Source organism: Hippopotamus amphibius, chromosome 3 (assembly GCF_030028045.1).
Source record: "Hippopotamus amphibius kiboko isolate mHipAmp2 chromosome 3, mHipAmp2.hap2, whole genome shotgun sequence".
In the NCBI taxonomy this organism is placed as follows: domain Eukaryota; kingdom Metazoa; phylum Chordata; class Mammalia; order Artiodactyla; family Hippopotamidae; genus Hippopotamus; species Hippopotamus amphibius.
The window spans coordinates 151,350,946-151,423,034 of NC_080188.1; the positions used below are offsets into that span (position 1 = coordinate 151,350,946).

At 37.3% G+C, this 72,089-nt stretch overlaps 1 protein-coding gene and 1 pseudogene across 1 annotated transcript; one reads left to right on the forward strand and one right to left on the reverse strand.

The window, feature by feature from the left end:
* Positions 1-11,506: 11,506 nt before the first annotated feature.
* Positions 11,507-46,678, forward strand: FH (fumarate hydratase). The gene is made up of 10 exons (XM_057728299.1): positions 11,507-11,673; positions 23,419-23,553; positions 32,813-32,923; positions 34,424-34,600; positions 36,925-37,107; positions 39,274-39,439; positions 40,576-40,779; positions 42,356-42,483; positions 43,832-43,985; positions 46,312-46,678. The coding sequence occupies exons 1-10, from the start codon at positions 11,542-11,544 to the stop codon at positions 46,452-46,454; spliced, it is 1,533 nt and encodes a 510-aa protein (XP_057584282.1). The 5' UTR covers positions 11,507-11,541; the 3' UTR covers positions 46,455-46,678.
* On the reverse strand, positions 30,029-31,718 carry LOC130849420 (alpha-taxilin-like; annotated as a pseudogene).
* Positions 46,679-72,089: the final 25,411 nt, after the last annotated feature.

Here is a 72,089-nt window from a genome sequence, read left to right on the forward strand (position 1 = left end):
AAAAATAAAATGAAATGAAATAGATAACCAACAAGGACCTACTGTATAGCACAGGGAACTCTGCTAAATATTTTGTAATAACCTAGGTGGGAAAAGAATTTGAAAAAGAACAGATACATATATATGTGTGAGTCACTTTGCTGTACACCTGAAACTAACACAACATTGTTAATCAACTATACTCCAATATAAAATAAAAATAATAAAAAAAGAAAAAAAAAAACAAAAAACAAAAAACAAACAAACAAAAAAAAGGGATGAGATGGAGCTATATGTAATGAGATAGATAAACCTAGAGTCTGTCATACAGAGTGAAGTAAGTCAGAAAGAGAAAGACAAATATTGTATGCTAACTCACATATACAGAATCTAAAAATGGTACTGATGAACTCAGTGACAAGAACAAGGATGCAGATGTAGAGAATGGACTGGAGAACTCGAGGTTTGGGAGGGGGAGGGGGGTGAAGGGGAAGCTGAGACGAAGCAAGAGAGTAGCACAGACATATATATACTACCAACTGTAAAATAGATAGCCAGTGGGAAGTTGTTGTATAACAAAGGGAGTTCAACTCGAGGATGGAAGATGCCTTAGAGGACTGGGATGGGGAGGGTGGGGGGGACTCGAGGGAGGGTGGGGGGGACTCGAGGGAGGGTGGGGAGGGAGTCAAGGGAGGGAGGGAATATGGGGATATGTGTATAAAAACAGATGATTGAACTTGGTGTACCCTCCAAAAAATAATAAATAAATAAAATTAAAAAAAAAACAGTAGTCTGTTGTATTTCTTTACACAAACAATGAAATATCAGAAAGTGAATATTAAAATCCTTTTTAAAATAGCATCAAAAAATACATAGGACTAAACCTGCCAAAGGAGGTCAAAGACTTATATGCTAAGAAATATAAAACATTGATAGAGGAAATTGAAGATGATTCAAAGAAATGGAACTATATCCCATGCTTTTGGATTGGAAGAATTAATATAGCTAAAATGACCGTACTACACAAAGCAATCTACAGATTTAATGCAATCCCTAACAAATTACCATGACATTTTTCACAGAGCTAGAAAAAATAATCCTAACATTTATGTGGAAACATAAAAGACTCAGAATTTTCAAATCAAGAAAAGGACAAACCTGAAAAAAAGAACAAACCTGAAGGCATAACCCTCCTAGACTTCAGACAATGCTACAAAGCTACAATAATCAAAACAGCACGGTATTGGCACAAAAACAGACATACAGATCAACGGAACAGAATAGAGAGCCCAGAAATAAGCCGACACACCTACAGTCAATTGATCTATGACAAAGGAAGCAAGGATATACAACAAAGAAAGAACAATCTCTTCAGCAAGTGGTGCTGGGAAACCTGGATAGCCACAAGTAAATGAAGGTAGAATACTTCTTCACACCTTGCGTAAAAATAAACTCAAAATGGCTTAAAGATCTAAATATAAGACATGACACCATAAATCTCCTAGAAGAGGATATAGGCAAGATTCTCTGACATAAATCATACCAATGTTTTCTTAGGTCAGTCTCCCAAGGCAATAGAAAAAACAAACAAATAAAAATAAACAAATGTGATCAAATCAAACTTTAAAGCTTTTGCATAGCAAAGGAAACAAAACAATACAATAACCTACAGAATATGAGAAAATATTTGCAAATGGTTTGACCAACAAGGGCTAAATTTCCAAAACATATGAACAGCTTATACAACTGAATACCAAACAAAACCAATTTTTAAAAAATGGGTATAAGACCTAAATAGACATTTCTCCAAAAGGACATACAGGTGGCCAACCAGCACATGAAAAGATGGTGAACATCGCTAATTATTAGAGAAAGGAAAATCAAAAATACAATGAGGTATCACCTCACATAAGGATGGCCATCATTAAAAATCTACAAATAATAAATGCTGGAGAGGGTGTGGAGAAAAGGGAACCCTCCTACACTGATGGTGGGAATGTATATTGCTGCAGCCACTATGGAAAACAGTATGGAGATTCCTCAAAAAAATAGAGTTGCCATATGATCCAGCAATCCTGCTCCTGGATATATATCCAGAGAAAACCATAATTCGAAAAGATACAGGCACCCTAATGTTTACAGCAGCACTATTTACAATATCTAAGACATGGAAGCAACCTAAATGTCCATTGACAGATGAATGGAGATATATATATATATGTGTGTGTGTGTGTGTGTATATATACATATATATGTATACTTATGACTGAATAATATGTATATGAAATAATAGTGAAATAATGCCATTTGCAGCAACATGGATGGACCTAGAGATTATCACACTAAGTGAGGTAAGTCAGAAAGAGAAAGACAAATGGCATATATCACTCATATGTGGGATGTAAAATATAATACAAATGAACTTATTTACAAAACAGAAACAGACTCATAGACATAGAAACAAACTTATGGTTACCAAAGTGGAAAGGGGGTTGGGGAGGGATAAATTAGGAGTTTGAAATTAGCAGATAGGAACTACTATATATAAAATAGATAAACAACAAGGTCTTACTCTAAAGCACAGGAAACTATATTCAATATCCTATAATAAACAGTAACGGAAAAAATACAAAAAATAATATATATGTATAACTGAATCACTTTGCTATATGCTGGAAACTAACACTACATTGTAAGTGAATTATACTTCAATAAAAAAAGAAATGATGACTTAAAAAAAGACTGCAGTAGTTTGACACTTAAGATACCAGTATATTGCCTTAGAGAGGATTTATTTCTGCTTCTGCCATGTACCTGTGGATGATTTCACATTCATTTGTTGTGTAGAGTTAGCAAGGTCTGTCTGTTTCTGAAATAGTTGTTCCTTTGGTATCTATATGTCCCATATAAGACTAAACTAGTTATTGTCATCTATTTGCTTTCTGTCAGCCTAGGAGTTCAATGCCTTTTTTCCACAACACGTGATGTGCCCATTTTGAATTTTATTCATCTGAAAGACAAATTCTTATGGAAGTACTCATTGGCAGTTCAGCCACAGATAAGATAGCCAGAAGTTTACATATAATTCTCTGCTTGATAACTGGAAACTTTCTCTTCTACTCAAAAGGCATGTTTGATAGTATGTTATTACCTGAGTGACATTCTGCCTGCTCTGATTATTTTAAAAAATCACTTAAAATTTTTCAGACCCTAACTCTTATGTATGACATATTGTTGATCCACTTCCCAAATGATCTAGTTAAAACAATGTTTTATGACATTGAGATTAACTACGAGGATGTTGATAACTATGATTCTATGATGTTTCTAGATCATTAATAACGTGGATCAAATAATTTTCCAGGTCTGAGCCAAAGAAACACACATCAGGCAAGTAGATGAGATAAGAGGTTAATAATGAATCATGTGGTTCTATGCAGCCTATAAATAACATGCTAGTAGACTGATAGGTAATGATTATTATTACTTTGGTAACAAGTCCCAGCTCTTGTTTCAGTTCACTCTGAGTAGAGTAAGTAAAATTACTTTGTATTATTGTCTCCCAGGAATTTCCCCAGTCCCTGTAACAGGGAGAGTCAGTATTATTTGACTCTTTCTCCAACTAGGTGACAATTTTCAAGTCTCATCTTGTCTTTTCCTTTTTTCTTTTGTTAACAATACAAATCTAAATGAAATTTGATTTATAAAATAATTGCATTTTATAACACCTGAATAATGTGGATTTGGTGTTCTTTGGGTTGGAGGAAAATGAAAGAGATAATTAACTTTCTGTGTGAGGCTGGGCAGGAGAAAACAGATCTGAGTAGAATAACATAGTCAATAACTTTATTAACTGAAGGATGGCATGAGGGCTTTGAATGTCTGGTAAGAGAGAGGGCATCAAAAGCTTGAACAAAGTTTAACTATTACAAAGCTACAGTTTTGACCATGGCTACTTGTCTTTTTATTCTTCCTAAAAGTCAGGTAGAAAGAGTTGCCTCAGAGTGGCTTCAGGAAAGTTAAAGATGACCACACCACTTTTCTCTGAAAGATTTTCTTGAGGGAAAGAAGAAATTAATAAATTTATTTTTCCTCTCCTCTGAGCCTGAAGAATTTGAGGCTGTGGGACAAGGTAGGGGTTTATGGGGTAACTGTTGTGTCAGGAGCAGAAGCAATTCAACCTCATTGGGATTTGATTATTTGTTAATCCCTACATCAGGTCCTTTTCCAACAGAATGACTCCAAGACAAGCATACTTTACAATGTGCTTTACTTTACAGGAGACACTGAGTATTTCCACTTTTCCCTACATATACTTATAAGTTTAAAATTTTTGCATTACTGGGAACAATAAAATTTATAAAAAATTAAAATTTAGCAGATTAATTAATACAATATTTGCTCTATTGTTTTTATCATTGTTATACTGTTGAAATTGAGATGAACTCAGCTTGCTCAATAATTGTCTATTCATTTCACCAGATCTTTGGCACTTGCAGCTCTCTGTCTTCATCTATCTTTGCAGGGCTGACTCTGAGTGGTTAGGTCTGAAAAGAAAAAAGGTGTAGGGGATGAACAAAAAAGGAAATAAATATTAAAATAAATTAAGAATGGACCTTATACTCTATAATGTGTCACAAAGTTAGGAGTGTGGTTAACTTAACCCTCTCTACTTGAGGTCCACTAAAAAGATTTTTATTTAACAGAAGAAAAAGGAAAGATCATCTAAGACTGACTCCTGAGGCACTTCCTCCCCTTCAAGTGAAGAGCTAGCAAAGAATAGTATGAAGGAGTAGCTAATTAAATAAGGGAAGGGGGGAGGTTCATAATTGCAAAGATCAGGAAAGAGATATTTCCAAATGGAAGTAGTGTCAATTGCATGACTGCTGCTGAAAATATTGGACACTGTCCATTGGATTTGGACTTGGTGATCACTGCCGAACTTGATAAGTGCAGTATCAGTGGAGCGATGTGAACTGAAGGCCAACTCTGGTAAGCTGAAGAGAGAATGAGAGGCGAAGAAGTGAAGATGGTGAGCAAATATGCCCTAGAAATGGAGAGGCAGTTGAAGTAGGATATAAGTTGAGGCAGTTCTGTTTTGTTTTGTTTTGTTTTTAAACATGGGAGATAATACAGCAAGTTCACAGTATTAGTTTATGGCAATGGTCCAATAAAGAGAAATAAACTGATGATGTGGGAAGAAGAGCAGAAAATTAAAGGTGCAATGTTCTTGAGGGGGTGTGTAATCCAGCACATTAGTAGATTTTTTCCTTTATTTTTCTTAGGGAATGGAGAGAAAGTTGCTTAGCTCTGTTGTTGTTGTTGTTGTTGTTGTTAATTTTAGTGCACATCCATATAGTTTTAAAAATCAAAAAATTCTACAAGATAGCCAACATAAACAGTCATCATCTTCTTTATCTCTCTTCCATTTGTCCCTGCACAGAATCACTTCCAATTCCAGGGTATATATACCCATATCTCTAAATAGCAGGCAATATTATGACTTTTTGGTTGTTTTAGTTTGTGGTTTTAAATATTAGATATTGACTTCCTACCATTGAAGATAAGGATTAATCTTCTTCACCACCTTCTCTTTTCTCCCAGCACCTATACTCTTTCCATCTCTCTATTTTATCAATATTGTTACATCAAAATTTTGGTTAGATTGATATTTAACATTTAATTTATTATAACTATGGGCTGTCAAATTTAATAATGGTTATGTTTACTTTCCTGAAAAATACAACCATTTTTATTTCTCAATTTAAAAATGGTCTTCTTTTTTTCTTTGCTGAATTTTCAAGGACATCATAAATTCATCCTCCCAACTCTCTCCACAGATTGCTTCTAACCACTTCTGCTTGGATGTTGCCCTGTTAGAATCAAGGTTTGTTCAAATAAACTCTGAAAAATTTTAACCTGTCTCAGTTTCTCTTTTAACAGTTTTATTCTGAAAACTCATTTCTGCTAGTTCTAAAATATTTTCTTGAATTTATTTGTTTAGTAGCTTCTTCTACTTTGTTTTCCAACATTATTCAGATGTTGGACATACTGAACTGTTTCTCTAATTAACTTCTTTCTCATATTTTCCTTCTCTTTGAATATTTGCTCTACTTTCTGTAGATTTTTACAGCCACATCTTCCAAACTTTCTACTAAATTTCTTCTAAGAAATACCCTAGTAATCTCCCAGGCTGGGCGGTGTCTTAAATTAGAATTTTCAGAGTCTTTCTGTATTATACATTATTATATATAGTCCTATATTATTATTGTAGGATAATGAGAATATTTAACTGATAAGTATTGAAACTTACTATGAATTTTGTCAACAAGGTGTTTAGATTTAGACCAAAGGAAAGAAAAAAACCATTGCTTTGATCCTTTGGCCTTCACGGCAGGACATCGAGTTCCATAACTTGAACAGAAAGCAAAGTCAAAGAGAACACAAACCAACCATGCAAATATCAACAAGAATAAAGCAGGTCAATATTGTCACTAGACAAAGGTCAAGGTAAAAAAAAAAAAAAGAAAAAGAAAGAAAAGAAAATATGCACACAGATCTCTAAGCAAAATAAAAACATTATTTTGCATAGATAAAAGGTTGCATCCCAAAATGAAGATGTATACTGTCAACCATTAATCTAAAGGCACTTACCTTACATTTTCATTATTAAGTAACAAAAATAAATTAACTAAGCCAATGTTTCCCAAATTTCAATCATTTGTATAGCACCTTCAAAGTATACTTAAAGTTTTGTTTCAAATTACATACATTTTATTTATATAAAAATGGAACTTTATACTGCTGCTGGAGAGGGGAAATCAGGTTCATTGATATATAGAAGGGAAACACAAATAAATTCTAAATTGTAGCTAAATTCACCTGCGGATAAACTTTAGCCAAAGGCTTTCCCTCTCTTTTTACAAGAGATATTAGCAAGTGTGGGAGAAATGAAAAATAAACATCTGCGTGCTCACACACACACACACACACACACACACACACACACAATACTCTTTCTTACTAAATAGAAAGAAATGGAAGAGATTGAAAATGGGATAATGGCCAATGTTACTTAATGTTGCATTCCTGGGCCACACACAATCATACAGGTAGCAATGTTAGTTTATATCATACCCTTGCAGAAACTTTGAACTAGACTTAAGTTGGGAAGTTGTGGGGGGGAAAAGGAAATATAAAATAAACCAAAAGAAAACAGGAAGAAATTAATCACCAAAAAAGCATGTTCAAAATAATAGAAAAAAGGATTTGATATATGGAGCCATTATTTGATTTCTAGAAACTACAAGTTGTCATGGGAAATGTGAAGTCCACAGGTCCCCTTCCCTGACAAACTCCTTGTAATGGCTACCTTTTCTCTACTTTGAGAAATAGGCTCACCAGAAGTCACAGGAAATTAATAAGGTGAGAAAGATGGGTCCAAGAGGGCTAGAGCAACTAGTTGAAACTTTTTAAAAATTAATTTTATAAGTTCTATAAAGCAATGTGTGCAATATCCCCAGAGTTAAGAGGAACAGCAAACAACATAGAGCTGGCTCATTGATTGGGCTTAGCGACAGAGTGCCAACCCCATAAGAGGTAACCAAATACCCCTGGGATAAATTGTAAACAGGGTTCCAGTAGGCAGGGAGTTACACATATGACTCCTTATATAAAGAATAAATGTAAATTGGTCTTGTTCTTCCTGAAGTAGACAGAGACTTTGAATGGAAATGAAAATGAAAAATAAATGTAAAGTACTCCTCTCTTAGGAACACAGTACAACTATAACCACATTAGCAACCTTGAGTCCAGTCTGAAATTAAACCTAAGCAAGTCTCTTGAGAGTGGCAGTCAAAGTCAGCTGAAATTCTGAAAATGGGCATAATGCTATGCATGTTGAACAAAAGATTTAATTCATAATCTAAGTTTTATACCATTTAATATTTCTGTTGCAGAAAGCTAAGAAAGAATACTGAAGAAAAGAACAAGAGCTAAACAAAAGTGGGAAGAGAGGTTTGCTAAAGGCTTCTGGGAAAGTTCTCATTTTGGGGGGGATTGTTTCTGGAGAGAACCCTCTTCCTCTTTCACTGAAAGTTATTACATGCAGATTCAAGGTTCAGAATTGCTATAGGCATCTTGTCAAAATCTGAAGACCACACAAAGAAAAGGGCAAAATTAAGAGAAATAAAACTACAACAATGAGATTGTCTAGTTTGGGAACTGTTCTATCTGTGGATTTGTAACCAGGCAGGACCCTATGGGGCCTTCCTGGGATAGAACCACTACCCATGTCCTCCACTTGCCTCTTGTTTTAGAAAAGCTTTAGTCTCCTAGGCCTCCCTGAGTTACAAAAGGCTGGCCCAAGAATTAATGACTGAAATAATGTGAACATGTAGTAACAAAAAATAGCACTTGAACCAGAACTGGTAGCAAATTGAACAATAAATCAGGCATATAGCAGAATCTCTAGTTCTTCTCTGAAGCATATAGATAGCAGTGTCTGATGCACATTCTGGAGTTGTTTTCCAGATACTAAAACCACCACCAGATGGAAGAAGCTAACAGCATGATGGCCATGAGCATGTAGACCCCAGACATGCTGGAGCCTAAATATTGATGATGTTAATCTCCATGACATCACCCTGTTACCTCACCATCAATCAATCAGGGAATTGTGCATGAGCTGATCACACACCCTGTGACCTCCCTCCCTCACCTTGCCTTTAAAACCCCTTCCCTGAAACCCATCAGGCAGTTCAGGGGTTTTTGAGCATTAGCTGCCCATACTCCTTGCTTGGTGCCTGCAATAAATGCTGCACTTCCCTTCACCATAACATGGTGTCAGTAGATTGGCTTTACTGTGCATAGGCAAGCAGACTCAAGTTCGGTTTGGTAACAGTTTTACAGTTATATGAGTCCATCTGGGCTGGATATCCAAGCTGGCTTACTCACATGGCTGAGAATTGATGTTGGGTGTCAGCTAGGAGCTCAGCTAAGCTGTTGACAAGAATGCCTGCCTGTGGCCTCTCCAGCACAACTGTCTCAGGGTAGTCAAACTTTTACATGGTGACTGACAACACCAAGCAAATGTCTCAAGAGAACCAAGGGGAAGTAGCACAGCCTTTTCTGACCTACCTGAAACAGTCACTTTTCTCAGATTCTATTGGTTATCAATGAGTTACAACACCAGCCTAAATTAAAGGGGAAGATACTATTTAGACTCACCTGTGAAAAAGTCACACTGTAGAAAAGCAGATGGGATGGGATATATTGTTGTTGGAAAATGAATTTTGCTACACCCATCTATTTATTTTTTTAATTATTTTTAATCATTCTGCAGTGCCAGACTTCATTTCCTGAGAAATACTGATAATGATACAAAAAACAAATCCCACAATGTGCCTGCAAAATAGTTAAGACTGTAGGCTAGTTGGATGATCTTGAGCATTAACTTTCTCTTCTATAAATAGGGATAATAATAGGACCTACCTCATAGGGTTGTTCTGAGTATTAAAAGAATTAATACATATAAGTGCTAGAAAATTGTCTAGATCATAGTATTGATCTAGAATATTATCATCTAGATCATAATATTGATCTAGGTGATTGTTAAAAGTGATTAAAATCACTCATTTATGAGACATCTGTAGTTAACATTTTAAGTTAAAATGTATGGTGGAAACAGAAGATACACTCAAAATAAAAATGAAACTGAATTATCTAAAATAAAATGAGAAACATACATCAGGCAAATAATAACCAAGATAAAACTGGCATAGAAATCAATATTTAAAAGAATTTAAAATAACAAGTAACAGAAATAAAGAGATGTTACCCAGTGAAGAGAGACAATTCATAAAGAAATCACTGGAGCACTGTCTATAATAGCAAAAAAATTACCCTTCATTAAGAAACTGTATAAATAAAAAGTTTTATACTCATTCAATGAAATACTGTTACGTTAAAAAGATTATTAAGAAAATGAGATAAATAAAATGTGCTAAATTCATGTGATGTAATACTGTTAAGTAAAAAGATCACGTCTAGATGTTAAAAACACAATCCAGTTATAGAACAATAAAACTGTAAACTTTTAAAAACCTTTGTTTGCATACCAGTATGCAAACCAAAAATACAAAGATGAATATTATATCAAAATAATGATAGTTTCTGGTAAGATGGGGAAGAAAATGCCACTCCATTATTAGTAATTTATTTTATTTTACAAAGGGTATGAAGCAAATACATCAAAATGCTAGCATTTCCTAGGAAATGATAGTAATTTTTAGTAAGTTCTTGTTTCTGTAGTTTTCTGTCAAACCTATGACAACATTAACAATACCATCTTCACACTAAACTTTGGTGTGTTGTCTTTTTGTTTAGTGTTGTTTGTCTTTTAATAGTGGAAAGCATAAACATATGGGATGGACGGTTCATTGTTTTCTAAAACCATTCCACTATCTTTTATTCTGAATTTCTTTTTTCTGACCTTCTAACTTCTAAATAAGTCTTGGTTTGTTTGACAGAGGGAGGAGATACTGAGATACAAAGAGGTGGTTGGGGGAGGCGGTGGTTCTGGAATGTTTAGATGGTAGTTCAACTATTATGTTCTATCATTTAAATTTTCAAATTTTAAATATATACGTGTCATGTTCATAAGCCACAAAATAACATAAGCAGTGTTCCCAAGAGGTTTGACAGAGACTAACTCTAATAAGCTTGGCTCTGCAGGTCTTGGACTTTTGACTTCTGGATATCATCCAATAGTTCTTTTTCTCGATTAACTTGTCATCTGGTTCCAAGCAATTCAAGGAAGAGATGAGATAAAATTGTCTATCCGTTGATGCTTTCCTAGCATCTATAAAAACAATATGTCTTTAATTTGAAAACATATGTTATCAATGCAAAAGACTTAGAAAACCTAAATGCAAACAATTAAAATTCCGAAATTACCTATGATTATGGACAACTTCCACACTACATTTAAAAATAGCGTTCTTAGAGTACCTATTAAGAGAAAGAAAACTGTACAGACCTCAAAACAAGTTAAATGATCTGAGTAATTATCAATGTTAGCTTTTTATGGATAATTATAATTTCATTCTCTATACTTTGTTTTCTAAAATTTCTGCAGAGAAGATGTAATCTGGAAGAGATGAAAAAAGAGCAAATAGAACATGTAATGAGTGATTACATGGTAGATAAATGAATAAGTAAATTCTTCTAAGCTACGTCACCAAATACTGACTCATTATCTAATACCGCTCTGTTAGCCACAATAACACAGTAAAAACAAACCAAACCAAAACAAAAATACACTGGTTCAAAAACACCCCAAACCTCCTTTCCCATCATTCCTTTCCTACCAGTTTCCCAGGAATCCTAGGGCTCTACAGCGAGGCAGTTAAGCCCGCCCCTCACGCTTCACTGGCCATTGGCCACTGGTCCCGCCCCACCAGCTCGGTTTTGAGGTGGTTGATTGGATAAGAGTGAGGACCGTGGGCGGGAGCAGGGAGGCGCGGCCATAGCTCCCGGAAGTTCTAGCCAAGCCGCCGCGCTATGGATCGCGCGCTCCGACTCCTCGCGCGTTCGCGTTTTCTCTCGCGGGTTCCAGGTTCCGCCCCCGGCCCTGGCCCCAGCGTGGGTGGCGCCGCAGTCCTCCTGCTCCGGCCTCCGAACGCAGTTCGAATGGTGAGCTTGTGCCGCCCGAGCGCCCTGGTCGCCCCGCGGTGACCTTCAGGCCTGCTGCCTGCCAGCCCTAAGGTCCCGATACTGGGCTGCGTGTTGGAACTTTGCTGCCGGCTCGGGGCCCCTCCTTCGCCGGGAGAGCGCTCGGAAGGGGCGGCAGCTGTTGGCGAGAGTGTGGCCGGGCTTCCCGGACCCCTCTCCTGACGCTCCGCGGCGGCTGCCCTCGGGACGGTGCTGGGGCGGACGGTGTGAAGGGGCGGCCCCGGTGTAGCACTGTGTGGCCCCGGCGTGCGACGGTGTCCGGAGGGGACTGCTCTGGCCCTGCACTTGGTGGGCCCGGGTGGATCTTGCCTCTCCGAGCTAGCTTTTGGGGCCACAGCTGTGCAGGGAACTGCTCTTAGGCCTCCAGTCAGGGTTGAAAGTTCTTGTGAACCTAAGAGATTTTACTTCTTATGAAATTGGCCGTATAGGTTGTTAGGCTGGTTTTCCCCACTGAACTTTTGTAAAACCCTGAAATGTGAACAGGGGCAGAGTGTCCTAAAGTACGTTGCAGGAAAGTGCATGGACGCAGCTACAGCTGAATCAGCACTTTTTATTGAGAAATACCTCCAACGAACTTAAAGGTCCAATTTCAAGTTATGACCCCCTGACTTACATGAGGTCTTTTGCTCTTAAGAGTGATACCTTCGGTAATTTGGGCTTTAACAAGCATTAAATACGTATGCTCACGTGTATGATTAAGAAAAGTTTGAGAAATAAATGCTAGTTTGGGAAGACTTAACGATTCTTCACTGTTCACTGTGCTGTGTAATATGAGCTTTCATTTAGAGAGATATGATTTTAGACCCTAGTCTGCTGCTCATAGTTGGAATTTGGGGCAGGTTAATATTTGTCCTCAGTGTCTGCGGTAAAATGAAAATAGTTACAAATACTCAGCAAGATTGCCTCTTTGAAATACTTTGAGTTTGGGGTATGGTAACTACTTAGTAAATGAATGCTTCCATCTAAGGTATTTCAAAAGCCCAAGACATTTTCTGGACTATAAACTTTAAGATAATTTGATGACATCACTATACCTGAAACTACAAAATCAGAGGTGCTGTATTTTTCTGCAACTCCTTGCTCTAATAATTTTAATGCACTTTAGAGCCTTTAAAAAATTTATTTCTCACTTATTTAGTGTTTTGTAAAAGGGAATCGAAGACTGGAGAACTGACTATCCCACTGTCAATGTCAAAAAATTAGCACTGTCTTGCTTTTAGTGTTGTAATGTTAGCTAACATCAGATGAGGACAGATTTATTTTTCATAATCCTAAATACATCTTTTGCCCTCTTATCCTCTCAGCTCCAAAATCTCTGAGTTGATTTTAAGTTTTTCTTGTTGCTATTGTTAAGAAATAAACTAAATTCAATATCCTGTGACAAACCTATAGAAGAATATGAAATCCTGTAGAAGAATATGAAAAAGAATATATATGTGTAACAGTTTGCTGTACAGAAGAAATTAACACAATATTGTAAATCAACTATACTTCAATAAAATTTTAAAAAATTCACATAACCCTAAATGCCCTAAGTTACCTTTTGTCTCAGTTAAGAACACAAAGAAGTTCATCCAATAGGAAGATTACATTGAATGCTCCCTGTGTGTAAAACATTCAACTATGGGCACAGAGTTTAGAGACTACTGAGGCATATTAAATAAAGGAGTTAAATAAACAAAGAAGTCATGTACAGTTAATTACAAAGTGATACCAAGGAAGAAAAGTGCAGTGAGAATGAGAATATATAATTGAGACCTGCTGTGATACTGCCTTGGTAGCATGGTGGACAAAGAAGGCCTACGTTTTTTAAAGTTACTTTTGTTTATTTCTTTTATGCTTTTCAGGAAGGCCATGAAGTCTGGAAACCGATAATATCTTATTCTATATTGCAGTGCAATATCAGTAAACCATTTATTACATATTTGTTAATATTTCAAGACTTGGTGGTCACCCTGTATTTTAAGAACAGAAAGACGTTTTAAAAAGTCTTTTTAAAGAAACTGAAAACCCAAGCACAGTGAAGTCAAATTTTGGATTTTTATCTTTTGAGATAGTCTTTTTGCCTACGAAATGATTTGGATTTTCTTGAACGCTGAAATATGCCTTTAAACCACCTTAGGCTGAGAACCTGAGAGGCATTTTATATTTTCTTTAGGCAATACCGTTGTGGTTCAGTTGCACATGCGTGGGGATATATTATTGGCCTGAGGCCTATATTTTTTTGGATGGCCTTCCTGATTTAGACTGGCATGCAAATTTGGTGACCACCTCATCAGTTCCTGAGGTTACTGGGGTTAGTGGCAGGTAATAGTACTTGGTATTTCTAGGGCCAAATGGCAATCATACTGCAGTGAACACTGGACACATTATTCATTCATGCTTCTCCTGGAGGGGAAGTGATTGTGAATAAATGTACATCTCCCAGGACACTGGGAAATTGCATGTTTGTGCCTGCCCCATTCCTAGCTGGTTAAACAATTAAACTTCTCCCAGAAATTCTTCTCTCTGAATTATGGGATATAAAGACATGATTTTCAAAAAAAAAAAAAAAACTAGATTTTTTTTGTAGCAATGGATTATATGAATTAAAAACATGTATATTTAATAGATGCCATCATGACCTCATTTTTCATCAAAAGCACTGATAATTTTCTCATTAATTTAGGCAAGCATCCCTCTTCTTGCTCAAGTCGCTGGAAGAGGTAACATACATGATAAATGTGGAAAGGTTTTAAAAATCATACAGATGCTTTTCAAACTTCAGTTGGACTCGTTAGTGGGTGGAGAAATCAATGTAGTGGGTAGTTAACAGCATTGGGTTTTTGGTTTCTTGACCAAATAGCATAGAATAGAAAATATGAGTGCAGGACAGATTATTTCACGGAATTTTTGTTTCAGGCTTCTGTGTGTATACATGTATGTTTATGTACAATATAAAGGTTTTTTCTTCTGTAGGTCATTGTAAAAAAACGTTTGAAGAGGTTTGGCAGTTACTTGGTTCATTGTTCCTCTATCCGTGTATATGTGCTTGTCTAATAGACACCAATCCTGCATTGGCATTGCCTCCTCTGACAGAGCCTGGAGCCTTGCAGAGTATTTTACAGCATTGCTTCAGTTTCTAATCTACAAATTTGTGCAACCTATATATTTCCTGGGTCAAATAAAGAGAGAACTTTGTGGGTTTTTTGGAATACTTTGTTATTAGCTAGCTAAGCTGCTACAATGTTTATTGTTACAGATTTTGGCATGTCTATTTTTATTATTGTAAGGATGGGAAGTATATTTTTTGAAGTGTTTACTGAGATGGTGATTTCAGCCACAGTTGACATCTGCCATTTTTTAATGGTCAGTGTCAAGCTAGAATTTGATTGAGGCAGTTGTTTCTTGAATTAGAATTTAAATTTTTCTAAAGTTTAAGCTGAAGAACATAGCTAACATTTATTCATTTAGATCTTTCCAAATAACTTTGGATATGAGTTTTATCATAGCAACCTGTTATTTTAGGTGACAGCGTTATTGCTGTTTTATGATGAAAATTTAATAATTTTGAACACAGAAAAGTGACATTATAAATTTAAGGACTTGAACTTGATTTCACAAGTGACTGATGGAAACCAATCTGCTTTCTTTGGAGGCAGCATCTATTTACTGTCTTAGAGGAAGAAGAACCTAGCTCATGTCCAGTGCCATTGTTGCCATTGCTAATGTTATTGCACCAACATATATTTTAACATACAAAGATGTTTACTTAGGATATTTAAAACAAAGATCGTCATGCAAAAAGTTTTTTTGTGCTTGAGATATAAAACCCCAGCTGCAAATTGGTATACAGTGGTGTCAGTGTAACCACACTGTATTAGAGAAAAATCCACACATCTTCGGATCCTACAGGGATTCTATGGATTCTATAGGGTAGTGATGTTTTGGACCAATCTGGAGTTACTTTCTCCATTTCTTGGTTTATGGAAGTGATAAGAAAAAAAAGTGAATCCAAACAGCGTTTAGAGTCCAAAAGTCCAGGATTTAAGTGTTTGAGGCCCTCCTCCTTGCCATCTGGGTGATCTGCTGAGATTATTTAATCTCGCGTATCCTCAGTGTCTCCTTATTTAAGGTAGGGATGATAATAGTAAAACCTCATAGGGTGGTTGTGAAATTCAAATAAGATGATACTAAAAAGTGTTTGCTACATAGCACAGTAAATGCCAGTAAATGATTATTTTTATTGGTTTCTCCTTATTGGCTTAGACCAGTCCTCTGCAGACTTTTTTTTTTCTTCATTTTTATTGAGATATAATTGACACACAGCACTGTATAAGCTTAAGGTGTACAGCATGATTTGACTTGTACATCATGAAATGGTTGATACAATAAATTTAGTAACCATGCATCATATCATATAGAGAATTAAATAGGAAGAATTTTTTCTTTGTGATGAGAACTCCTAGGATTTACTCTAACAACTTTCATATGTAGCATACAGCAGTGATAATTATAATGTTGTACATTACATCCCTAGTACTTATTTATCTTGTAATTGGGAATTTGTAGCTTTTGACTGCCTTCATCCAGTTCCCCCCTACACCCCTTCTGTGCCTCTGGTAACCACAAATCTGATCTCTTTTTCTATGAGTGTGTGTGCTTGTTTGTTTTTGAAGTGTAATTGACCTACAACACTATGTTAGTCCCTGTTAAACAACATACTGACTTTTTAAAGTTATTTTATTGAAGTATAGTTGATGTACAATATTATATAAATTATAGGTGTACAGTACCATGACTCATGATTTTTTAAGGTTATACTCCATTTATTATAAAATATTGGCTATGTTCCCTGTTTTGTAAAATATATCCTTGTGGCTTGTTTTACACATAATCCTTTGTACTTCTTAATTCCCTACCCCTATATTGTCACTCTCCCCTTCCCTCTCCACACTGGTAACCACTAGTTTGTTCTCTATATCCATGAGTCTGCTTTTTTTTTCTTTTTTATTCACTCTTTTGTTGTATTTTTTAGATTCCACATATAAATGATATACAGTATTTGTTTTTCTCTGACTTATTTCAGTTAGCATAATACCCTCCAAGTCCATCTCTGGTGTTGTAAATGGCAAATTTCATTCTTTTTTTATGGCTGAGTAGTGTTCCATTGTGTATATGTATCATATCTTTATCCATTCATCTGTTGATTGACACTTAGATTGCTTCTATATCTTGGCAATTGTAAATAATGCTGCTATGAACATTGGGGTGCATGTATCTTTTTGAATTAGTGTTTTTGTTTTTTTCAGATTTATATACCCAGGAGTGAAATTGCTGAGTAATTTGGTAGTTCTATTTTTAGTTTTTTGAGAAACCTCTTTTCCACAGCGGCTGCACCAATTTACATTCCCACCAACAGTACATGAGAGTTACCTTTTCTCCACATCTTCACCAAAACTTGTTATCTGTTGTCTTTTTGATAATAGCCATTCTCACAGGTGTGAGATGAAAACTCTTGGTAGTTTTTATTTACATTTCTCTGTTGATTAGTGATGTCGAGATCTTTTCATGTGCCTGTTGGCCATCAGTATGTCTTCTTTGGAAAAAATGTCTATCCAGGTCCTCTACCCATTTTTTAATTGGGTTGTTCTTTTGACGTTGAATTCTATGAGTTCTTTCTATATTTTGGATATTAACACTTTATCAGATATATTGCTTGCAAATATATTTTTCCATTTAGTAAGTGACCTTTTTGTTTTGTTGATAGTTTCCTTCACTGTGCAAAAGCTTTTTAGTTCGACATGGTCCCATTTGTCTATTTTTGCTTTTGTGTCTTTTGTTTCCCTTGGCAAAAGAGTCATATCCTAAAAAACTTTACTGAGATCCACGTCAAAGAGCTTGCCTATGTTTTCTTCTGGAAGTTTTATGTAAATTTCAGGTATTACATTTAAGTCTTTAATCCATTTTTAATTTATTTTTGTACATGGTGTGAGAGAGTAGTCCAGTTTGATTTTTTTGCGTGTAGCTGTCCAGTTTTTGCAACACCATTTATTGAAGAGGCTTTCTTTTTCCCATTGTATATTTTGCCTTTTTGTCGTGGATTAATTGCCCACATAAGTGTGGGTGAATTTTGGTCTCCATTCTGTTTCATTGATCTATGTGTCTGTTTTGATAACTATAGCTTTGCAGTATAGTTTGAAATTGGGGAGCATGATACCTCCAGCTTTGGTCTTCTTTCTCAAGATTGTTTTAGTTGTTTGGGGTCTTTTGTGTTTCCATACAAATTTTAAAATTATTTTTCTCGTTCTGTGAAAAATGCTATTGGTATTTGATGGGGATGCACTGAATCTGTAGATTGCCTTGGGTAATATGAGCATTTTTAAATTATTCTTCCAATCCAGGTCTGTGTCATCTTCAGTTTCTTTCATCAGTGTCTTATAGTTTTGTGAGTACAGATCTTTTACCTCCTTAGTTAAATTTATTCCTAGGTATTTTAATCTTTTTTAAGATTGTAAATGGGATTGTTTCCTTTATTTCTCTTTCTAGTAATTCACTATTAGTATATAGAAATGCAACAGATTTCTATTTATTAATTTTGTATCCTGCAACTTTACCAGGTTCATCGGTGAGCTCTAATAGTGTTTTGGTGGTGTCTTTATGATTTTTTATGTATAGTCTCATGTCCTCTGCAAACAGTGACAGTTTTACTTCTTCCTTTCCCACTTAGATTCCTTTTCTTTTTCTTGTCTGATTCCTGTGGCTAGGACTTCCAATACTATTTTGATTAAAAGTAGTGACAGTGGGCATCCTTGTCTTGTTCCTGATCTTAGAAGAAATGCTTTCAGCTTTTCGCTATTGAGTATAATGTTAGCTGTGGATTTGTCATCTATGGCCTTCATTATGTTGAAGTATGTTCCCTCTATACCCACTTGGTTGAGAATTTTTATCATAAATGGATATTGAATTTTGTCAATAGCTTTTTCTGTATCTGTTGAGATGACTATATGATTTTTATTTTTCAGTTTGTTAATGTAGTGTATCACATTGATTGATTCGTGGATATTGAACCATCCTTGCATCCTTAGAATAAACCTAGTTGATCATGGTGTATGGTCCTTTTAACACGTGTTGAATTTGGTTTGCTACTATTTTGTCGAGGATTTTTGCATCTGTGTTCATGAGAGAGATTGGCCTGTAATTTTCTTTTTCTGTGCTGTCTTTGTCTGGCTTTGGTGTCAGGGTGATGCTGGCCTTGTAGAATGAGTTCAAAAGCATACCTTCCTCTGCAGTTTTTTTGTAATGGTTTTAGAAGGATAGTTGCTACTCTTCTCTAAATGTTTGGTAGAGTTTTTCACTGTGAAGCCAGTTGGTCCTAGATCTTTGTTATTGTTGTTTCTGTTGTTTTTAATTACTGATATAATTTCATTACTGGTAATTGGTCTGTTCATATTTTCTGTTTTTTCCTGGTTCAGTCTTGGGAGTTTGTACATTTTAAGGAATTTGTCCATTTTTTCCTAGGTTGGCCATTTTATTGGTGTATAATTGTTGGTAGTAATCGCTCATGATTCTTTTCATTTCTGACTTTATTGATTTGAACCCTCTCTCTTTTTTTTTGAGTCTGGCTAAAGGTTTATCAATTTTGTTTATCTTTTCAAAGCACCAGTTCTTAGTTTCCTTTGTCTTTCATAATTTTTTGTCTCTATTTCATTTACTTCTGCTTTAATCTTTATGATTTCTTTCCATCTGTTGACTTTGGGGTTTTGTTCTTTTTCAGGTTCCTTTAGGTATAAGCTTAGGTTGGTTTTTGATTTTTCTTGTTTCTTGACATAGGTGTGTATTGGTATAAGCTCTCCTCTTAGAACTGTTTTTATGTCCCATAAATTTTGCATCATTGTGTTTTCATTTTCGTTTGTCTCTAGGTTTTTTTTCTTTTGTTTCATTAATGATCCATTGGTTATTCAGCAGCCTGTTGTTTATCCTTCATGTGTTTGTGGTTTTTGCAATCGTTTTCTCTTGTCATTGATTTGTAGACTCATGGCGTTGTAATCAGAAAAGATCCTTGATATGATACCAGTTTTCTTATATTTACTAAGACTTGTTTTGTGGACTAGCACGTGATCTGTTCTAGAGAATATTCCATGTGCACTTGAAAAGAATGTGTATTCTTCTGCTTTCATATGGAATGTTCTATATAGAGCTATTAAGTCCATTTGGTCTAATGTGTCATTTAAGGCCAAGTGTTTCCCTGTTGATTTTTTGTCTGGATCATCTGTCCATTGATGTAAGTGGAGGGTTAAAATCCCCTACTGTTATTGTGTTCCTGTTATTTTCTCCCTTTATGTCTGTTAACATTTACTTTATATACTTAGGTGATCCTATGTTGGGTACATATATATTTATAATTGTTATATCTTCTTAGATTTATCCCATGATCATTATGTAATAACCTTATTTGTTTGTTGTTGTAGTCTTCATTCTAAAGTCTGTTTTGTCTAATGTAAGTGTTGCTACCTTGGCTGCTTTTTTTTCATTTCCATTGGCATGGAATGCCTTTTTTCATCTCCTCACTTTTAGTCTGTGTGTGTCTCAGAATCTGAAGTGAGTGTCTTTTAGGCAGTGTATATGAGTCTTGTTTTCGTAACTATTCAGTCACTCTGTATCTTTTGATTGGAGCATTTAGGCCATTTACATTTAAAGTAATTACCGATAGATATGTACTCATTGCCATTTGTCTTTTGTTTTGGGGTTGTTTTGTAGTTCTTTTTTGTTCCTTTCGTCTTATTTTCCTCTCTTGTTATTTGATGACTATCTTCAATGTTATGTTTAGATTCCTTTCTCTTTTTTGTGTATTGATTATTGATTTTGGTTTGTGATTACCATGTGGTTGATATATTGCAGTGTGTGTGTGTGTGTGTGTGTGTGTGTTTGTATTTTAAGCTCCTGATCTTTTAAGTGCAAAAACACTTTAAGAACCCTGCATTTTTGTCCACCCCCTCTCCCCCCACTTTTTCTGTTTTTGACATCATATTTTACATCTTTTTATCTTTTGTGCCCTTAACTCTTATTGTGGGTATAGACAATTTTACTGATTTTGTGTTTCAGCCTTCCTACTAGCTTTGTACATGACTGATTTACTACCTTTACTATATATTAGCCTTTACCAATGAGATTTTTTTTTTCATAATTTTCATACATCTAGTTTTACTTAGAGAAGTCTGTTTAACATTTCTTATAAACATGGTTTGGTAGTGCTGGACTTTTAGCTTTTTCTTGTCTGTAAAACTTTTGATCACTCCATTAAATTGTAATGAAAGCCTTGCCTGTTGACATATTCTTGTTTTAGGCTTTTCCCTTTCATCACTTTAAATATATCATGTTACTCCTTTCTGGCCTACAGAGTTTCTGCTGAAAAGTCAGCTGAAATTCTTATGTTAAGTACAATTACCTTGTACTTAACTTGTTGTTTTTTCCTTGCTGCTTTTAATATTCTCTCTTTATCTTTAATTTTTGCTATTAATTACAGTGTGTCTTGGTTTGGTCCTCTTTGGGTTGACCATGTTTGGAACTCTTTGTGCTTCCTGGACCTAGATACCTGTTTCCTTTTCCCAGGTTAGGGACACTTTCAGCTATTATGTCTTCAAATATGTTCTCTGCCCCCTTCTTTCTCTTCTTCTAGGACTCCTATATTGTGAATGTCAGTACACTTGATGTTGTCTCTGAGGTCTCTTGAACTGTCCATGTTTCTTTTCATCCTTTTTTCTTTTTTTCTGTTCAGTTTCAGTGATTTCCACTATTCTTTCAGCCCACTGAACTGTTGCTCTCTATCATCTAATCTTTTGTTGACTCCTTCTAGTGTATTTTTTATTTCAGTTCTATTCTTTAGCTCTGTTTGGTTGTTGGCTTGGGAGGTCTTAAGGAGCTGGCCTGCTGGTAGGTGGAGCTGTGTCCATGTGCTAATAAGCAGTAGGGAGTGTTCCAAAAATGGCGCTTTCAAGCACTAATGTCCTTGTAGTAGAGCAAGCTCCAATTAGTGGCTGCCCCCAGTGTCTGTGTTTCCAGTGTGAGCTCCAGTTGCCTCCTGCCTTTCTGGGAGGCTCTCCAAGATCAGCAGGTGTTCTGACCCAGGCTCTTTTCAAATGACTGCTTCTGAGCAGTCCAGAGTGTGTGAAATTTTACGTGCACCCTTTTAGAGTGGAGTTTCTATTTCCCACTGCTGTCTGGCCAAAAGTGAACCCTGCTGGCCTCCAAAGCCAAAATTTCAAAGGTCTCTTCTTCCAGTGTAGAACCCCTGGGCTGGGGAACCTGATGTAGAGCCTGGACCCCTTGCTCCTTGGGGAGAACGTCTGTAATTGTAACTATCATCCAATTTGTGGGTTGCCCCCCACCCCTCATGGGGGTGTATGTCTTGACTTTACTATATCTTCACCACTCCTACCTATTTTGCCATGGTTCCTTTATATCTTTAGTTGTAGAAGGTCTTTTCTCCTCATTTTCTAGCCTTACTCATCAGTCATTGCTCTGTAAATGATTGTAATTTTGGTGTGCCCATGAAAGGATATGAGCTCACCATCTTCCTGTTCTGCTATCTTGGCCACTCCCTTCTTCTGTATGCTTTTAGGCATAGAAAAAAAGTGTACCTCATTGGTTATACTCCTATATTTCTAACTAGGTACAAGCATATTTTTCTCTTCATGCAATCTAAAAGGCTTTATAATACATGAAAGGTTTTTTAAAATCTTTCTAGTCCCAGGGGATAACTACAAAATTAACTTTTCCTATTCAGAGGACTATTTACTAAAATAAGATTACTTGGCTTAAATCTTTTGAACCATCTGACCATGTTTATTTTACAATTAATGCAAGATGAACATTAATGTTCTGAGTATCTCTCTGAAATCTCTTTAATATAAAGTGTCATATGTAAACTCCAGATGTACTTAGTAGAGTCTTAGGTTCTCCATAAAAGGGATTTTGGGTCATAGGTTCTTAACCTGGGGAGTGGATTGGCTTCAAGATATAAACTCCTTAAAATCATATGTAACATTTTACATATGTTCATTTATGTTCATTTTTCTAGAGAGAAGATCTATAGCTTTCCTCATATTCTCAAAAGGTTCCAACACCCTGAAAAGGTTAAGAACTGACCTAGCCCATGTCCCCTTGTCTGTACATTTACTGTAGTTTATAGATGAGAAAAGGTGACTTGCTGATGATGAAACAGCTACCAGGTGGTGGGCTGTCTCATTGCAAAGCCTGGACTATTTTGTATGACACTAAGCTATCTCTCATGCATGATGGTTGTAGACAGTGGTTGAGCTTTGTTTAAATATATAATATTTTCAAACTTTAAAGTATCATTCTTAGGTCATTTTCCAAAATTCCCAGTAAAATAAGCATTAACCTAAGTACATTGAATTGGTCAAAGCTTGACCAATAATAGGTATACTCCTGAATTGGAAAAGTTACTATTTTTTTATCACTGCATCGTGTATAAATTCTACAATTTGTCTTTAACATCTGTATTAATTAATTTGTGTGACAAAAGTTTCTCAAGAAAAAAGCTGGAAGTGGGAGAATAGAATGAGAATCAAAATGGAATTTTTTATCTTTTTGGTGCTTATTAAGATTTCTTTACCAGTACATGGTGCTTCCTTTATATGATGTTGTTGCTCTTGATACTTGGTTTCTTTTCAAGCTATAACAGTGTCTTGTCTTTATCTTTAGGCAAGCCAAAATTCTTTTCGGATAGAATATGATACCTTTGGTGAACTCAGGGTCCCAAATGATAAGTATTATGGTGCCCAGACTGTGAGATCTACAATGAACTTTAAGATTGGAGGCGTGACAGAACGCATGCCAGTAAGTGACTTTTGTGGAAATGTTGGCTTATTTTGGATGAACTAGGCATTATTCAATGAGTAACCTTACTTTATAAGTATTTTACAGAGTTAAAATGTAAAGTTATTAGAGAACTAGCTTTGTGATATATAAGATGTTTCTCCCTCATTAAAGTGTCAAAGAACTTTTTGAAGTTTAGTATCCTAATATTTCAAGCTATGACTTTGAGTATTTTGGATTTTTTATTTAATAGAACTAAATGACTTGTCTTTAATTCTTGCTTGGATTTTTCATATTTTTACTAGAGTTTTGCAATTTGTAAGCACTAAATTTTGATTCTTAATTTTTTAACTGATTTTTTAAAAAACTGATTTAAAAGAAAACTGATTTTTCTTTAATATTATACTTTTTCTGTCTTGGCTTCATTTATAGAAAAGTATATGCAAATTCATAAAAATACTATTTGTCATGATGTCTGGCATATAATAGGTCATATATAAGTATTTGTTCAATGCTACATGAATGATTTAATGATTAGAAAACTTTCTACCGTATTTCATTAAATCCTTAGATTAGAACTGACCTTCAGTTAGAACTGATATGCACTACTAAGAAAGAAAAAGGCTGCCAATTAAAGTTGTGACATGTCATTGATTATAAGATGCATCTTGATTTCAGAGATGTTAAAGTATAAAAAGAATTGGTGAAATATATTACATATCCTACCTGAGCCCAACTAGAGTATGAAAAATAGTCAATGCAGGAATGTAGGATAGGCTAGTAAGCCTAGAAGTAGCCAGGCTTCATCTGGTGAGATACTATTTAACATTTAACTTCTAAATATACATTTTATCTTACAATAATTTTAATTTCTGTAATTTAGCACATTACTAAGGCTTCAAGACTGAATCTTGACAGGTTCATACAATTTTCCAAGAGGCAGCTGAATCTTCTTAGAAGAATATCTCTGTTATTGCTACCCACAGCCAGTTTAATGGTGAGGTAAACACAGGGTCAGACTACATGGCTGGGAGACAGAGGGTAGCAGCTGATCCTAAAATATTCTCATATAGTTCAACTCCTGGAATTAAAGAGATCATTCTTAACCAGTATTGATTGAGGTAAGCATGACTTATGTTTTGATTTTCCTGTTTTGGCCAGCAAGGTGTGTGGTTCTGGGAGTGCATGATTGCTGCTGCTGCTGTTGTACCAGAGACATAGCAGCTGTTTGGATTTGGACAGGTGTCTGTGAAAGATGGGATACATGGGTTATCAATTTTTTCACATTTGGCTTCATCTGGATTAATTTCCTGAACTATATTAAATATAAAGCAGATTATGTGCCTTGAACTGAGTAGTATGAGTAAACTCAACCCTTTGTACCTGAGGAAAACAAAACCAAAAAAGATTATAAACTGCTGTGTGAGTAACTGAAGAATAATGGGACCCTTCTTTCATCTCCAATAATATATTTACCATTTTGTTTTAATAGTGTCCAGTGAAACTCTCTGCTGTGACTTTTTTTCATTTTTATGAGTCCACAAGCACTGTGTGGTCAGTCACTCCATTCTAGTAGCCAGAGTTGATTGGCATTTGGTTGTGACTTTGGCAGTGGTTTAACCCACTGCAGTGTTCCTAGCGAAAATTAAATTCCCATTTATTTTCATGTGTAAAGTGTCTAATCCTATGTGCCATGTATCTCTATTTCATTTGGGTAAAATTTTAATTTCTTAAAATTCAAAGTAAAAATGTTTTTATTTCCTTTTATTTGCCCTCCAGTTTATCATCTGTGTGACCCAGGTTCAATGTGTCTTACTCTCTTACTTTTTGTTGTTTTTTCCACTTTTAATTTTCTCTGAGGACCATAGCTTCTCTTTTTATAAATTTATCTCTCTTCCTCACCCTTCCTTTCTTCCTTCTTTCTCTTTCAAAGTAAGTCTGTGTTATTAACTTTGACAAGAACACATAATTTACTTACTTACAGAAACCAGGTATTTCATTGAAACCTCATCAAAATTTACTCAGTCTATCCTTTTAAATTCTATGAGAGGCGTTGGAGTAGAAAGTGAAAAGATCTGCAAACTAAAAGGGTTTGATATATGGTTATATATATCAGAAGCTTTCATCTTTAAGTCTGTAGAAATCTGGCATTTTTAAAAAAAATATTATGAGAGAAATTTCCAGTGACTTATTGAGTGTCAAGTCTTCACTGACTGACTAAAATATCATTTTTTGGCTTTGAGATAAAATGATACCCATTCAAGTAATTGGGTATTTCATACTGATTAGCAATTAAATATATTATTTCTTTTTATTTATTTATTCAGATAAGGTATGATTTACATGTAACATTAGTTTCAGGTGTACAACATACTGATTCAATATTTGTATACATAGCAGAATGATCACCACAGTAAGTCTAGTTACTAGTAACATGTCTAGTTACATAGTTACAAGAAAATTTTTTTTCTTGTGATGAAGACTTAAAATCTCTTTACAACTTTCAAATATGCAATACAGTATTATTAACTATAGTTACCATGCTGTACATTACATCCCCATGATTTATTCATTTTAGACCTGGAAGTTTGTATCTGTTGACCTCCTTTATACATTTTGTCCACCCCATACCCCTGGCAGCCACCAGTTGTTCTATGAGCTTGGTTTTCTAATGTTGTTTGTTTTGTTTTTTAACTTCTGCATATAACTGGGATCATATGGTATTTGTGCTTACCTGTCTGGCTTATTTCACTTAGCGTAATGTCCTCAAGGTCCATCCATGTTGTCACAAATGGTGAGATTTCATTCATTTTTATGACCAAGTAATAGTCCATTGTATTTTTTTTTTTACCACATCTTTTTTATCCATTCATTCATTGATGGATACAGGTTATTTCCATATCATGGCTATTGTAAATAATACTGCTGTGAACATGGGGATGCATATATCTTTTTGAATGAGTGTTTTCATTTTCAAGTAAATACCCAGTAGTAGTGGAATTGCTGGATCAGATAGTAGATGTATTGCAGTTGTTTGAGGAACCGCCATCCTGTTTTCCATAGTGGCTGCACCAATTTACATTCCTTGCAACAGCATACAAAATTTCCCTTTTCTCCACATCCTCGCAAACACTTGTTATTTATTGTCTTTTTAATGATAGCCATTCTAACAGGTTTAATGTGGTATCTCATTGTGGGTTTGATTTGCATTTCTCTGATGATTAGTGACATTGAGCATCATTTCATGTGTCTGTCAGCCATTTGTATATCTTCTTTGGAAAAATGTCTCTTTACATCATCTGCCCATTTTTTAATCAGTTTGTTTTTTGCTGTTGACTAGTTTGAATTCTTTATATATTTTGAATATTAACCCTTTATCAAATATATGATTCGCACATGTTTTTTCATTCAGTAGGTTGCATTTTCTTTTCTTTTTTCTTTTTTTTATTTTTAAAGGCAGTAGATTACTTTTTTAATGTGGTTTTAAAATACATCAAAATCAAGTCCCTGGCTATTATGCATATGAAAAGGAGGCCAAAAAGTTGTCGGTACAGCTTCAAACAGATCTGGGGGGCCAGGTTGGGCCATAAGGGAAACAGTTATAGGGACAGAAGGCAGCACCCCTCCCTCAGGCAGGTGCCTGACTGTCCCTGGGGAAACCTCCTCTGTGCTGTACAAGGTGAGAGCGCTGATGCAGTAGCTGGAGAACCAACTCAGCAGGCCTTGCCCTCCCCCATAGACACCAGGGCAGCTCCACTGGCCTACTGGTCAGCCCTCCACGGGGCCACCGTGATGGAGATGGAGGAGGGGAAATAGCCATCTTTACAGACATAACATTCTCCTACAGATAGTGCCTGAGCTCAGCCCATGGTCCAAAAACCTCACGGAAAACAAATTTTAAAAAGTACTGCTGACCCCTCTCAGAATCTGGTGTACATGAAGCTCTTGGCTGGACAAGACCCTTAACACAAATTACTGTCAGCAGAGCCCTACCTGCTCTGGTCCCCTGGAGGAAAAGCTAGCAATCTAAGAAATCAGTACAGCTCTTGGTCCTAAAACTGAGGTCATGGGAATGAGACCTACCCCAGTGAGGAAGGAACTGGCCTTCATTCATGGATAGGTCACCTCTTCATCTGGTGCAGGACCCTGGCTGGTGTGGGCAGCACCCAGGAACCTGGGCTGACTTTGGAAAGCAGAGCACGCAGAGCAGCTGAGTGATTGATAAGATTTGGTCAATGGACAGGAGGAAGAATGGGATCCCCATCTATAGCCTGGCCTGGATGGCTAGAGACAGATGGCTGGGGCTGAGAGCAGAGGTTCTGCCCTGCAGAGCTGGGGCCACCTTGCTCCCTGTAGCTCCACAGCAGCTAGACTTGGTTTCTGAGGGTTGCTGTTCTGTGCGTCTGTGATTTTCCACATCACACTGGACCCCGACAGTCCCCTCCCCGCCAACATTAGGGCTTTAAGAGGTAACTGAAGTGAAGCAGGCAATCGTGGGCTACTGCAGGCCTTCCTGCTTTCTTTGAAGGGGGTAGGCAGAAACTTATGCCTCTTCCCCATGCTTCCTTAGCCCAGCAAACCCTGTATGGGATTGGCACCTCTTATGTTCCTCAGCAGAGTAGTATCAGAGCCAGGGATGGCAAATAGGTCTCAACACTTACACTGGCTGCTGGAGGAATCTTGAGAAATGAGGGTATATACCAGGGATTTAGCAGGAAATACTCTGAAGCAGATTAGTGGTACTTACCATAGTGGAAGAGGGGAAGTGGTGTGCCATTCATTTTCCATCTCTGGTCTAAGTGCTAACATAATTCAGGAATAATTAACACTCTTCATGAACCTAATCATGGGAGGGATTTAAGTTAAGGGCTGAAAGAGTGGACTATTTGTGGAAGATGAAGGGACCTGTAAGATAATGAATCAACTTCAGGGAAATACAGGAAGAAGCAAAAACTCAACCATCCGATCCATCTTGGTCTGTGGCTCCTTCAGCTACGTTGAAGCTGAGCCCCAGATGGAGATGGAGTTGTAGTGCCCCAGACCCAAGACTCATTCTGCTCTTCTAGAACATTATTTTGTACAAAGATTGGCTAGTACTCTGGCAAGTTTGCAATTAGCAGGACCTCCGGTGTATAGGGTAGGGTAGCATGTATAAGGGGTGGGAGTGGGGGTAGAGAAGAAACAGACACAACTGTCTGCAGCCATTTTTGTGGATTTCTGGGAGTCAGTCAATGGCTGAGTCTCATTCTTATCCATTAGCTGTCAGACAAGAGCTGGGGCTCCCACACAGGAAGAAGTGGGATGTCAAGGAGGACATAGCTCAGCTCTTATTACTTGGGCAACAGGATCAGAGCAAATCTCAAAAGATTGCATATTGAGGGTGTGGGTGTAAGAAGCAGAAACAGACTCATAAAGCCACGGGGACAGTTGGACCTGGGGCCCAGCAACTGCTGCATGGAGACAGTGGTGATAGCATCAGTGGTGGCCTACCAGCATTGAAACCATAGGTAAGCTTGTGGCATAGCCATCAGAAGCCCTTTCCTTTCTCTTACTATAAACAAACAGTCTGATTTCATGAAGCAGGAAACCTGAGCACCAATATGGCAAAGATGCCAGGTGGGTGGTGAGGGGGGTAGGTCACTGGAGTCCAGGAACCCAAGGCATTGCTGCTAAAGCACCCCTTCTTCCTCAGAAGATCCTCGGCACAAACACTGTCACGTGCAAAAGTAAAACAAAGGAAACAAAACCCAAAAACCTTTAGAAAGAATCCTTTGTGTGATCTCTTGTCAATCATTTGTGCAGGCTACAGAGGCACCTGTGAATGATAAGGCTACTGCAAAACATCATTGGCATGGTTCTGGCACTGCCAGAGGGCAGGGGCTGAGGGGCCTCCAACAGCACATCATCCCACACAGAGTGTTCTCCAGGTCCCTTGTCCTAGGCAGGGAAGCAGTTTGATCGCTGGCTCTGAGTGCCTGGTCAGTGCTCTTCCTGGTGACCCCTTTTCCAGGTCAAGAGAAGCAAAAGAGCTTCCAGGGAGCTAGGAGAGCCAGAGCTGCCCAAGTCCTGCCAACAGGAGAAACACAGTCAAGGCCTGGGCATATCACCTGTCATGAGCCCTGAAGGGCAAGGAGGGAGGGACTGAGCCTCAAATCGGGCACGGAAATGCCCAAGTCACTTGTCCTGCCAGCTTACTGTGATGGCAGCCACAGATGACAGCTCTGCTTTAAGAGTCTTCAGCTCACAGAAGAGCCACTGGCTTCCTTTGTATACACCCCCACCTCCGATGCAAGCCCATTTTACACTTACAGATGTAAATGTATGAGGCCTTGCACATATGCCATATGTATGTAAAACTGATCCACAAAAACCAAAACTGCAGAGTCAGATGCCAGCCAGGTCAGAGCACCCTGAGCCTCAGCGATGAGAGCCTCACACGGGTCAGGCCTGACTGGGCTGCTCACTCTCTTCCCAGGGCACCCCTGGCATAGGCTCCCTAGGCAGTGGTGGAGGTGGGTTCCTGAAGCCCCATTTAGCCAGAAGCTTCTGTGCTTGGTGCTCCAGGGCAGCAAGGAGCTTCTGTCGCCCTTCGGAAGCTAGGTGCTCGGACCCTGGGCCCCTCACCACCTGTTCTTTAGAGGTATTGGCAGTGTCTGGCCTTTGCTCAGGGCTGCTGTCAGTGAGGAGGCCCTGGCTTCCAGCACTCAGGTCCTGCGCCCTCTTGTTCAGGTCATTGCTCTTGGCCTGCAGCACCCAGCATGGCTTCTCCAGATGCTGGATTTTCACCTGCAGGCCCTCCAGCTCTTTGTGCCAGAGTGTTTTCTCCTCAGCCATCTCAAGCAAGGTCTTGTTGCTGCTCTCCACTGGGACTGGTACGTGGTGGTTTCTTCTTGATGTTTTCAGTCGTCTTTTCCATCTCCTGTTTGAATGTGATGAACGCCTCACTGCTTTTGTTGTGGAACTCTTAACACTTCTCAGTGTATAGGGTAAGCTGCTGCTTCATATGGGTCTCCTGCTGCTTCATCAGCTTGCACATCCTCTGGAACTCCACAGCCTCTTTGAGGAGAAAATCCTTCTCCCCTGGTGCCTCTCCTCTGCCTCCTTCAGCATCTCCTGGACCTGCTGGAGCTTGGCACTCGCCAGCTGCTTGGTCCGTGTGTTTGAAGACTTGGTCAGTGTGCTCCTCCCGCCGCTCGTACTGCTCAGTCAGCTTCTTTAGCCTCTCAGCCAGCTCCGCGTTCTCCTGGCGCAGCTTGGAATTGTGCTTATTGTGCTGTTCCATCTGCAGCTGAATGTCATTCGGCATCACCCAGAAGTGCGAGGCCACCTCCTTGCATTTCTTCTCTTTCTTCCAGGCCTGCTGCACACCTTCCTTGAGGGAGCGGTCGTGGTGCTGCAACTTGCAGCACAGGCTCTCAACCTTGCTGCGGGCCAGGACAGCCTTTCTGTGCTCACCACGCAGGTGCCTTCTTCTGCACCAGCTAGATCTGCTTTTTCTGCAGGAGCTTCATCTGCTTCTGGGAGTTCCGGTGCTCCTCCAGCAGCTCAGCATACTTCTTGCATAGGGCTGCGAGCTTCTTCTCTGTGGTACTCAGCGTGTTCAGCATCTGTATCAGTAACGTTATCTCCTTTCCCAAACCCTTCGCTTTCTTCTCCTGTGGCCTTCAGTGGTCTCGGTCTACAACCTTGTCACTTGCCTGGATGCTTTCTGTGCCCAGTTCCCCCCTTGGAGGTCTCCTTCTCACTATTGACCTCTGGGGTCTCTGGCTCAGGCTCCCCATTTCTCGAGGCATGGGTCTGGGACTTCTCTGCATCTTTAGGTTCATCGGGCTCACCCTGTGCCCCGCACTCCCCTGGGTCCCCTGATTGTTGTCCATACAGTATATGCTGAGGATTTCTTCCAGCTGGAGGCTCTGCTCCTCAGACACGTCACGGAGCAGTCTTGGCTTGTGCTCCCTCAGCCTTGCCTGGAGCCTGGCTAATGGAACCTTCAGCTTCTGTGGCAGGAGCTGACTGGCTGGGCTACTCCTGAGCTCCCTCTGGTCCTGCTTGGGGTTGCCCCGGGGTGTTTTTTGGGTTGGAAGTATTACCTGATTGCTTGGCAGTCCCATTCTTTTTGTCTTGGTTCTTCATTGTGGTTTGCAGTATTAGGTTAGGAGCAGATCCTATAGAAACAAATACACTTGCTGTTTTCCAGAGTTTAAAATTCTTTGCAGCATGGATCAGAAATCCCAGCACCAGGTGCACAGAGCTTCTTGAAACAAACCGGCCAGCCTTCCCTGGAGGGAGCCAGCTATTCTCTGCCTCTCGTCGGTCAGGGGAGCCTGGTGTGTCCAGGAGCCAGGGAGGAGAGGCCTCCTTTTCCCCTGAAACCACTTCCTGGTACAGCATGGCCCCCTCACCACAGGTGGAGCACAGGATAGGCTCAGGGCTGGGGACTGATGTGGCAGTCTCCTATTCCCAGGCCCTCCCCACCCCCCGGGCCCCAGGTGCACCCCCCCCCCCCCCCCAGCCAGCACATTTTCATTTTTTTTGACGGTTTACTTTGCTGTGAAGAGGATTTTTAGTTTGACATGGTCCCATTTGTTTATTTTTGCTTTTGTTACTTTTTCTTTTGGACTCCTCCAGAAAATCATTGCCAAGACTGATGTCAGGGAGCTTACCACCTATGTTTTCTTCTAGGAGTTCTGTGGTTTCAGGTCTTACATTCAAGTCTTTAATCCATTTTGAGTTCATTTTTGTGTATGCTATAAGATAATGGTCCAGTTTCATTCCTTTGCATGTGTCTGTCCCGTTTTCCCAGCACCATTTTGCTAGCTTTATTTTATTTGCTATTTTTAGTTTTTTCTAAAGAGAAGGGAAAATTATAACGTAGCATGAGATCAGTGAGGGGAAATAATGGTGTAGGCTGGTGAAATGATTATCATTTGTTTTTAAACATATGAAATAAAACATACGTTATAATGTCATAAAAAATAGGACAAACAGTATATTGTATACGCGTGAATATGTGTATATGTGTGTGTGAGGCATACATACATATCTATGAAAAGTCAATGTATTTGCTCTTGTTTGGTTCCCTAAACAAATAGATCAATGATGATTCTTGGTTTTTATATACCTATTTTTAGCCTTTCTCTGTATCCTCAACATTTTAAGGTCGTAATGTTACTTAAGTTATTTTTTTGCACAGTTTTTCTATCTGCAATAAGATAGTAATCTTAAACTTTCATGCTTAACTAAAATTACAAATTTGAGATGTTTTTCTGATTAATTTTAGATCCCAGTTATTAAAGCATTTGGCATCTTGAAGCGAGCAGCTGCTGAAGTAAACCAGGATTATGGTCTTGATCCAGAGATTGCTAATGCAATAATGAAGGCTGCAGATGAGGTAAGAGGTGATAAGTGTGTTTACTTAATGGCATCAGATCCATATTATCTGCTGGGTAATGATAAGCTCTGGCATGAGGAAAGGGGCACTGTGAATTCTTAAGTTAATGCGTTTCAGCATAAGGTGGCAACATTATTGTTTGGTGAGGATATTAATATGGTGCTTAGAATATTGTATTGTGGCAAATGTTTGGATGATTTTATACCTTTTATTTTTAATTCTCTTTACTTTTCCTTTTAATTTTATATAGTTTAAAGAAAACTTTTTGAAGAGGTACTCTTTGAACTTATTTGATTTCTTGGTTTATGTATAAATGATTCCTTTTAAAGCTAGTTGGTTATTTGATAATACGTGTGGAGAATGTAATATCACTGTTCCACCAAATACATAATTGCTTATGCAATTAAAGATAAACAGAGATAATAGTTTAAAAGCTCTGTATATAATGTTCATTGCAGTACTATTTATTATAACAGCTGCTTATATGTTATATTGTGAAGCCATAGAAATTTAGTTTTTTTAAGGAGTGTCATAGAACAAAGCCTACCATATAAGAAGTAGAGAGGAGAGATTGCAAAATACACCTAATGTTGTTTGGAAAAAATGGCCAGAAAATGTGTTTTTCTGTATCTACATATATACTCCCATCACTTGAAGTAGAAACTAGGAGATGCCAAAATGCTAATCATCTTTATTTCTGAGGGTAGTACTGTGATGACTATTATACTTTTCTTAGTTCTCAGAATTTTTTACACTGATCACCTGTTATTTTTATACAACTAGAAAAAAAGTTTATTTTAAAGTGAACCAGTTGTTTAAGGTAATAGATTTCTAAAGTGCATGCTGATTTTTTTAAGCTAAAATCATTCCAGAAGGTGAAGTTAAGCACCCACTCTCTTAAAAAGCTTACAATTCAAAAACTAACAAATTAACTAAAAGTACAAAAATATGACAAAAATAGGGACAAATCTAGACTGTATTTATGTCTGTGCTTGAAGGTTGCTACTCATAGGATATTTGTGGGATGCAGTAGCTATTAGTGAACTCACACTGTTAAGTCACTCGTTCATTATCATGCTGACTCTGGCTTTAGCATCTGTTGGATATTCCTGCTGAGTATGAACACTAAATTTATCTAGAGACTTAACGCATTTGCCAGCCTTAACAGGTGGCCCTGTCTGGATATTATTAGAGGGCAGTTGGAGAAATAGAAGAAAAATATCTTTGATTCAGTTTTCATCTGGAGTCAGTGAAATTGTTATACCATTCACAACAGATAATCTTTCACCTTTTAAAGCAGCAGCGGTTAGATTGCAGAAGCTTCAGTTTGCTGGACAACCATGAACTATGTGGCACCATCAATAGCATATGAGAAAAGTGAATGTCCTTAAAATAGTACTATAAATGATACCAACTTAATCATATTTGATTAAAATATCTAAATGAATATTGAATATTTCTTATTTTTTAAAATTCATTTTTTAACATTTTGTTCTGCAGGTAGCTGCAGGTAAATTAAATGATCATTTTCCTCTTGTGGTATGGCAGACGGGATCAGGAACCCAGACAAACATGAATGTAAATGAAGTCATTAGCAATAGAGCAATTGAAATGCTAGGAGGTGAACTTGGCAGCAAGAAACCTGTGCATCCCAACGATCATGTTAATAAAAGCCAGGTTGGTATACAGTCTCTTCTTTCCTTTGGTATAAATTGAAAAAAATCCTGAGGTTTTCCTTGTAAAACAGGCATTAACTTTTGACAAGAAAGGTTCATTCTGCTTATATTCTTTAATGGAAAGGACTTCTTATATGTTCTTATTTCTTTTAGGAATCTTGAGTCTATGTCTTAAATTTCATAAAAAGCACCTTTAGGGAAAAAAATCATTTTTAGGACACCTGAATTTGGTATATATGTATATTTTCATTGTTTGATTTATTTTTAAAAACTCTTTCTTTTGAAAAATAAAATTATAAGTATTGCAAAGATATGTCAGAGTTCCTGTATAGCCTTCGCCCATCTACTATCCTTAATATTAAATATTTTACATAACCCTGGTACATTTATCGCACTAAGAAATTAACATTGGTACAATACTCTTAATTAAACATGCTTTATTAGGATTTCCCTAATTTTCTGTTGATGTCCTTTTTCTCTTAACCAGGATGCACTCCATGCTCCACATTGTATTTAGTCATCATATCCCTTTAGTCTTCTCTAATCTGTAAGAGTTTGTCTTTTGTTTTTGTGAGTTTTGAAAGTAGTGGTCAGGTATTTTATAGAATGCCCCTCTATATGGGTTTTTCTGTTGTTTTCTCCTGATTAGACTGAGACTGTGTATTTTGTTATAGAAAGGAAGGGCTTTTCTTGTATCGTATCAGGGGTACATGATAGCAGCGTGACTTGGTACTGGTGATGTTAACATGAATCACTTGGTTAAGATGGTGTCTGCCAGGTTTCTCCATCTTCCGTTCTCTGGTAGAAGTAAGTTACTGTGTCCTGCCTATACTCCAGCTACTACATTTAAGCTGCACTTCCTAAAGGGAGAGTATCAAGAAATTTTTGGACATGTGTTAAAATCACCACAGTATTAATAGAGAGCTTTGAGGCTATGCAAATAACCTCTTTCTCGTTAAACTTTTGCCTATTAATTTTAACATTCATCAGTGGATCTTGGCAATAGCAATTACTACTGTGGTGTTTTAGTAGTGATTTTCTGTTTCCCTCATTCTTTCTACATTTATTAATTGAAGTTTTTCTGTAAGGAATATTTGTCTTCTCTCTCCCCCCATGTTTATTTATTTAATCATTTATATATATCAGTATGAATTCATTAAAATTTTTTCTTAAGGTAATAATCCAATATTTTTGATATTTATGTTGCTACTCATACTGTTCCCACAGAGCCACAGCTTGTGGGCTCCTGTGTCCTTTGGACTTGCCACCATCCTTTTTTCTTTAAGGCACTTATTAATTATTTGCACTACAAGATGCTCCAGGCTTATCATCTTGTATTTTTCCTGCCCCAGCCCCCATAAGTATTCATTTTTCCAAAGAGCTCTTGGAGGATCTTACTGGGAAGTGATATTTAGAAACAAAGATCTGGTTACTGAGTGTAATTTAATATATTTTTAAGTATTGAGGAAGTTTTTTCACAGAAATCCATTGTATGAAGGATTTTGCAAACCCAAGGCTTGCCTTTAAATATGAGTTTATCTTTCATGTGTACTGAAGTCTGAAATCTACTTCAGAATAATCTAGTGTGTATGATCAGGTGGAGGAGTGAGGTGGAGTTATAGATGAAACAGTATTGGCTATATACTAATTGTTTGAATTCAGGTAGTGGATACATGAGTGTTCATTATACCATTCATGCTACTTTTGTAAGTAGTTTGATAATGTCCATAATACTGAGTTTAAAAATGAGTAATGAATATATTTTTTTAAATAGCATCATAATTTAAAAGTATGGTTTACAGTTGAGGAAAGAGCATAGAGTTTAGACTACCTGGTCAGGTCCCAGTTCTGCCAACCCTAAATATTTTGGCAAGTTACATAAGTTCTTTGACAGTTCAACTTTTCTATTTTTGAAGTGGTGACCTACCTCACAAAATTTTCCTCTAGTTTAGTAAAGGAAGAAATGTTTGTGAAAGACTGTATGTGCTATTTAACTGTAAGATATTTTATTACTGCTATCCTTACCTACATTTGCTAGCTTTGCTTCTCCATGTCTTGCTGTTGTGTATTAGCAGGCAGGCAGAGTAATATATAATACATTCATTGTAGGTGGTATATGTAATACAGTCCTAAATACCTTCCACAAAGGAAATCAGATTGCTTCTTATTTAATCCTAAGTGACTGGCCACATGTAAATGTAATTAAGTACTAAATACGCTAAGTTTTGAGTAGTCATTTAGTGAGATTTTTAATTGAGACATTCAAGTTTGGTTTCTTTGCCTCTAATTTAACACTTACCATTTCTTTTGAAAATTTTCCAACAGAGCTCAAATGATACTTTTCCCACAGCAATGCACATTGCTGCTGCAATAGAAGTTCATGAAGTACTGCTACCAGGACTACAGAAGCTACATGATGCTCTTGATGCAAAATCCAAAGAGTTTGTGCACATCATCAAAATTGGGCGTACTCATACACAGGATGCTGTTCCACTTAGTCTTGGGCAGGTATATTGAGTATGATTAGATTTGGTTCAGTTGTGGGCTTGGTACAAACAGCCAACATATTACCCTCTAAATCACACTGGTTTAAAAGGCCAAATTTATAATGATTCAGTTCAGTGGCAGAGATGATTCTGCATTAACAGTCAGTAGTTTTTATTGGCATCCACTCAGGAGAACAGAGCATACTAGCTAGGAGCCAGACTCCACATCAGTCTACTTGAGTTCGAATCTTAGCTTTGCTTTGTGCAAACTCTTGGACCTTGGGAAAATTATTTAGCCTCTCCGTGCATCAGTTTTCTCAGCTGTAAAATGAGGAAAATAATATCTCTTTCATAGGATAGTTATGAGGTTCAAATAAGCTGATTTGTGTAGAGTGCTGAGAACCGTCCCTGACACATTATAAGCACATATTGGTGTTAGCTGTGATCATCATCTGCATCACTATCATTGTCATAATTTCTTCCTTTGTCTCTCTTACTCTAAATTAGTAAGTTCTTTAAAAGTTAATTTTACAGTGATTAAATGGGACATATCTTACTCTTTAAAATTATTTTGGTGACATGTAAAAGAGGTATTACTCTCTTTTCCAGAATACCAGAAAGTATTTTTATGTTTCTTTATTGACACTGTAAAGAATGCCTAATAGTGTTGCAAAAGAAATACAAGGAACAGGTTTTGTCTCAGTAAGCTCACTCCAGTTTGGGAGGTGGGACATACAAATTCTATATCAAGTATCAAAGGATAGTTATCAAATAACAGTGTTTTTGTAGAAATTCAGGTAAGGGTGAGGGTTTGGCTGCTGGTTATTTGGAAAGATTTCTTTTGTAGTTTTGTTCAGATGATGGCAAACACTGAAAAAAAACTTGATCATTTACCTTAACTTTATCATGGAAGGAATGAGGAAACCTGGAAATGATTAATTGAAATACAGGTGATATGACTAAATTGAGCTTACTAAATTAAGTTGCTGCTTAAGGCTATATTTTATCTCTTTACATCATTGGCTCTTAGTGCCACACATAATTTCTAAGGAGGTACAGTGTGTTTTTGAAACTTTTGAGTATCCCTCTGGTTTCTGATTTTTTTCGTTTTTTGTGTGTGTTACACGTGGGAAAACCATTATATACTGAAGTCCATTTGGGCCATGACTCAGCCTCCTATGTAAAATCATCATTCTTTGTATTATGACAGAAAGTTATATTTTTCTGTTTGACTTTATCTTATCAGAAGCATTTATACTTGCTTTTATTGGAATTGTCTTTTGAGTTTTTTGAGTGCAGTTTTTTCCCCCAATAAAAGTATGTTCCTTAAGTGAATCCAGCTGGTATATATGTAAGTGATGTTAGATCAGATGGATCAGATCTGCCTGATGGAGTTGTATCTTCTAAAATGTTTTCTTTAGAGCAGTGTGAAATCCTAGTACTAATCAAAAGTATTCATGATTTTTCAGTGTTTTTTAGGTAGGAAAGAAAGATTTAGTGTAACCATGTAACCTGGTTTGCTCAGTTGAGTTCCAGTTTATACCTTCTGTCCCTGCATAATTCTTGATGGGGTACAGCCCTTGCTGTGTTCTAAATATGATGAATTCTGTGGTTACTTTAAGCATTTGTTATAATTTGGGAACCAGTGTGGCATTAATAGCGGAATTAAAATGCATCTTAAAGCTACAGTCTTACTCTAACCTGTTACCTTCTTTGCTTTTCAGTGAGTCACTTAGCTTCTTGAGTAAAACATCCTCAAATTCCACATCAGGTTTTTTAACTGAAATTGTATGGAGGATATTTCTGTGTTTGCATTCTTCTTGAGAAGATTCAGTTTTTTTCCTTCTCAAAGTTGTTTGAGATACACCAAAAAATAAAATCAATAATCTAGTAGTTTCTTTTTTAAGGTTATTTCCTGTGTTGTTTTTCTTTGCTTTCTATTAAAAGACTAGTTTATGAATAGGCCTCATGTTATCATCAGCGGCATTGTCTACCTGATAGTTTATGAATTCTTTCTCGCCTATACTTCGCTTGTCATATGAATTAAAATAATATAATTACAACTTGAGTAGCTTCTAATTTTGTACCTAAAAGTGTTTTTAAAAAACTCCTATTTAATGCAGTTAGAGTAACTTGTATGCTATCAGGGAAAGTATATATTCTTACCTTAATTTCTTTCTCTTTTCAGGAATTTAGTGGTTATGTTCAACAAGTGAAATATGCAACAATGAGAATAAAAGCTGCCATGCCAAGAATTTATGAGCTCGCGGCTGGGGGCACTGCTGTTGGTACTGGTCTAAATACTAGAATTGGCTTTGCAGAAAAGGTTGCTGCAAAAGTGGCTGAACTTACAGGTAGGTAATAACGCAGTTTATTACTCATTTCCATTTTACTAGTCTGTATTTTTCTGGGTGTTTCTGCTTTGAATTCTTACAAATTTAATGTTAGAAATAGTATTTTCCCATCAAACGTACTTTGTGTGTATTTCAGAAGTTGTAATGTTAACCTTTTGCTTTTTAAAAGCTTTCCATCTGTAAGTTCATACAATGTGTAATGATTAAAATCTGTCAGCGCTAATTTTGTTTACTATCTGGTAGTATTCAATTATTTTGCATTTAAAGCTGTTTTGAATACTCATTTTTCAAAGCAGGAGGAGTCAGCTGATGGTTGAGAAATTCATTTGAGTGACAGATATGTTAGAGATGGACAGTCTTTAATTTCTTTTTTTCCTGTTGCATGCTGTGACATTTCTTTGAATTAATGACCTTTTTGCATTCTCTTTCCTTTAGGAGAGTACTGTTCTCTTGATAATGATAACTGTAATGAGAGCTATTATCTCCAGAAAACTCTTATTAAGATACAGATATTGCCAGAGAGTTAGGGTGCAGATAATTACACAATGCTCATTATTGCTTACTAGCAGAGATTTGTTTTTTAATCAAATTTTAATCAAGAAGAACTGTATTATGGGGTTTAGAATATGTAAATCTTCAAAAATTTGAACAGGGGAGAGATTAAGAATGTCTGACTCATTCTGGCCCCTAATCTCTCAGAGGACCTTGTGGGTCCTGGCTAGAGAAGAGAATAGAATACCTGAAATGGTAGGAAAATTGTACTAGGAAAGGAATGTGGAATAAAACAGAGTAAATTTTACCCATATTTTATCTTTACTCAAGCATAGTCAGGCATCATACACATGTGTTTGCAATAGGATAATGTTTTTTCTTTCAATATTTTATGTTTCTTTCAACATTTATTGTACTTGTTTATCTTTTAAATGTGCTGGTATCATCAGATTCTTTCTACTCCTTCAGGACTTCTTGAAGAAATGTAGACAAGGCTTGAGTCTTAAGCATTTTTTTCCTGAAGTAAAATTTTTATTCTGTTCTATTTTTGCTTTTCATATACTAGCACTTTGCTTAACTTGCTCATATTAGAAAAATGTTTAATTTTACATATTAACTCATATAGGTTATTATTTTTCCTTCAGGCTTGCCTTTTGTCACAGCGCCAAATAAATTTGAAGCTCTAGCTGCTCATGATGCTTTGGTTGAACTCAGTGGAGCTATGAACACTACGGCTTGCAGTCTGATGAAGATCGCAAATGATATTCGTTTTCTGGGTTCTGGTCCTCGATCAGGTCTGGGAGAACTGATTTTGCCTGAAAATGAACCAGGAAGCAGTATCATGCCAGGTAATCACATAGCTGGTAAATGTTAAAGCTGGAACTTGACTAGAACCCAGGCATTCTCATCCACAAAGCATATCTACTTTTATTTAACATGATCTCAAAGTGGGTGGGGACATGTGTGGCACACTAGTTTCAGAATGTCTTTGTGGGCTACCTTTGATCAGGACTTCTGGGAACATCACCCAACAATATAGGAGAGAAGAATTTTAGTTAGCAGCATGTATTTTGATTTCCACGTTAGAAAATGTATAATAGTTCTATCTTTCATAATCCAAAGCAAATAGAATTCTAGAACAGGCTGTTCTGCATGGGTTGAGTAAAGATGAATTATGTCAAATGCCACATTTCATTTCTTGCTTGGGTTTTGGCCAGTTAGGTAAAGGAGGCTCCACAGATAGTGTTGGAGTCTTGCTTTATTATATGTCTTACTTTATTTAATGAAGTTAGATTTCCTTCTTTTCTTGATGTCTGGATTCCAGTAAGTCATTTGGTGGACTCACTTGATATTCATGGAATCCAGTGGAGAAGTGTGGGCAGTACTGTTAGATGGATGTAGGTGTGTGAACAGTGACATGTAAGGAGTGCCTAATCAGTTGACTTCAGACTGGAGGAATATCTTGGCAGCAAGCTGAAAGGCTCTGCTCCTTCACCACTTTACTGGTGACTGAGGGTGAAGGTAGAAAATATGTGTTGATCGTATTAGCAGATAAAGTTGAAATAGTACATCAGATGACAGAGTCTAGATTCATAAAGGACTCTGTAATTGGACTAAAACTGGCAAGGTGACTTTTAAGAGTTAAAAAGAAAGACCTGACTGTAGAGTCTTTTAAATCTATGCATGTGTAGAATGAGAAAAGATCTGATTTTAAAGCATGTCATGTTGAAAAATGGCATGAGTTCAGTTGATTGCAAATTCAAGGTGATTACCTAAAAAAGAGAAATACAGAGTCACAGGTAAGAAACTAATCTTCCCATTGTGTTGCTTTGTACTAGTCAGAGGAATCAGGGATGTTTGGTTCAAACTCAAGCTTGTCAGAGAAGCGTTACAGGCTGGCAGGGTTCTGGAAACTCAAATAGGAAAATTCCAGCTAACGTCAGTTTCCTCTGAGAAGCCTCCCAGAAGTTGGTGAGGTGCTTTTTTTTATAAGTGTTCCCAAAGCAGTCTGCACTTCTCTGAGTATATCCCTTATCTATTATAATGGCCAGTTCTCTCTCCCTAGCCTCCGAGTTCTATGAAGGGAGGGGCTGCATCCTTTTTCCTCACTGTTTGCCTGGCTCCATAAATATTTCTAAAATTAATATAAGCCATGAAGGTGAAAAGAGCTGTATTTACTGTGTAGTTGTGGGTACTCTACTCATTAACCATTGCATGATTCAGATGCAGCCATTCTGGCTACATGGTTTGTTTCATTAAATAGCACTGATGGTTGGGACCTTGCTTTATTATATGTCTTACTTTACTTAATGAAGTTAGATTTCCTTCTTTTCTAAGTTATTTGATATAAAACTTAATCTTAACTCATATTTGAAACCACAAGTGTGTTTGATGTGGTACCTTTCCTTGGTGGTTTTCTTGAAGGCAAGGTGAACCCCACCCAGTGTGAGGCAATGACCATGGTTGCAGCCCAAGTCATGGGCAATCATGTCGCTGTTACCGTTGGAGGCAGCAATGGACATTTTGAGTTGAATGTTTTCAAGCCAATGATGGTAAGCTTTAAATTTGATTTTAATGTCTTTGACCAAAAGCTAGTTGTCTTGGTTTTTTTCTTTCATTAACGTTTCTTAAAGTTCATTAGGTATTTGGATACTATAAGTAGCAGTTGGAAGTTAAGCATATGTTTGGGGATTAATCCTGGATATTTAATTAGGTGACTTTTAGCTTAAGTAATTGATGGTTTGGAGTCCTTTATTTATGTGAAATGTTATATCTAAATATATATTAGAGGCTCATTTCCAGTTTGTGTCTGATGTAAAGTCTTATTTTAATTTGATAAGAACATGCAGATAACATATAAGTATATTCTTTCAGTGTATTTATCAAATATTTATTGAGTACAAGTCTGTGGTTGCTAGTGATAGAACAATGAACAAGACAGAGTTTTTTGCCCTTATGGGATATACATTCTGGTGGAAAATAGAAAGAAGACAGACCAAAGCACAACTTAGACCGATAAACTTTTGCTTTCAAGTCAGATTCCAAACAGTTAACACCAGGTGCCTGGCAAATATATGTGCATAACAATAAATGTCTTGCTAATTTTTTTTAAACAAAGATCTGTTTTGTTTTTAATAGAAAATAAGTCAAGATAATCAACATTTGCCATATAATAAAGGCAGTATCAAATTAAACCTTGAAGTTCTGTGTCTTCTACTAGAGTCCATTATTGGGAGTATAGTTTTCAGACCCTGGGATTTTAGACCAAAGAGATTAGGATGTGGAGATATATCTTAATATATATTGGGAATGTTACCAAAAGAAAAAAAACTGCTAAAACAAACTAATCAACTTTATACTGTTTTAAAATATTGTGTGAAAGTTTATTTTCAAATTATCATGGAGTATTTGTTTTGTTAAGCATAAAAAATCATGCTGATCACTGAGAACTGAGAAGCCCTGACTTCACTGATTGCCTCAAACACATGGTGAACTTTCTAACCTCTGCATCTTTGTTTCTCTTCCTTCTGCGTGGTAGATTCTTTTTCTGTCTCTGGCTATTTAAGTTCTCTCCATCAAATAAAATTTCATCAGCTCCTATAACTGGAATTTATTTTTCTCTATGCTCTGTAACATTTCATACCTGTATTTTATAACACCACAGACTATCTTGTGTTTTAGTTATTTGTATTTATGCCTTTTTACCTCTTAAAAGGGCACTTCTGTGCCCTCAAATATTTATAATTTCTTTCACATCTGTTTTCTTGGGTGTGATGCCTTACACGTTGTAGGAGTGCTGTATGTTAATTGAGTTATATATTCATTTATGAACCTGCAAATGATATATTACTGGACAAAGAAAAAAGTTAGGCTTAGTAAGTCTGTCTCTCTCTCTCTTAGATTAAAAATGTGTTACACTCAGCCAGACTGTTGGGGGATGCATCAGTTTCCTTCACAGAAAACTGTGTGGTGGGAATTCAGGCCAACACAGAAAGGATCGACAAGCTAATGAATGAGTCTCTAATGTTGGTGACAGCTCTTAATCCTCATATAGGTATGCATTTAAAGAATAATAATGTCATTTTGAATATAGAGTTTAAAAGCTGAAAAATTTTTGAGAGACTACTGCATCAATGTGAACAACAGATTTCTTTTGGACAATCTCTTAAGACATTTGAAATTGTGTTGAAAGATTCTATATATATTTATAACCTTTATGGTGTTATATTTCTTTCAAAAACTTGATTGATTATGCTTCATTTTATTTGAAATGTGGTAAGTTCAGCAGTAGAACTTTAAACTTATTTTAATCTTAATGGAATTCAGATACTATGGGACACTAAATTCAGATACTAAATGTCCTCTCAGCTTGTAATGTCACTAGGTGGCACTGGCTGATTAACAACACTGAATGAATTTATTTTTCTGCCTTCTCTAGATGATATACTGTACTTTGTTTTTGTTGTTTTTTTCAACTCAGAAATGGATTAAATAAATAAAAAGGGTAAATATTTCATTATATAGATTCAAACATGTTAACTTGTATTATAGATTGACCATAGTGATCCCTGTTAAATACACTGTTTTAACTCATAGATTTTGAGGCATTCATTGCATTATGTTATGATGTGTTAAAAACCTTTTCCCACCTTCCTCTTAACTGCTGAGCTGAGGTTATTAATGTATTCTTTGATTTTCTACATTAGAACAAGTTTTTGCAGTCATTTGGTATGATGTGATTACTGTTCTAAAACAGTCTTATTACTTCAGTAATCCTGAACTCTCAGGGCTGTTTTGTATTCTTGGCTTCATGTCAAGCTATAATTTCAGTCTTGTAAAGTTAAAGCTCATATAACTGCTTCAGGTAGCTGTGAGCCCAATATACTGTCTGTTCTTTGGAATAGTATTGATTGGCAATAATACTGGATTCATTTGAAATCAGCATTCAACTGGAGAGATATACAGAGGAACCCAAAGGTTCATGTGAGAAATGTTTCATCACATTTATACTTCAGAATTTGTTACGAAAACATTTAAATTAGAGATACTCCTAAAGCAGAATGATTGATGTCTGTCTTAGAGTCAATTTAATGTGAGGTAAAGGCCATACAAGGATGAGTGGGCAAACCACACCTTACTGGTGATAGAGCATGAGCCTTACAACTCCACATCCTGGGTTCTGTTTGTGCTCATTATGAATAGGCTGATTGGTAATCATGTTTTGTGGGACTTGAACAAGAGAACTGAAAGGGTCAGCATAATGCATAGACTTTAAAGTCATTATTAACATAAACGTACAGAATGTCTAATATTAACCCCAAAGGTTTAACATGAGAATTCTTTCTCTCAAACTTAGTCTGACCAGTAAATGCCCTTTTCAACATGTTTAGTATTCACAAATTAAGTTAATTTTATTATTAACTATGTCCATAATATGTTTTATAGGTGGATTAAATGCACAGTACACGTAACGTCTTATATGTAGGTGGTTGAACATCTTGCTTGGTCAATAATCATATTGCCTCAGCAGGCTTATTCTCATTGGTCATAGTCGTCTAATCTTGGGGGGCTTTTTTCCCCTCTTTCATTGGTTTCATTTTTCTTTTTTCTCTTCTTTCTGGATTTTGCCTTTTTTTTTTTAATTACATTAAATCGAGGCAACTTGCAGGATTACCCTGCCCCATCTATATTAATTTTAAAAGCAAATAACTTTGAGATAAGCAGTAGACCTGTGGTCTCTTGCACAAGTATATGTTTATACTAAAACTTCCCAACCTGTACCCTTGTAATGTCTGGAAAGAGGCCAGGGTATGGAGTGCTGAATAGAGAGAGATGTTGGAAGCAGCTCTAAAGGCTCATCTCTGCTCAGAGCCCTGTCTACTCTTCCCTTTTAGAGCCCTTTACCACAGTTCCTGGTTGTGCAGTCCTGTATTTTCTGTAGTGCTGCAACATTGAGCTTGTTAATGCTTTGTTGGAAAGATAATTATTTCTGGTTAAACATGCTGTTGAAACAGCACGTTTATACTACTCGGATTTATATTTTTATGTCTTGGTGCCGTGTGTGTGTGTATCGAGAGAGAGAGAGAGAGGTGTCTGTGTGTAAATATTTTCCTCCTTATGAAAATATCTGGGTTAGTGGACAGTTTTAATTTAGGGACAGATCTTATAGAAAGCGAGGTATGTATTACTTAAGGAAAGTAAAAGTTTTATTCTATATAAGAAATGACAACTGTCAAGATAATCCACTGCTAAATATTTTTGACTAAAAAATGTTTACTTAACAGATCGATAGCATCAAGTAAATAATAATAATTACCCTTTGCTTTAGAATACCAAGTTTCACTACTAATTCCTACATCACTTTTTAATTTTTTCTTCAGGGTATGACAAAGCAGCCAAGATTGCTAAGACTGCACACAAAAATGGATCAACCTTAAAGGCAACTGCTATTGAACTTGGCTATCTCACAGCAGAGCAGTTTGATGAGTGGGTAAAACCTAAGGATATGCTGGGTCCAAAGTGATTTAAATAAATTTATAATAAAAATGATTGTTGTATAAAATAACAAGTGAAACAGACTCCTTATATTTCTTAGACACAAATGGATAAATGTGAAAGGAAGCTGCTATTGAACTTGACTATGTCTAGCAGAGCAGTTTGGTCAGTGTATAAAACTCCAGGACATGCTAGGTCCAAAGTGAATTTTAAAAGTGTAAAATAGAATAATCAAATGGTGTAAAATCAAAAGGAAAATAGACATTTTTCTTTTTTGTTAACTGACTTGTATTATATAGTTGAATCTGTGATTTTTGTGTATGGGTGTTTACCATTTCAAATGTTTTATAAGAACCATATCAATTTTAGAGTTTTAATTTTTTTGGTTGGTGGTGTTTTTTAAAAAAATTCTCCTGTAGTAAAAATGTGCCTCTTATTAGCTCATTCCCAAGTTATGTCTTCAGACATCTTTTATTTTCCTGTGATTTGGGAGCGTAAGCTGACCAAGCATTTGCCACCCTAAGTGGGGATGTGAGTGTATGTGTGAGCACATGCATGCACACATGTGTGCATATAATGGAGTGTGTATATATATACACATATATACACACATGTATATAAGGAACTAGGATAATTAACACAATTAAGACATGTGTTGTATGTGCTAATTACACAGAAACACACACACTTCCTGACCTTATTTGGATTATCAAAGGAACACTGGAAAGACTGAGTCAAGAATTATAGGACATGGATTAGAAAGGACAAGGGGTGCAACCAGGAAGCTTGGAAAGAAAGGGAGGGTTTCATGGCAGTGAGCCTTGCCCATCATCTCTCTGTGCACTAGTGCCAGGATTCTTCAGCAGGAGTTCATGTGAAACAACCTCAGGTAATTTTGAATTAGCAGTTCTAGGGAGATCCAAGTTAAGTTGATTTAAACCTGAAACTGAGGCTTTATTTAAAAATAGACCCAACCTCAATTATGTAGGGAGCTTGAACAATTTGGTTTGTTCTTTTTTTCCACTCCCACATGTATAATAAATAACCAGATTATGAAGAGAGTGATTCCCACTAGCTAAAACATCTCATCTGTAAGTAGTACTCTATCAAGTATATTTTGAAAAAAACAACGAAAAAAAACCAGATACTTACCGCTGATATTTATTCTTGGAAAACTAGGCTCATTAACAGCAACTCTACTGTGGTATTTAGAAGGTAGCCTATATAGTATTTAAAGGCATGATTAAAACAAAATTCTAATGTTATATGTCAGTTATACCTCAGTTTTTAAAAGTTGTAGAAGCATTGTGATGAAAAATGAAATTATATTCTTACAACTAATCTCTTAAGCCTGAGTGGGTATTCTTTTTTTATTGTAAAAGGGATTTCAAACCATTTAATGGAAATGTAGAGCCCATGGGATCTACTTTTAGCCCATGCAGTATTGTTTTTGGCAGTGTTTTTCACATGGTGATGATGTGATACTTGTGCAGTTTGATTTCCTGTAGCCTATTTTGTTTAAAAAAAGATTTTTATTGGAAAAAATCATAAAACAAATCAGATTGTGCCTGGAACTCAGCAACCAAACTGGTAAACTGTTCTGTAGTTGTGGAACTGAATGATGTTTTGCCTTATCGGGCATTCTCAATCTAACAGGCTGTCATTTGAGAGCTTAACTAGAAACATAACCACTTACGTAATAAAGGTAACAGCAGATCAAGTTTGTAGCCTCAAACAGTCTTTGCACGGCTATCTACTATATCCTAGCGTATTATAAGCCATCATTGAATCCTTTGAGCTGACAGTCATCTTCTTGTGATGTTAGTGAAGCAAAACGCTGGGCTTTATGATGAAATCCTAAGTAAGGGTTTTAGGATTCCCTGTGGGAGGGTTGTATTGAAAATCAGCTTCAGTATTTGTACACTGGAGACAGTGTTGTTTCACAGGATAGTTGGCAATGTTCAGAGACATTTTTGGTTACAACTTCCTCTGAGGAAGGAATGCTGTTGGCATCTAGTAGGTGAAATTCAGAGATGCTGCTGAACATCCTGTAATGCACAGGACAACCCCCAACAACAAAGGATTTCCACCCCCACATGTCAGTAGTGGTGAGACTGAGAAACTTAAACCCCAAAGCTATGGAAGTGCTCACCTAAGTTTAGTTAGGCTTCACTGCTTGCTTGTGTATATGTATGTCTTAGCATTGCAGAGACTTCATTAACTGAAACCATGAAGTGTCTTAGAAGTGAGCATGAACAGAAAACTGTTAATGAAACATTAACTGATCACAGTGCTCATGCCTTGGAATGACCTACTCCCAGCAGGGTATTCAAGGATTTGTGCCTGATACACATGATGGGAGGTGCGGGCGGTCAAGTGAAAAAAGCCAGGTAAATATGTTTAAAGATGGAGACAACAATCCATTGATCCTTGTTAGCAAACATGTAGAATGGCAAGGGCAAACACATTTCAGAGGAGGAAAGTCGTGGGACTTATGAATAGATCAGTCTGAAACTACGCCAAACTTGCCACAGAGATGCAGCAGGGAAGTTCATAGAAAGCCACAGGTCAGATTTACTCATTTAACTGTTTTGTTTGGTTGACAAAAAAAATATATATTCACAAAACTTTATGAGAATATTTCATACTCAAGTATATTTTAAAGATCATATGCTTGAATGTGGCTATGTTATATCTCTTCACCTGTTCTATTGGTCTATAACTAGGAGCAGCAAGAAATCTTGGAGAGACAAATTTATTTGGTTTTTTAAAAAGATTAAAAAGAAGATTAAAACTGGTAAGCTAAAATGAATTAGGTGTTTTGTTTTAAGCAAATTCGTTAAACTGGTCATTTAGCAACTGGCTTTTGAGCAACTAACCTAGAGCTGCTTCCCTCTGCGATCTGGGTGAGATGAAAAAAGCTGCTGATCATTGTCTGCCATTTGTGATGTCAAGAAGCAGAGCATCAAGATCACCAAACAACTGTGTGAAGCCAGGCGGATGAGGATATTGTCTTGGTATCTTCTGATTACCCTGGAGATACCTGCTGACACTTCACCCTGCTCTTCAGGGCTTTCCACAAAAGGCATAACTGTGGCTACCCAGCCATCAGTCAGGATGCTGAGTACCAAAAGAGCTCATTAAAATCTATTTGCTGTATTAGCATCAAATATATTCATAACCCTTTGAAATCTGGGATTGAGAAGACCTCTGTCCCTAGGATTAAGGGGTAGGAGATAATATGTTTCCTATATAAAACAGCATACTCTAATAGACAAGCCTCCTCTTTAAGAACTTGTGGTCTGGGACTTCCCTGGCAACCAGTGGTTGACTTCACCTTCCAATACAGGGGGTGCAGGTTCAATCCCTGGTCAGGGAGCTAAGACCCCACGTGCCTCTCGGCCAAAAAACCAAAACATAAAACAGAAGCAATATTGTAACAAATTCAATAAAGACTTTAAAAATGGCCCACATCAAATATTACTTAGCTATAAAAAGGAATGAAATGGAGCTATATGTAATGAAGTGGATAGACCTAGAGTCTGTCATGCAGAGTGAAGTAAGCCAGAAAGAGAAAAACAAATACTGTAGGCTAACTCATATATACGAAATCTTTAAAAACAAAACAAAACAAAGCAAAACTGATGAGCCCAGTGACAGGACAAGAATAAGGATGCAGATGCAGAGAATGGGCTGGGGGACACAGGGTTGGGGGGGTGGAGGGCAAAGGGGAAGCTGGGATGAAGTGAGAGAGTAGCATAGACATAAATATATTACCAACTGTAAAATAGGTAGCTAGTGGGAAGTTGCTGTATAACAGAGATCAACTCGATGGGTGATGCCTTGGAGGGTGAGGACGGGGAGGGAGGGGATATGGGGATATGTGTATAAATACAGCTGATTCACTTTGGAGTACCTCATAAGCTGGTACAAGAGTGTAAAGCAATTATATTCCAATAAAGAGCTTAAAAAAAATGGTGCACATCAAAAAATCTTTAAAAAAAAAAAAACACAAAATCCTTGTGGTCAAGTGTGCTTAATTTTGCCTCAATCAGGTGATAAAGGGATTTAGAATGAAGACTTTTCAATGAAAGCTACACATTGTTATCAGTAACTTGGGGTTATTCATCATATCAAGGCATTTAAACAAAGGTGAAACTCAAAGCTGTAGAAGAGAATGGCCAAGGAGGAGGCAGAAGGAAAATAAGAGGTAACCACTGAAGGAGATAGATGTGGTCATGGAGGTTAAATGGGAGTGGCTCATAGTCTAGATGCTAAGGCAGGAGAAGGGGGAAGCTGGTAAATCCAGTGCAGTTCAGTTTCACCTCTGCTGCCTACTAGTTATGTTTCTGACCACTACTTTGTGTCTATAAACCCATTTCCTTATCCTTAAAATGGAGTTATTGATAACATATTTCATACTTTTAAAGTATCAAGTGCAATCCCTACCTCAGTTAGCTTTCTCAGTTTCCTTCCTTGAAGAGAATGGACAAAATTACTTAATGCTAAACAGATTTTAAAAGGTAAAATTGGATTAGCCATTTGTTCCTTCAAGAAGACTGTTGAGTCATATAATTTATCATCCAAACTGGAACACTTTGTGTTCCATAACGAAAGGAGGTGCTAAACTAATTTAAATTGAATTATTTAAAAAGTTTTTATTGACCAAAATATTGTTTTATTATTAGTGGACCTATAAATAGTGCTACTCAAAAGTTAATTTTAAAAATAGATTTTTCTCAAAATACTAAAAACACGTGTATGACTATGTAAAAAGCAAAAATTTTTAAACTTGATTATGTGAACATTAAAAATAAGAGAAGCAGAGTGACATCAATATCATGATTAGGTGAGATGCTCTCTTTATCTCTCCCCTTCAATCTATGACCAGTAAAACATTCACAACTCAACAAATGTTCCTCTGCCCAACACACCGGGACACTGGAGAATTCCACATGTCTGTACATCTAAAGCTGGGTAAACTGGAACAGAGAGAGGATGCAGAACTGGGGGAACAGCAGAGGTGGTGCCTGCAATTGTGGCCCTCTGATTGCAGCAGCTAAGCCTGCAGCCCCAGAGAACCTGGTAGCAGCAAGGGAGGCTACACAAACTCTGGCCTCCCAGCCAAAACAGCGCCCACAGTCACAGATAAACTGGGCAGCAGCAGAAGCAAAACCTGTGCTCCCATCCCCCCAGCCGAGGAGGTGCTCCAGAATCTGGTACCCTACTTCCTGCCCACACTGGTGCAGCCTATGAACCTGACAACACTGGACATGGCAGAAGTGCCCACAACTCAGGCCCAACCCTCCACTCCTCCCTGTGGTGGCAGAGCCTGTGGCTCAGGATATCCCAGATGTGACACAGGTGCCCACCATCCTGGTACCCCCAAGCAGTGATGCCAGAGAAAACAACAGCAGCAAGGCACAAGTGACTTGGAGCACAAGCAACAATGAAGGCACTGGGCATCAGCTGTGGTAGAGACAGTGGGTGGAAAGTGCTGATTCTCAAATACGACTAGAATTAGCTCAGGCAAGAGAAACCAAAAACTTTTGCTATAGCACCACTTTCTGGAAAACGAAAGGCCTCTAATTTCTAACCTATTGAATCCTTAGACTCGAGGTTAGTTTAAAAAAAACTTTATGTAAAGAAGGAAGGTGTTTACTACTTCAAATGTGCCAGTGGGGTGGGGGTGGGTCAAGATGGCAGAGGAGTAGGAGGATGTGGAATTCACTTCTCCCTGCAGATGCATCAAGAATACATCTACAGATGGAACAGTTCTCACAGAGCACCTGCTGAACACTAGCAGAGGACCTCAGACACCTAAAAGGACAAGAAAGATCCCCACGTAACTGGGTAGGATGAGAGAAAGAAGGGAAAAAGAGGAGGAGAGGAAATGGGATGGGAATGGCACCCCTGCGGGGGGGGGGGTGGTGAGCAGAAGGACAGGAGTGGTTCCTGCATCTGGGGAAGCCCCCTCACCAGTGGGGAGATAAGTTGGGACAGAAGGGGGGCTTTGGGGGCTATTGCAAGAGAGTGTAGCAATTTCTGAGTCAGGCAGGACAGAGTGAGACCTACACAGACATTTTTCATAGAAATAAAATTAAAAAACCCTAAAATATATATGGAACCACAAAAGACCCTGAATGGAAAAAGCAATCCTGAGAAAAAAGAAGAAATCTAGAGGTATCACACTCCCTGATTTCAAACTACATTACAAAGGTATAGTAATTGAAACAGAATGGTATTGACAGCAAAACATATCAGTGAAACAGAATTGAGAGCCTAGAAATAAACCCACACATATATGGACAATTAATTTATGACAAAGAAGCAAAAAAATACAGTGGAGAAAGGATAGTCTTTTCAATAAATGCTGCTGGGAAAACTGATTAACCACAAGCAAAGAATTTAATCTACACCACTATCTCACACCATACACAAAAATCAACTCACAATGAATTATAGACGAATATAAGACCTGAAACCATAAAACACCCAGAAGAAAACATAGGCAATGTACTCTTGATATCAGTCTTAGCAGTATCTTTCTGGTTGTATCTCCCCAAGCAAGGGAGACAAAAGCCAAAATAAAGAAATGGGACTACAGCAAGTTAGAAAGCTTCTGCACAGCAACAGAAACAATCACCAAAATGAAAAGACAACCTTACTGAATGGGAGAGGATATTTGCAAACCACATATCCAATAAAGAGTTAATATCAAAAATATATTTTTGTTAGTTTGATTAATAAGTGTCTTGGTGTGTTTCTCCTTGGATTTATCCTGTATGGGACTCTCTGTGCTTCCATGACTTGATTCACTATTTCCTTTCCTATGTTGGGAAAGTTTTTGACTATAATGTCTTCAAATATTTTCTCAGACCATTTCTTTTTGTCTTCTTCTTCTGAGATGACTATAATTCAAATATTGGTGCACTTAATGTTGTTCTTGAGGCCTCTGAGACTGTCCTCCATTCTTTTTTGTTTTGCTCTATGGCAGTTAATTCCACCATTCTATCTTCAAGCCCACTTATTCTTCTGCTTCAGTTATTCTGCTATTGATTCCGTCTAAAGTATTTTTAATTTCAGTTATTCTGTTGTTCATTATTGTTGGTATGCCCTTTAGTTCTTCTAGGTCCTTGTTAAACATTTCTTGTATTTCTCTATTCTGTTTCTGAGATTTTGGATCATCTTTACTATCATTACTCTGAATTCCTTTTCAGGCAGTTTGCCTATTTCTTCTTCATTTATTTGGTCTTGTGGGCTTTTATCTTGCTCCTTTGCCTGCAAGATAATTCTCTGTCTTCTCATTTTGTCTAATTTACATATTTGAGGTCTCCTTTCCCTAGGCTGCAGGGCCATACTTCTTCTTGCTTCTGTTCTCTTCCCCCTGGTGGTGGGGTGGGTCTAGTGCCTTGCGTAGGCTTCCTAATGGGAGGGACTGGTGCCTGAATTCTGGTAGGTGGAGCTGAGTCTTCCTTCTCTGATGAGCAGGTGGTGTGTTCTGGGTTGTCTGTGGGCTTAGTATGACTTTAGGTAGTCTGTGAGGTGATGGGTGGGTTTGTGTTCCTGTCTTGTTTGTTGTTTGATGTGAGGCATCCAGTGCTGGGAATGGCAGGCAGTTGGAAGGAGATAGGTCTTGAATTCTGATAGAGGCATCCATGAGAGCTGTTGGTGATTAATCTGCCCTGTTGCCTGGAATTATCTAGTGGCCTAGCTTCCTGGACTCAGTGCTCCCACCCCAAAACCCCAGACCTGACTTCTGATCGAGGAACCAAGACCCTGCAGGTTGCTTTTCCCGGCAACAAAGGGGTTTAAAAAAAAGGCTAACCAAGCCCCAGACTAGTGGTAAAAAGTTAAATCAAACAGATGAAAACAAAAACAAGGAAACATGCACACACACAAAAGAAAAACAGAACCAAATAAAACAAAAAGCAAGAGAACAACCAGGTAAACAGAACCCAAAAACAAAATCAAACAATTAGAATAGAACTAAGAAAAACATAAAACCTAAAAATAAAACCAAGGCAATGTGCCAGTTGAAGAATAAAGCAAGGAAATAGAACAAACTGATAGAAATGTTTAAAAATAAAATAAGATAAAATTAAAATAAAATAAAAAAATAATAAAAAGGGAGACAACACAGAACAACAGAAAAGCAAAATAGAAATGGAAATATAAAAAAATTAAAAATACATTAAAGAAAAAGAGGAAAAAAATAAGGGGAAAGAACACAGCATAACAAAAAAGCAAACTAAAAATGGAAATATATTTAAAAAAGTAAATATTCTATAAAACACAAAGATCCCAAAAAACTAAATTAAAAAAATACTAAAATAATAATAACAACAGAACCAACAACAGGATGAATCAAAACATAATAAAATTAATAGTAATAATTGTTTCTTTGGGGTCTCATCTGTAAGTGTCCTTGCACGTGCCTTGAGCACAGGCCACCTCTGCCTCCCCAAGAGTCCCTCCTCTGCATCTGGGTTGGTCTCTGGACCTGCTGTGGGGCCTGTGGGGACCACTCAGACTCTTATCTGGCCCAATTCCTGTGTGTGCTTGCCCCCAAAGTCCACAGCTACCAGAGCTAGACCATTTTCATTTATGGGAACACTCATTGTCTATGCAGATATTCCATAGATCAAGGATCTATCTAGCTGATCATGGGGATTTAATCTGGAGCTTGTGCACCTGATGGAAAGATTTTCAATTCTCTTCCTCAGTTCCCCCATCCCTGGGGTTCAGATTTGGTTTTATTCCCACCTCTGCATGTGGTCAACCCACAGGAGTCTGGTCCTGAGGCTGCCTTGGAACTCTTGAGTCTGCCTAAGTGAGAACAGTGTGCAGAGGTGTTATGACTGCTTGGATCACAGGAGCCCTGGCAGCAGCGCCAAATGTACAGGGAAGCCTGTGGCCATGGGTGCAAGAGATATTGCCCTAGGGAGAATCAGCCCTTGTGATCTTTTCTGGCTCTTGCAGCAGGCACATGAGGGCCAGCCCTTGAGGGTGCTTATTTCTATTACTCGGTGACTAGTGCATGACAGCCAGTCCTGGAGAGGGCTTCCTGTATTGTTCCTAGGCAAGGCAAGTGGAGAGGCTACAATAGTAGCTCCTCCCACTGTGTGTGACTCAGCAGTATCACCCTGCTTCCATGGCAGTCTGGTCTTCCTCCATAGGCATTCCCTGCTGCAGATTTCCTCCCTCCCATTGCCTCACTCTGTCTCCCCACATCCAACAGCAGTTCTCACCCTGGGCCTGTTCTCCAATCCCCATGCTCCAGCTCCCAGACCCCTTGTATACCTGTGGACACACATCTCAGTCTGGGTCATTTGTGTATTTCTCACTCTGTCCTCTCTGCCACAGATTGGCTGATTCATCTTCTTCTGACAGCATCAAATGCTTCCCTTCTGTCTCAATCAATTTCCCCATTGGAAAGGGGGTCTCCCAAATTCAGGACTCTCTCCTCTGCTTCAGCTCCTCCCCCCCCCCTCCAGGATGCAGCTCTCATCCCACTTCCTCTCCTCTTCCTTCTCCTTACTTTTTTTTTCTCATCCCACCTAGTTATACAGGGATCTTTATATTCCTTTCTGGTGTCCAAAGTCTTCTGTCAGCGTTCAGCCAGTTTTCTGTAAGAATTGTTACATCTATAGATGTATTCCTGATGCATTTGTGTAGAGAGATGAACTCCATGTCCTTCTACTCTGCTGCCATTTTCTGTATGTATCTAATTTATCAACAGTTTGACATAATAAATGCAAATATTTTTTCCAGTTTTTTGGTTTGCCTTATAGCTGAATTTGTAGTATGTTTTGGCATGCAGGGAGTTGGCATTTTTATGGAGCTCTCAAATCTGTCAAATTTCCCCTTCAGCTATTTCAAGATATTTGGAAGCCCAAGAAAGAAATATAGTTATAGACAGGGATATAACGTGAAGGACAAGGAGAATCGAGAAAAGTTTTATTCCAGTTTATTTTTGCTTCTTCCTTCTCTCTTTCCCTCCTGCTCTCCCTCCCTCTACTTTTTCCTCCATTTCTCCCTCCCTCTATCCCTCTCTCTCTCTCCATTGCTTCCTTCCTCCCTCTCTCCTTCCTTCCCTCCTTCCTTTCCTTTTTTTTAAAATGCTAAAACAAACATTTTACTGACAGAGAAATAGATTTGAAAAGACACCAAAGAAACAGGAGAAGAGGTGTTGGATGTAGTAAAGTCCCAGAAGAAACAAGAATGAATGTCATGGATAGTTTAGATTTGGCAAGAAATAGGACAGAGTTTATATTTTAAACAGGGGGTGCTGAAGTGAGGAGCAATTAAGGAGACCCAAGGAAAGGGATCTTATTCTTTTCTGGAGTCTCTGTTCTTCATAGGGCCTGCACATGGTTGGTGCGTGCTCAACAAAGCCTTCAGGAGTTGAAGGTTGAAGGTGTAGATAGCTTATAATCAAGGATGCTCTCCTAAACCACATTTGTAAAAAGATTGCAGCTTTATTGAGGTATAACACATTTTTTGTACTACAATGACCTTTATGTTTCTTTGAATACCATGCCTTCCAAGTAAATATTTGAAAGAATATTTTATTGACTGAAATAATACAATAGATGGGTACATCATTAGCTCTTTAGAAACCAAGAATGAAAGGAAAAGACTGCTATTTAGTTTGTGCCTGCTCAATAGCAGATGGTTAACTGCCTTTCCACTCAAAGAGCCTCACTTATCGGACTTGTCTACTGTGCTGCAGACTGAATTGCTGAGAAAACCATCACTCAGAATTCTGTGGATCAAGCCAGACTGATTTATCTCATTAACCAGGTCCTGTACAATGTACAAGGAGGATGCCAAAGGCTAGTTTAAATAAAACTTCTATGTCCTTGAAATTGTCAAACCAACCAGAAAGGATGATGAAAATAGTCACCTTCTCACAATAGTAGCAAAACATGTGTAAATTTTCATTTTAATTTAAGCTATTTCTAATACATTTCACAGTTTTTACAAGGTGAGAAGTGCTTCACACTTTGGTTTTTTTTTTAAATCATTATTTATGAAAATAACCAGTATAACTTATGAATTTTGATTTTAGATTATGTATCTATATATGGTTTTATTTGGTATATGAATAAAAACACAAAACAAAAATATGGATTTAGATTTATACTCTGTAGTTATTTGGGTGGAGGTGAAATTTGAACTGACCATTTTTTTAAAGCTCTTTTTTAAGCTCTTATATTTAAGAATATAATTGCTTTACACTGTTGTGCCAGTTTTTGCTGTACACCAAAGTGAATCAGCTGTATTTATAAATATATCCCTGTATCCCCTCCCTTCCATTACTCCCTCCCACCCTCCCTATTCCACCCCTCTAAACCATCACCCATCATCGAGTTGATCTCCCTGTTTCATGCAGCAGCTTCCCACTAGCTATATATTTTACATTTGGTAGTGTATATATGTCAGTGCTACTCTCTCAGTTCATCCCAGCTTCCCCTTCACCCATTACCCTGTGTCCTCAAGTCCATTCTCTACATCTGCATCTTTATTCTTGCCCAGTCACTGGGTTCATCAGTACCGTTTTTTAGATTCCATATATATGAGTTAGCACACTGAGTTTGTTTTTCTCTTTCTGGCTTATGGCTTACTTCGCTCTGTATTACAGGCTCTAGGTCAATCCACCTCACTACAAATAACTCAGTTTCATTCCTTCTTATGGCTGAGTAATATTCCATTGTATATATGTGCCACATCTTCTTGACCCATTCATCTGTTGATGGGCATTTAGGTTGCTTCCATGTCCTGGCTATTGTAAATAGTGCTGCAATGAAACTTGTGGTACATATTTCTTTTTGGATTATGGTTTTCTAAGGGTATATGCCCAGGAGTGCGATTGCTGGGTCATATGGTAGTTCCATTTTTAGTTTTTTAAGGAACCTTCATACTGTTTTCCATAGTGGCTGTACCAGCTTACATTCCCACCAACAGTGCAGGAGAGTTCCTTTTCTCCACACCCTCCCCAGCATTTATTGTTTCTAGATTTTTTGATGATGGCCATTCTGACCAGTGTGAGGTGATATCTCATTGTGGCTTTGACATGCATTTCTCTAATGATTAGTGCTGTTGAACATCATTCCTGTATTTGTTGACCATCTGCATGTCTTCTTTGGAGAAATGTCTATTTAGGTCTTCTGCCCATTTGTGGATTTGGTTATTTGCTTTTTTGGTATTAAGTTGCATAAGCTGCTTGTATATTTTGGAGATTAATCCTTTGTCCATTGCTTCATTGGCAAATATTTTCTCCCATTCTGAGGGTTGTCTTCTTGTCTTATTTATGGTTTCTTTTGCTGTGCAAAAGCTTTTAAGTTTCTTAGGTTCCATGTGTTTATTCTCGATTTTATTTCCATGATTCTAGGAGGTGGGTCAAAAAGAATCTTGCTTTGATTTATGTCATAGAGTGTTCTGCCTATGTTTTCCTCTAAGAGTTTTATAGTATCTGGCCTTACATTTGGCTCTTTAATCCATTTTGAGTTTATTTTTGTGTATGGTGTTAGGAAGTGTTCTAATTTCATAATTTTACATGTAGCTGTCCAATTTTCCTAGCATCACTTATGAAAGAGGCTGTCTTTTTTCCATTGTATATTCTTGCCTCTTTTGTCAAAGGTAAGGTGCCCATATTGCGTGGATTTATCTCTGGGCTCTCTAGTCTCTTCCATTGATCTATATTTCTGTTTTTGTGCCAGCACCATACTGTCTTGATCACTGTAGGCTTGTTGACCACTTTTTTTTTAATTGAAGTATAGTTGATTTACAATACTGTGTTAGTTTCAGGTATACAGACAAGGGATTCAGTCGTATAAATATATTTTCAGGTTATTTTGCATTATAGGTTATTACAAGATATTGAATATTGTTGCCTTTGCTATACAGTATCCTTGTTGCTTATCTATTTTTATGTGTAGTAGTTTATATCTGTTAATCCCATACTCCTAATTTATGTGTCCCCTTCCCTTTCTGCTTTGGTAACTGTAAGTTTGTTTTCTGTCTGTAGGTCAGTTTCTGTTTTGTATTATTTTTTAGGTTCCACATGTAAATGATATCATATAATATTTGTCTTTCTGTCTTACTTCACTAAGTATAATATTCTCTAGGTTCATCTCTGTTGCTACAAATGACAATATTTCATTCCTTATGGCAAAGCAATATTCCATTATAAATATTTATATGCCACATTATATATATATATATGCATCACATCTTCTTAAGCCAATCATCTGTTGAAGGGCACTTGGGTTGTTTCTGTGTCTTGGCTATTGTAACTAGTGCTGCTGTAAACATTTGGGTGCATGTATCTTTTCAAATTAGAACTTTCATCTTTTCTGGACACATACCCAGAAGTGGGATTGCTGGGTCATATGGTAGTCCTATTTTTAGCTTTTTTTAAAGCAACATGCCTACTGTTTTCCACAGTGGTTGCACCAATTTACTTTCCCACCAACAGTGTAGGAGGGTTTCCTTTTCTCCATACCCTCTCCAGCATTTATTATTTGTAGACGTTTTGCTGATAGCCACTCTGACCCATGTGAGGTGATACTTCATTGTGGTTTTGATTTGCATTTCTCTAATTAATGATGTCAAATATCTTTTCATGTATCTATTGACCATCTGTATGTCTTCTTTGGAGAAGTGTTTATTTAGGTCTACCCATTTTTTGATTGGGTTATTTGTTTTTTCAATATTGAATTGTATGAGCTGTTTATATATTTTGGATATTAATTCCTTGTCAGTCACATTGTTTGCAAATATTTTATTCCATTCAGTAGATTGTCTTTTTGTTTCATTGATGGTTTTCTTTGCTGTGCAAAAGCTTTTAAGTTCCATTCGTTTATTTTTGCTCTTTTTTTTTTTTTTTTTTTTTTTGCCTTGGGAGACTGATCTAAGAAAATATTGCTATGATTTATGTGAGAGAATGTTTTGCCTAAGTTCAGTTCTAGAAGTTTTATGGTGCCATATCTTATGTTTAGGTCTTTTTTTCCCCTCCCTCCCCCCTTTTTTTTTGGCTGTGTTAGATCTTCATTGCTGCATGTGGGCTTTCTCTAGTCACAGTAAGTAGGGGCTGCTCTTCACTGTGGTGCACAGGCTTCTCATTGTGTGGCTTCTCTTGTTGTGGAGCACAGGCTCTAGGCACACAGTCTTCACTAGTTGCAGCACATAGGCTCAGTTGTTGTGGCTTGAGGGCTCTAGAGCACAGGCTCAGTAGTTGTGGTGCACAGGCTTAGTTGCTCCATAGCATGTGGGATCTTCCTGGATCAGGGATCAAGCCTATGTCCTCTGCACTGGCAGGCAGATTCTTAACCACTGCACCACCAGGGAAGTCCCTATATTTAGATCTTTAAACCATTTCGAGTTCATTTTTTAGTATGGTGTGAGGGAGTGTGCTAATGTCATTGATTTACATACAACTGTTCATCTTTCCCAACACCACTTGTTAAAGAGATGGTCTTTTCTCCATTGTATATTCTTGCCTCCTTTGTCATAGACTTATTGCCCATATAATTGTAGGTTTATTTCTGGGCTTTTTGTTCTGTTCCATTGGTCCATATGTCTGTTTTTGTGCCAATACCACTCTCTTTTGATTACTATAGCTTTGTAGTATTGTCTGAAGTCTGGGAAGTTTATGTCTCCAGCTTTGGTCTTTCTCCTCAGGATTGCTTCGGCAATTCTGGGTCTTTTCTGGTTCCATTTAAATTTTAGAATTATTTGTTCTAGTTGTGTGAAAAATGTCATGGGTATTTTGATAGGGATTCCATTAAATCTGTAAATTGCTGTGGGTAGTTTGGCCATTCCAATCCAAGAGCATAGGTTATATTTCCATTTCTTTGAACTATCTTCAGTTTCCTGTATCAAAGTTTTATAGATTCAGCACATAGATCTTTCACTTCCTTGGTTAAGTTTATTCCTAGATATTTTATTTTTAACACAATTTTAAATGGAATTTTTTTCTTTCTCTTTCTGATATTTCATTGTTAGTGTAAAGAAATAGATTTCTTTATGTTAAACTTATATTCTGCTATCTTGCTGAATTCATTTATTAATTTTAATAGTTTTTGTGTGGAGACTTTAGGGGTCTCTATATAGAGTACCATTAAACTGACCATGTTTTTTATACCAAGGTGACCTTAAATGAAATAGGATGAATTTCCATTCTATCTCATCTGGGATGAGATAATAATAAACTAAATTCTGATTTTAATTATCTTTTGGTCATGTTTATACTTATAATTATTTAGATCCAATTTATTTAACATATTTGTGCCTCATTTTCTATTAAAGTGTAAGAATACTGCTTCTAAGAATAAACTGTGATATATCTTGCCAAAATGTAATTTTTGACTATATTATTCTTGTATATCAAATTACAGACATATTTGAGCAAAAGGTAACTATAACAGTAATTGTCACCCCAACTGGTGGTGGGAGGGGGGGTAGCACATTAGAATCTTTAGGGGAAGTTCTAAAAAAACAATGTCTTATCCCATACTCATGGATTAAATCAGTTTCTGAGGGAGGGGCCCAGGTATTGCTATTTATATAGAAAGCTTCCCCGGTGATTTTTATGTCTGGCCATAATTGATAACCACCAACCTATATAACACAATGGTAATTTTTCCATACATAAATAAGTAATTCATTACATCCCACAGAAAATAATAGTCACTTTTTAGTACGTCTAATGAATGTATATTGTGCCATTCTTGTTATGATGCTGTTTAGATCATCTGGGCAGGATTTCACATTATCAATTACTTATTTCTTTTAAATTTTCCAGTTATTTCACCTTTATTATTTCCTTGAAGTCTTAAAGGGTGTTGATTATATAGGAGAAAATTCTCATTGCCGTTTTATCTTAATAACCAAACATTTTTCAAAAGCAAATTTTCTGTATTACTAACAGCCTTTTGGTGAGAATAGTAAAATCACAGTTTCTTGGAATGTTGTGATACTTTCCCAAAATAAATATTTCCCCGACCCACACACACACACTTAGCACATATTGTCTACTGCTATTCTGATTTTAACATGTTATACCTTCATAATTGTTAGATGTAATTTTATTGATTCCTCACATCCCTTTCAATACTCCCCAATCATAAATGAACATGTATTCCAAAAACTTATCCTAATTTTATGAATATAATAAATATATCACATAATATCTTCTCATTCTATATAACTCTTCCTGTCATAGACTAGTAATAGTTAAACCTGAACTGAAGACCAAGGTATTTGTGTCTAGTTTGCTGTGGTTAAATAGTGGAACTTCCCTATTTCTCAATTATTTTAACTGAAAAAATTGGATCAAAATCTTCCCATCATCTAATTTTTCCAGCTGTTCGACTAACATCTTAGTGTTTGCCTCACTGACTACACACTATTTTTATTTTACCATATTTTATTGAGCTATTTATTTTGAACTGTTTTAGACTTATACAAAAGTTGGAAAAAATAATACGAAAAGTGCCTTTAAACAATTAGGGCACTTGCCCAATGCTGGTGGGGGACTTGGACACCCAAGGAGATGGAAGGAACTCCCCAAACAACTGGGTAAGATGTGGGGAGAGTCAGGGAAAAGGAGAAGTAGAGGCCAGATAGGACCAGTGCCCCTGAGGGATGGCTGGCATGGGGAAGGGGTTCCCATGTGTGGAGGACCCTCAGGGGCTCAGAGGATCAAGGGGAAGCATGTCTAGTATTTCACCAGTCCAATTGGGCCAGGAGGCCTGCTGGGCTCCCAGGCCAGATCCTCCACCCTCCAAGGCCCCCTTCAGGCCATGTGGGTCCTAGGGGCATAGGAAGGAGGGAGGAGTGGGGAAGAGGAGGAGAGGCAGACTGTTGGGGGGACCTGCTGTGATCAGAGGACCAGGAGAGGTGTGGAGGGTATTTTCCCTGCTCACTCAGGCCAGGGAAGCCTGCTGAGCTCCTGGGCCTGGCCCTTCATTCTCCCGGGCCCCCTCTGGCCATGTGGATCCTAGGCACATAGGACAGAGGGAAGAGGGGGGAAGAAGAAGAGATTCTGATGGGGGGAACCTTCTGGGACCAAGGGATCAAGGGAAATGCTGTATGCATGGCCCTCACCCAGTCAGCCCCAGGAAGACTGTTGGGCTTCCTGGTCTTGTCCCCTGTCTTCTGGGGCCCCCTACAGCCATGTGGGTCCTAGGGGCATAAGAAGGAGGGGGCAGGGAAGAAGAAAAGAGGCCAATGGAAAAGGGCCCTTTGAGATCAAGGACTGGGGGAAAGTGTCAAGCATTCCCCCACCCACTTGGGCCCAGGAAGGCTGCTGGGGTCCCAAACCTGGTCCTCTGCCCCCAAGACCAGAGGTACACCTGAGTCCCTCCTGCCTCATTGAGCAGCCATGCCCCCATTACTCAGGGCCTTTTCCAGCCCTGTGGGTCCCAAACATAGGCCCCACCCACAGCCTAAGCCCCACCTCCCACAGCCAAGGCCTTTTCCAAAATTTTTATCTCCCCTTCTTTTTTTCCTATTGTGGTTCTCTTTTACCTTCCGGTTGTTGCATCATCTATTTTTTTTTAATGTTTTCCTAATATATCTGTTAGTTTTCTAATCTTATTATATTTTTTACTCTTTGTTATTGTACTTCTCCTTTTTTTCTTTTCTCTTTTTTTTCTTTTTTGCCACCCTGCATGGCTTGCAAAACCTTCCTTCATGAGCCTGGATTAGGCCTGAGTTCCTGTGATGTGAGCACTGAGTCTCACTGTTAGACTAACAGAGAACCCCAGACCCAAGGGAACATTCATCAGAGTGAGGTCTCCCAGAGGTCCTCACCTCAGCACCAAGACCCAGCTCTACCCAACAGCTTATAAACTCCAGTGCCTGAAGCCTCAAGTCAACCAGTAAGACAGGAACAGAATCCCACCCATCAAAAAAACACAAATGATATGACCAAAAAATATGTCATAGATGAAGGAAGAAGGTAAAAGCCTACAAGACTAAGTAAATGAAGAGGAAATAGGCAACCTACCTGAAAAATAATTCAGAGTAATGATCGTAAAGATGATTTAGAATCTCAGAAATAGAATGAAGGCATGGATTGAGAAAATACAAGAAATGTTTAACAAAGGTCTAGAAGAACTAAGGAACAAACAAACAGATGCACAACACAATAACTGAAATAAAAAATACACTAGAAGGAATCAATAACAGAATAACGAAGGCAGAAAAATGAATACGTGAGACAGGCAGAATCGTGGAAATAACTGCCAAGGAGCAGAATAAAGAAAAAAGAATGAAAAAAATTGAAGACGATCTTAGAGACCTCTGGGACAACACTAAATGTGCCAGCATTCAAATTATAGTGATCCCAGAAGAAGAAGGGAAATAGAAAGCATTTGAGAAAATATTTGCAGAGATTATAGTGGAAAACTTCCTTAACATGGGAAAGGAAATAGTCACCCAACCCAGCAAGCACAGAGAATCCCATACAGAATAAACCCTAGGAGAAACACACCAAGACACATATTAATCAAACTAACAAAAGTTAAATTCAAAGAAAAAATATTGAAAGCAGCAAGGGAAAAGCAAAAAATAACATATACAGGTATCCCCATAAGGTTATCACCTGATTTTTCAGCAGAAACTCTGCAGGCTAGAAGAGAGTGGGAGGATATACTTAAAGTGATGAAAGAGAAAAACCTATAACCAAGATTACTCTACCCAGCAAGGATCTCATTCAGATTTGATGGGGAAATCAAAAGCTTTACAGACAAACAAAAGCTAAGAGAATTCAGCACCTCCAAACCAGCTGTACAACAAATACAAAAGGAATTTCTGTAATCAGGAAACACAAGGGAAGAGAAAGACCCACAAAAATAAACCCAAAACAATTTTAAAAATGGTAATAGGAACATACATATCAATAATAACCTTGAATGTAAATGGATTACATGCTCCAACCAAAAGATACAGACTGGTTGAATGGATACAAAAACAAGACCCATATATATGTTGTCTACAAGAGACCCACTTCAGACCTAGGAGCATATATGGACTTAAAGTAAAGGGATGGAAAAAGATATTGCATGCAAATGGAAATTAAAAGAAAGCTGGAGTAGCAATACTCATATCAGGTAAAATAGACTTTGAAATAAAGACTGTTACAAGACACAAGGAAGGACACTACATAATGATCAAGGGATCAATCCAAGAAGAAGATTTAATAATTATAAATATTTATGCACCCAGCATAGGAGCACCTCAATACATAAGCCAAGTGATAACAGCTGTAAAAGGGGAAATCAACAATAACACAATAATAGGAGAGTATTTTAACACCCCACTTTCACCAATGGACAGATCATCCAAACAGAAAATAAATAAGGAAACATAAGCTTTCAATCACACAATAGACCAGATAGATTTAATTGATATTTATTAGATAATCCACCTGAAAGTGAAGAATACACTTTCTTCTCAAGTGCACACAGAACATTCTCCAGGATAGATCACATCTTGGATCACAAATCAAGCCTCGGTAAATTTAAGAAAATTGAAATCATATGAAGCATCTTCTCTGACCACACACCATGAGACTAGATATCAATTACAGGAAGAAAAACTGTAAAAAACACACAAATGTATGGAGGCTAAACAGTGTGCTACTAACCAAGAGGTCATTGAAGAAATCAAAGAGGAAATTTTAAAAAATACTGAAAAACAAATGAAAATGAAAACACAATGACCCAAAACCTATGGGATGCAGCAAAAGCAGTTCTAAGAGGGGAGTTTATAGCAATTTAATCTCACCTCAAGAAACAAGAAAAATCTCAAATAAACAATCTAACCTTACACCTAATACAACTAGAGAAAAAAGGACAAAGAAAACCCAAAGTCAGTAGAAGGAAAGAAATCATAAATATCAGAGCAGAAATAAATGAAATAGAAACAAAAAAACAATAGCAAAGATTAATAAAACTAAAAGTCGGTTCTTTGAGAAGATAAAGGAAATTGATAAACCTTTAGTCAGACTCATCAAGAATAAAAAAGGGAGAGAGCAGAAATCAATAAAATTAGAAATGAAAAAGGAGAAATCACAACTAACACTGCAGAAATAACAAAGGATTATAAGAGACTACTACAAACAACTAGATGCCAATAAAATGGACAATCTCAAAGTAATGGACAAATTCTTGGAAAGGTAGAACATTCAAAGACTGAACCAGGAAGAATTAGAAAATATAAACAAACCTATAACAAGTAATGAAATTGAAACTGTAATTAAAAATCTTCCAACAAACAAAAGTCCAGGGCCAGATGCCTTCACAGGCGAATTCTATCAAACCTTTAGAGAAGAGCTAACACCTATTCTTCTCAAACTCTTCCAAAAAATTGCAGAGGGAGGAACACTCCCAAGCTCATTCTACGTGGCCACCATCACCTTCATATAAAAATCAGACAAAGATATCACAAACAAAAAAGAAAATTACAGGCCAATATCACTGATGAACATAGACGCAAAAATCCTTAACAAAATACTAGCTAACAGAATCCAATAACACATTAAAAGGATCATACACCATGGTCAAGTGGGATTTATCCCAGGAATGCAAGGATTCTTCAATACATGCAAATCAATCAATGTGATACACCGTATTAACAAATTGAAGGATATAAACCATATGATTACCTCAATAGATGCAGAAAAAGCTTTTGACAAACTACTACACACATTTCTGATAAAAATATTCTCCAGAAAGTGGTAACCTACCTCAACATAATAATGGCCATATATCACAAACCTGTAGCCAACATCATCCTCACTGGTGAAAAACTGAAAGCATTTCCGCTAAGATCAGAAATCAGACAAGGATGTCCATTCTCACCACTCTTATTCAACATAGTTTTGGAAGTTTTAGTCACAACAATCAGAGAAGAAAAATAAATAAAAGGAATCCATATTGGAAAAGAAGAAGTAAAACTGTCACTGTTTGCAGACAAAGTGATACTATACATAGAAAATCCTAAATACGGCACCATAAAACTACTAGAGCTAATCAGTGAATTTAGTAAAGTAGCAGGATACAAAATTAATGCACAGAAATCTATTGCATTTCTATACACTAATAACAAAAAATTAAAAAGAGAAATTTAAAAAACAATCCCATTTACCATTGCAACAAAAAGAATAAAATACCTAGCAAAAAACCTACCTAAGGAGACAAAAGACTTGTACTTAGAAAACTATAAAACACAGATGAAAGAAATCAAAGATGACATAAAGAGATGGAGAAATATACCATGTTTTTGGATTAGAAGAATCAAAACTGTGAAAATGACTATACTACCCAAAGCAATCTACAGATTCAATGCACTCCCTGACAAATTACCAATGGCATTCTTCACAGAATTAGGACAAAAAATGTTACAATTTGTATGGAAACAAAAGGACTCTGAATAGCCAAAGCAATCTTCAGAAAGAAAAACGGAGCTGAAGGATTCATGCTCCCTGACTTCAAACTACACTACAAAGCTGCAGTCATCAAGATAGTATGGTACTGGCACAAAAACAGAAATACAGATCAATGGTACAGGATAGAAAACCCAGAGATAAAACAATGCACATATAGTCACTTAGTTTATGGCAAAGAAGGCAAGAACATACAATGGAGAAAAGACATCCTCTTCAATAAGTAGTGCTGGGAAAACTGGACAACTACATGTAAAAGAATGAAATTAGAACACTTGCTAACACCATACACAAAAATGAACACAAAATGGATTGAAAACCTAAATGTAAGACCGGACACTATAAAACTCTTAGAGGAAAACATAGGCAGAACACTCTATGACGTAAACCACAGCAAGATCCTTTTTGACCCGCCTCCCAGAGTAATGGAAATAAAAACAAAAATAAATATATGGGACCTAATAAAACTTAAAACCTTTTGCACAGCAAAGGATAATAAAAACATGATACAAAAGACAATCCTTAGAATGGGAGAAAATATTTGTAAACAAAGCAATTGAGAAAGGATTAATCTCCAAAATATACCAGCAGCTTATGCAGCTCAATATCACAAAACAAACAACCCAATCCAAAAATGGATGGAAGACCTAAACAGACATTTCTCCAAAGAAGACGTACAGATGGCCAACAAACACATGAAAAGATGCTCAACATCACCAATCAGAGAAATGCAAATCAAAACCGCAATTAAGTATCACCTCACACCAGTCAGAATGGCCATCAACAAAAAATCTAGAAACAATAAATGCTGGAAAGGGTGTGGAGAAAAGGGAACCCTTCTGCACTGTTGGTGGGAATGTATAATGATACAGCCACTATGGAGAACAGCATGTAGGTTCCTTAAAAAACTAAAAATAGAAGTACTATTTGACCCAGCAATCCCACTCCTGGGCATATATCCTGAGAAAACCATAATTCAAAAGACACATGCACCACAATGTTCGTTGCAGCATTGTTTACAGTAGCCAGGACATGGAAGCAACCTAAATGCCCATCAACAGATGAATGGATCAAGAAGATGTGGCACACATATACAATGGAATGTTACTCAGCCATAAAAAGGAATGAAATTGAGTTTTTTGTAATGAGGCATATGACCTAGAGTCTGTCTTGCAGAGTGAAGTAAGTCAGAAAGAGAAAAACAAATACTGTATGCTAACACATATATATGGAATCTAGAAAAATGGTACTGGTGAACCTAGTGGTAGGGCAGGGATAGAAACTCAGACATAGAGAACAGACTTGAGGATACAGAGGGGGAAGGGGAGGCTGAGACGAAGTGAGAGAGTAGCATTGACATACACGCACCGCCAAATGTAAAATAGATAGCTAGTGGAAAGCTGCTGCATAGCACAGGGAGATCATCTTTGGGCTTTGTGATGACCTAGAAGGGTAGGATATGGATGGCAGGAGGGAAGTTCAAGAGGGAGGGAATATGGGTATATATGTACACATATAGCTGATTCACTTTGTTGTACAGCAGAAACTAACACAACATTGTAAAGCAATTATACTCCAATAAAGATGAAAAAAACTATTTGTATGACTGCTCACACAGGAAAAAAAAATTTCCTTTATATCTCTCACCCAGCTTCCCCTAACATTATCTTACATAACTGGAAATGATTAAGAACAGGAAATTAGCATTGATGTAGTATTATTAACCAAACTGTAACCTTTCTCTCAAATTTCAGCAATTTTTCCATTGTTATCCCTTCTCTGTTCCAGGATTCTATCTGATGTCTCATATTGCATTTAGTTATTGATTTTCCTTAGTTGCTTCTAGTCTTTAACAGTTTCTCAGTCTTTCCTTATCTTTTATGACTTTGACACTTTTATACTGTTGACTACTTATTTTATAGAATATTCCTCAATTTGGATTCCTCTGATATTTTCTCATTTGGGGGATGAAATTATACACTTTTGACAAGAATAATGCAGAATGATTTGGTGTTCTCAGTAACATCATATCAAGAGGTTCATGATGTCTTTACCTTATTACCAATGCTGTTTATCTTGATATCTTGGTTAAGTTGGTGCCTTCCAGGTTTCTCTAATGTAAAGTTACCATCTCTCCCTTTGTAGTTAATAAGTATCTTGAGGAAATACGTTGAAGGTATGCAAGTCCTATTTCTCTCACAAATTTGCATCTGTGGGTACAGCTTGTCTGCAACAGTTATTATTGTGGTATTTGCTTAATGGTGATTCTCTATTTTTTTGTTTCCTTATGCATTTATTAATTAGAATTCTACAGTAAGGAAGTGCTATTCTCATCATTTATTGCTCATTTTGTTATTTATAACAGTATGAAACTATGGAAAATTATTTTTATTCTACATGTTAAACTGCAATACAAACATTATTTTATGGGTCAATTTGCTCTAAATTTGGCTATTCAGGTTAGGTTGCCCCTTATATTCTTCTGACAAGCCTTCCTATTTTCAAGTGCATTTTAACTTCCCTGGCACTAAAAGATTTTCATCATTTTGTAACTTCATAATCTCCAAACATTTCTATGATGATCTCACAAGTGCAAAGTGCTCACTTTGAAGTAGAAAACTGATGAGTTAATGTGACTGGTAATTATTTTCTTCATTAATTAGTTCATTTCTAAGTTATAATCAACACAATGGTAAAACTGAGAATTGCCCGTACCTCAGTGATACCAATATCACATAAAGTGGGTAGATGAGTATTACCAAATACCACACATAAGTGCAAAATAATAAACTGAAATCATATGTAATCTATGAAATTGCTTGTTGATGTATGTACCTTCAAATGAATCTAAGAATACTTCAGATTATTGTAGGGGTTTCAAGGGATTTGGGGGTTGGTCAAGGAAAGGCATGACTGTAAAATGGAAGTAGTATGCCCAAGTTTTATTGGGTGACATTACAATAGATGTGAATGAGGGCAAAGTCTATCACAGTACCAGACCTCCTAGAGTTTAAGATTAGGGGGCCATCACTCAGAAGGGTTAGAAGACAAGGGAAGTCCTCGGATAGAGATGTATCAAAGATGGGACTTATGTAGACAGATGCATGAAGTCACTCAGCAGCGCAGTGGGAGTCTTTGAGTCAGAGGGTGCCAAAGGAAAGCAGCAGCTTGGGGTCTTTATGGCATGGATCTTATCTTATCTATAGTTAGCATATGTACAAAACAGGCAAGCTCTAATGGCTAAAAATCTGCTTTGGGGGACCATGTTTAAAATAGCTCGATGTGTAAAAAGTTTGAGTTTGTCTCTGGAAGGCTTTTGAACTAAGAGGTCTTAAATAAATAACATAGGGTCCATTACACAGAAGCCATCTTTGGCTCATTAACATAACAAACTAAAAGTGGTACCACAGTTCCACAGTTTTCTTGTGTTGCATCAACTCTCAGTGTCATCAATGTAATGAATGATTATTGAGGGTGAGCTGGAGGGCTAAAGCCATTGTCAATTGGCTGACAGACGAGAAGAGTGAGTAATGGAAAACAGTTTATGCCTAGCAATAAAGTATTCAATACCAGACAGGAAAAGACCAACTGGAATCAACCTCGAATGCCATACTAACGCTTTGGGGGAAGACATAGGAGTAGAGTTAACACATATAAAAATTAATGAAGTAAAGGACAAAGAGGGTGCTAGCTGGATGACTCTTGCCAGCATATTTTATGCAGCAAGAATGTTATTAGCATGGGACCGTTGCAATAGTAACAGTTTAAAACCTGCCTTGCAACTCTGCCTCTCTGGTGGGAGAAAATGGTATGCATTCCAAAGAGAAGCTGAAGATGGAATGAGATTCCTGGTTACCTACTTACCATATATTCAATGGGGCCTTGGGAAGAATTTGAAATGACTCCTGGGGTGTAGCGGACAATTCTGCACTTGGAGGCCAAAGTCGTCTCCAGATCTTGACACTGCTACTTGCTTATCCTTAGCTTTGTAAAGCCAGTTTTCTTTGCAAAATGGGAGCAAAACTTTCTAATTCACATGGTTGTTTTTTGTGCTACCATAAGTCCCAGAATGTGAATACTAGCAAGTATGACCTTCTAAAAGTTGTCTGTCATGTGGTGACAGAGTAGGTGGTCACCATACCAAACATTATTCTAATGGTCTGGAAATAGTCACTCTCAATGCTGGCTTGAAGACCCACTATA

Coding starts and splice junctions, on each gene's coding strand:
- FH (XM_057728299.1), top strand. CDS start 11,542: ATGGATCGCGCGCTCCGACTCCTCGCGCGTTCGCGTTTTCTCTCGCGG. Junction 23,554..32,812: donor GCGTGACAGAACGCATGCCA/GTAAGTGACTTT, acceptor GATTAATTTTAG/ATCCCAGTTATTAAAGCATT. Junction 39,440..40,575: donor AAAAGTGGCTGAACTTACAG/GTAGGTAATAAC, acceptor TTTTTCCTTCAG/GCTTGCCTTTTGTCACAGCG.